Below are 72089 nucleotides of genomic sequence, written 5' to 3'. Positions count from 1 at the left end.
CTTCGCATTTGAGCCGTGTTCATTTAATATGGGGTCCCAGTCACAGCAGAGTGTCAGTAAATGAGATTGCTGACAACCTCGCCAAGGCTTCCCTAAGAGGCCCCATGTTGCCTATTCTCCCGGCTACAGCATATATCACAGCATCTAGGTTTCGGCGACGCGCGTTGTTAATAGCGCGCAAGACACAGCTCTTTAAAATCGGCGGATTATCACAATCTGAGGTATGCCTGGAACCGGAAAGTTAGTCGATCTCGCCAGCTTGAAGTACCTCTGACGAGGCTGCGCTGCCGTGTCCCTCCTCTAAATTTCTATTTACACAGGTCTGGTTTGGCACTATCTCCTGTGCATTTTGCCGTGAGCCTGAAACTATCGATCATTTTTGGCTCCATTGTCGCCGTTTCACCTTTTTGAGAGGAAGGTTGCTGGAGGAGCCCTTGCAGCATCTTGGCCTTAGCTTGAGCAGCCCGCTCTTGCTATCATTTGGCGCCACCACACTTGGGTTCAGCCACAGAGCTGTTTGTACAAAATTTCTAGATAGAATCTCATCGACTGCCTTGCTAAATGTTACAATATTTTCTTTTCTATGCAATCTTATATTTTGTCTTAATTATTATTTTCTAATGCCTCTCCTTTTTTTTACATCCAAACACTCATCACTTTTCATTCCATGTCCTTCTTGAGGTAAAATCCACCAGTGTTGCACTCCCGTGTGTTTTTTATAATAATAATTGGTTTTGGGGGAAAGGAAATGGCGCAGTATCTGTCTCATGTATCGTTGGACACCTGAACCGCGCCGTAAGGGAAGGGATAAAGGAGGGAGTGAAAGAAGAAAGGAAGAAAGAGGTGCCGTAGTGGAGGGCTCTGGATAATTTCGACCACCTGGGGATCTTTCCCGCCGCGGTGGCTCAGTGGTTAGGGCGCTCGACTACTGATCCGGAGTTCCCGGGTTCGAACCCGACCGCGGCGGCTGCGTTTTTTTATGGAGGAAAAAACGCTAAGGCGCCCGTGTGCTGTGCGATGTCAGTGCACGTTAAAGATCCCCAGGTGGTCGAAATTATTCCGGAGCCCTCCACTACGGCACCTCTCTCTTCCTTTCTCCTTTCACTCCCTCCTTTACCCTTCCCTTACGGCGCGGTTCAGGTGTCCAACGATATATGAGACAGATACTGCGCCATTTCCTTTCCCCAAAAAAACCAACCAAACCTGGGGATCTTTAACGTGCACTGACATCGCACAGCACACGGGCGCCTCAGCGTTTCGCCTCCATAAAAACGCAGCCGCCGCGGTCGGGTTCGAACCCGGGAACTCCGGATCAGTAGCCGAGCGCCCTAACCACTGAGCCACCGCGGCGGGTCCCGTGTGCTTTTCTTTTGCCATTATTGAGTACAGGTGAATAGCAACCTCTGCCTCCTGTTTCTGGGCCGATTCCCCAGTGTGGGTATGTGCCATCTTTTGAAAGGCTAACAACAGCAAGTTTAACTCGAGGCATGTTCGGCAGCGGCGATAGCATAATGCTCACATGCAGAGGCCAGCGAAGCTGATCTTTTCGCGCCACCGCGGGTTCGAAACCCAGTCGCGGCAATATTAAGGCGATAGCCTTTCATGGCTCATATTCGCCGTGACCGTCCGTTCGTTACATCGCCACCTAGGCCACGTGACTGTGATGTCACATTACCTTGCGATGTCACGTGACCTTAAGATAACTGAAAGATCTATAATTTGGGGTAAATTGCAAATGGCTATCGCCTCCCCGCAGTTAAGAGATATCTAAGTGCCTGCAACGATTTTTTTTATTTCTGCACCCTCAAGGTGATGCAAGCCACAAGATTCATGGTTGGGTTTGACCTCGTGAAGTAGTGCTATCATACTAAAAAAGCAATACAAAAAATAGACTGCAGAACGCAACACATCGCGACTGTCTCTCTACGCGCTATCACAAAGATGCCGTCTAAGCACACACACGATCGTGTATGTGCTTGTCGACACTACGGCCTGAGGCAGTTTGATCCATTCATTAATGCTGCGGGGAAAGGAAGACGGCTGGTACACTTTTGTTCGGCAGGAACTTTGGCGTATTTTTCTGCTATGGCCATGTCTGTGATATGATTGTAGGTGGTTTTAGGAAAACGTAGCGGTTGATGGCGATATGATTGCGATCAATTTGATTTTACAATAACACCTAGCTGTGGTACGGCAGATATCAGGCGTGTGCAATTGAGCATGTTCTTCAAGGTCGTGACGCTACAGTCGGATACCACTCAAGAACGAAGCGGCAAATGCCCCTCAAAAGAGACCTTCATCCAATGGCGTCAACAGACTCTTCCCCTTGACTGGTCCCCCCTGGACTTGCAATAGCTGGGTACAACTCAAGAACGAAGCGGCTTTCCCCTGTCAAAGGACCCCCTTCCAGCCAACAGCGTCGGCCGATTCTCATGAGCCTACTAGCGTGACAATGCAGGGTGTGGCAGATGAAAGGGGATAGTCCCCTCTCTTGGTGGTCGAGGATAGACCCCTGCCTGCCTTGTAGCACGGCTCCATGCACTGTCACCCTAGCATAGTCACAAGAATCGGCCGACGCTATTGGCTGGAAGGGGGTCCTTTGACTGGGAAAAGCCACTTCGTTCTTGGGTTGTATCGACCATAGCGTGAAATACGCAGGGGGTGGCAGATGAAAAGGGAACAACCGCAGCGTTACGAAAATCGGTCAACGCCATTGACTGGACGGCGCCCTATTGAGGGGCATGTTATTTTGTTCTTGAGTTGTACCCCACTATATATTGTTAACCTGGTAGGAATTTGTAACAGACCATGCTGCATTATTTTGGATAGCTTCTAACTTATTAGAGAGGGTTACAGACTAGTCCCAGACCGCAGCTGCATATTCTAAGATAAGGCGCATAATTTGGGCGCACATAATTTCGTCTGGTGGCTAGCTTTTTGTTGAGGTAACAAGAAAAGCTTAAGAGCGGACTACTTTTTGCCACGGAGGAATTCTGTCTGGCGGTCACTGCAGACTTGTAGTATCCGACTATAGTTCACTTTAGTCACATCCACAAGCGCACGTCACTCGGCGTTGGGCACATCACATGCTTTTCCCAACTCCCAGATCCCGCCCGGGCGCCGCAGAAAAGGAGCACGTGCGCCCCCAATTGCCTGCACCGGCATTTCGATTCGCAGCAGTGTTGACAGGCGGAGCGTCGAATTGATCATGACTGCGAAGAGGGTCGTGAAAACGGAAGGTGTACACAAAGGTTCGTCAGTGACAGAAGGGGAGCCGAAGGACAAAGAACAGGCAAACACTGAGTACGTGACATGTGCTTAGCATTATCGGCGTGTGTCGAATGCTGGTCGAATGCAGTGCGGCGCGCTCTAGTGTGCGCTCTTGTCCGTCTTGCTCCATGAACTAAAAGGTGCGCGGTGGCAAATTATTTTGAAATTCCCTTCAGCAGCAGTGGTAGAATGCTCTATCAACTTGCTCTCGGAAATGAGGAAATAGCTGTTTTGCTTCTCCAGATGTCTACTACCTATAATCAATGTTACAGGTGATGACACTGCGTACGTAGAAATAAAAAAAACAGTAAAGTTGCAAAAAGTGTGTTTGGAGCCAATCACTCGTTAATAACAATAGCGGGTTACGCATAACAGTTTATTGCCTTTTATTTCTGAAATTTTTATCGAGGTAATATTTAAATTAAGCGAGAAATGAATTTTGAAGTTGAACTCTCGCGCCGCAAGTTCCATCACCTCTTAAAGGTTTCGTGAAAAGGGTGTTTGAGATTGGCTATAAAATGCTCGAGTTATGTAGAGTACAGGCCAACGAGCGTTCATACCGCGTACAAGACCTCAGAAGCGAGCCGATAATTGCAACAGAATTTTAGAAACTCCCGCTTCCGCACTTAGCGGCGACATGCGGTGCTGGGCTTTCGCCCGAATCCGCGTTCGTTACGTCAGCATCCGCGCTTGTTACGTCATGTAGCGCTCAACGCAGCGAACTGCTAGCATTGGTTCGCGCGCTTCAGCAGCCGGCGGAGGGGGCCGGCGGTGGAGTGGACAGGTTTGTGATGACGCCGCAAGGTTACGTGACCTAGGCTGCCCACCAAGGTTGCTTCTCCTGGCATTTTTCGCTTACAACGCCGCCGACGACGGGGGATTTTCTGCAAAACGGGAGCCTTAACGCGATCGCGCTAAAAACCATGTGCTAAAAACCACGAAAATCAGACAACGCCATTGACTGGAGGACCTCCTTTGAGGGGGAATCTGCCGCTTATTTCTTGAGTTGTATCCAATTATAGTGCCCAAGTCCTCTAGGAAGTGCCGCACTTCGTTGTTGCTCCGTTCTTTGCGAGGAAGGCCCTGAGTTTGGTGTAGTAAGAGGAGTGACTTTAGTAGGAGGTCGATTCACTGTGGGAGGTAAGTTTAGGGGTTGGACTTTTCGGTTTTCATTTTTCCAAAATTCGGCGCACTTTTCTCGGTGTTTATTTCAGAATGCAGGTTTCGTTTTTTTTTCGGCTAATATTATTTTTGATGAATTATAATTACCGACTATTTTTGGTGATTTAATCTGGCAATTCTGTGCGGTCAAAAAGTCACTAAGAGTCTATCTTAGAATTTTTGTTAGCATGAACAGTGCGTTTGCCAGTAGTTAACATAATTTACCAGTAATTTTACACTTGGAGGTATGCTTGCAGAAGGAATTGCTTTCGTCATTGAAAAAATAAACGCAAGTTTAATGAGACAGCCGGCAGTCAAGAACGCAAGTGGAATTTACTTCTATAATAGGTCCGCGGTGCGTACTGTATTACTCCGCTAGCCAGTCACAAAAGTAAACGAAATCAGCTTTTCAATGTTTGACTTTATTAAACAAGCCAAGTATCAAAATTCTAGAGCTTGTAACTTTTTCTTGTGATTAGCTTCTTGTTTAGGTGACGAGAGAAGTCTTAACAATGGACTACTTTTTTGTCATGGAGGAATTTCGTGTGGGCGGTCCTGAACGTGGGCGGAGCTTCACTGCAGTCTTAAGTTGTATCCGACTGTAGGTTGACAAGTTTTCTTTGGGTTGTTGCGCTTGGTTGAGCGAGCGGGCGGGGCATCATGTGGTTTGCTTGTTGATGGCAGTGATGGAACTGTGGCCTAATCGTTGCGGTAGCCCAATATATGATACTTTTCATGATGACTTTGCATTGCTTCGTGTCAGTATCCTCCTTGCACTTGATAAAGCTACTTAACCGACTAAGTACTCTATGCGGAGGATGATAGTGAACAAACAGTACTTAGCCAGGAGACAGAGAGATGGTGGTGCTTCCCAGTCTGCAGACGAGTGTAAACAACCGAAAAAACAGCTGAAATCACACAACTGCGTGGCTTATCCAACAATGCCACCGTTTCATTACTTCACTGGCTTCCCTGCTTAGTTAATTTACAACTTTGACTGAGTGTAACTCGTACTTAACTGGCAGCTAGCTGTGCCTTGCCTGCCAAGAATACTGACCTTTTTCAGTTAAAACCAAATTTAAAAAACTAAATTTGGCATACTTTTACTGTTTTTTTTTGGCTGAAATCGAAAAGTCCAACCCCTAGGTAAGTTGCAATGCCATCTGTGAAGGCAGATGTCCCTACGAGAGGTCACAGATATTTTTCGGAACGAGAAATGCCGTAGAAGACGGCGGTGACCTGATTGTGGTCCGGACACGATCACGTGGGATGTTACTCCAAAGCCGGTCCGATGTGTCTCTGTCAGGAAGGAAGCATTCCCTCTAGCACCAATGTTTGCAGTCAAGTTGAGGTTCTCAAAGCTGTATCGTTGTTGCAACTTGTTTTTGAAAAGGAAAGTAACTGATTACCAGTAAACAATTACATAGAAAAAGTTACTGAATTACCCGGGACATTGCTGTTTGAAAAAGTAATGGATCAATTACAAAAGTACAAGAAAATGCAACGATAACAAGTAAGCGATTACTTGTAATGTGTTACGTACAACTCTAGGTCTCATCAGGTACTGTGAAAAGATCGCTTTCTTTTGGTCGCTCCGCTCTAGGCTGGAGGGAGATTTCAGCCTTCTCATTTCTCTCACCAGAATATAAGATGCACGGCCTCCAGAATTTGGCCATTTGGTTAGGGAGCCACATTTTGGCTGAATCCCGCAGGGCAAAGAAAATATTTCTCCGCTTCCTGTGTAGCCAGCCCTCGATAACGTCGAATATACGATGCTGTAAAAAGGGGTGGATGCAAGCTACGCATGGAGAAGCAGCAGTGGAACACTTGCCGAGTGCTAGCCTACGCGGTTCACTGTAATGAATGTCTTGGTTCTTGGCGATGTTACTGAGTCGGCCGTACTGAGGTTTGCAAGCCTCATAAGAGGAGTTGCGAACGGGTGATGATTGAACATGATGTGGCTCAACACCAAACGTTTCATCACGGTCATAGATTTGCCGCACTTGATCGAGGGGCTACCCCTGGCCTGCACCGAAAATGTCGCCTACAAACATATCTTGAGCCCCGTTAGCGAATCATTTTGAAGGGCCTTTATTCATTGGCAGGCATAAAGTTGATCAGTGGTGCTACCGCCAAACCGTGATTTGGAGCAATTTTTGGAGTACAAAAAAAAGTAGTTTCGAGCAGGTATAGAGCTCTCTTGTGGCACTTTGGAGCAGCAGAATCAGCATTTTGAAGTAGTTTGGAGTAGCCGTGCTCCATTTCTAGATGTGACTTGCCCATCAAGCAGTAAATTTTTAAACACGCAATTACATATTATGTGAAGAAACTGAATTCTGGCTAACACCTAACTTGCCTCAAGGGAATCCCTTGTCTGGAGTACTTTGGAAGGATCACATTCAAAACGCATTATATACATTTCTATTTCACGAATGCTGCTGACAGCCACAATTACGAGGCTTTCCCGTTTATCTGCAGTGCATGTGTTCTCACTAAAGCAATGTTCAAGGCCAGCATTCCCATGTGTCAGGGACAGCGAACCATGGAACAGCACAGACAGCAGGGGCATTTTTAACCTCTTGATAGCCTAGTGTCGCATTTCATGACAAACTGCTTGTGAACTCCAGGAGCGAGCTGGAATGCACGAACAATACTGTGTTTTAGACAATATGTGAAAGACTCAGGCAACCACATAACAGCGAGGTGTCAACTCGCGCATTATAAGCGAAGTTCTGTACACCGTTGTTTGCACAGAAGAAACAGTGCAGGAGCTCTGCTCGTTTTCTTTCACTTTCGACGTGGCAGAAATGCAATACATGAAGCACAGGCTAAGGTACCCATAGTTTCACTCTAAAAAATTTCAGGAAAATATTGTTGTTATATTTTAATTTGTTTATAACCAAAATTGGCGATAACAGCAGAGCCCGTAGGTAGAGCACCCCACCTCTTCATGATCAAAAATTTTCTGTGCTTTTAAAAAAAATTTAGGGGCCAGAACCAAATGCAGAACTCTTTATCCTAGTCATCAGGAAATGACATAAAAATATCAAGCAAATTTAAGAGCCTTCGGTTTAAGAGTCACCCTTTGGCTGATCTTATCTCGAACTACCCAGAAGTAAACGCAAGCTACCACCATGCCTTCAGACAAGAGCACAGCACAAATTTGTCCAATGTTTCATGGGCAGCGTTCATCTCACGCCGATGCTCAGTTTGGTCCCGGCACTGATCAGAACATCACAGCTTCACCATACCATACCATATCTCTAACACTGGCCATGTGATGGCTCTGGGGTTGATTCAACTCTGGCTCCCAATCTCCTTTTTCTTATCTTAACCTGTGCGGTGACTTTGGCGCCAGGCCGGGCGAAAGCTTTTTGTGTCGCGCCAAGTCTCGCTCCCTCCATCGGATTCTCCTAGTTATTTCAGGCATCTGCGCCTCCTAAGTCCCAGCCCATCTTAGGACAAGCTCGGGAGTTGCGCCAGCTGTGTCGTCGGGTTACACTGAAGCTTGGCTCAGGGCGAGCTCCGTAAAATGGCTCTCACCATAAAAAGGAATAAAGGTGTCATACCATCAGTCACAAGTAAAATGTGTGCATCTGCACCAGTTTTGGAGCACCGATCCCCGAGGGCTAAGATGCACCCCCAATCACTTCAAAATGGTGGCAACCTGTCCTTTTGCGGTAAAGGACACCACGAGTTTTGGATTGACTGGCAGGAAGATTTTCAAATCCAATTTTTGCGGGGATAAACACACCAGAAAGAGCCAGGGAATAAATTTTTACTGAGAACAGTAAATAAACGAAGTTGACCTCAGAATTAAAAAAAAAATTTCCCCAGGGTCAAATTTTTTAATTGGTGCTTTTGAACAACCAGATAAAAATTTCAGTGACAGAATTTCAGTCACAGCATCATTCAAAACAGCAAAAATGTTCAGCATTTTTTCACCCGTGCACCAAGCAAGCAACCAGCATACCTGATCAACCTCACACATCATTCATGACACTAAAGTGCAAATTAAATGTCAAGCAAAACCACTGTGGCAGATGAAGAAGTAATTGCTATCATTCCCGAACATGCCAACAGCTGCGAGACAGTGTTCCATTGACACAGTCACAGGCTACGGGTGCCATAGTGATTTTGATTATCATTGTGCACTATATGTTTTGGTGACCATGGCATGTTCAGTAGCTGAAGGCAGCGTGGTAGATTTCAACAAAGTAAAGGATGTTGACAGTCATAGGTACCGAGCTTTCAGTCTGCCGGGGGGTCTGGCGCCAAGTTCGCACTCTTTTTTTTCATCCCCCTCCCCCCTCTGGGCATGCTCCTTGGCAAGAGATATTTAATTTACTCTCAGGATACAGAGTACATTACAGAGGGGAACGGCAATTCACAGCAATATAGAAGATAAAAAAAGGTAAGGGGGCCAGGTTCTGATCCTTGACGAACACCAGAACCAAGTGGTACAGTAGAGAATCAGCGTCAGTAATTCTGACAAATTCAACATGAGAAGAGAAAATCCACGGACCCAGTTAGGTAAGAACTGCAGGGTCAGTGTTCAGCACACTAGTTTATGTAATAGCAGTGAGTTAACTTTATCGAATGCTTTAGTAAAGTCAAGAAATATACAGTCAGATGAAAAAGCGGAGTCAAAATAGAAGTGCAAGTCGTAACTGAAGGAAAGTAGTTGAATGTCACAAGAGAAAAACTTTCAGAAGCCATGCTCTTTTGAGAGAAGAAATTGTTACCTCCAGAAAATTAACAAGATGTGTAATATATGTACCACTATTTTGGCATGCTATTGATCTCAAAGGTATGGGTCAATAGTTAGATAGGTTCTGTTTATCTCCGGCTTTATGTACTGATGACCACAGCAGTCTTCCAGTCTTCAGTAGTACACCATGATGATACGATTGTAAGAATATGCATTTCATGATGATAGAACTATACTCTTTATTAGCATTCCCTATAAATTTGCTATTTATACCATCAATTCTGGTAGAAGATTTTAGATTTAAATCAATAATCGGTATGATGCCTTGCAAGTCGAACATGGTGGGATCAATCGCGAAATGATCACACAGTTGGAGATCGGGACATTGAATAACATTGGATGAAGAGGGAAACGACTGAACGAAAGTATCATTTAGTACAATAGCACAGAGATAATCGGGAGCATGTTCGCCGGTGGGTGCTATAACGATACTTGACTGGCGTTTCCAGGTTTTATTATGCTCTACAAGCTTTTTGGATTAGTCTTCAGAATGTTCAGGAGGGTTATTTTAAAAAGAAGGTGGATTTAGTATACATCAGTGCTCGTTAATATGCTGAAGCAACTGTCTTGTATGCTATCCAATGGGCAGGTTTAATGAATTCCTAGCAGCTCAAAAAAGTTTTTTCTTTTTGCTAAAAAGTCGTTTTTAAATATCTGCTATGCCATGGAGCATGGCTATTGGAGTGCACATGTCGAAGAGGGATAAGACGAATCAGTTGACACTTTATTTCAGTACATGCACCAGTTGTTTCTACTGAGCGCTCGAGATAACCTGGCAAGAAAATATCTATAAAGGAGCCCAGCTGTCCTGAAGCGTGTGGCTGGAAACAGCGATATCACTCTCGGCGGACTCCCCGTCACCTGTGTGAATGTGCCAGTCCGTCTGCGGGGGTGGGGCTAAGCCTCCCCCCCCCCCCCCCCCCCCCCCCCGCAAAAAAACTTTGGGGCAAGGGGCGCTTGAGCCCTCCAGCCTCCCTGCAGTCGGTGCCTGTGTTGAGAGCAGAGCACCAAATGCTGTATATTGAAAAGATAAAAGTCACCCCGAAAAGGACGCTGGGAAGGAGAAAAGTTTTAAGAGCTAGAAATGACCAGGGCTCCATGATGCCAAATGTAGCAGCAGCATTTCAACACTGTGACTGCCTTTGCCATGGCCTTGACTCACAGTAAGAGGATGAAACAAATGAACAGCTTGTGGTGGTCATGTGAGGAACACAGCACTTTATAATCTGGTGATCAACCACTTAAGCCTGAAACATAAATCGCCAATGGCCTGTCTCTGAAGCTTTCCCATTCTTTTTGGAATTGCCCAGCATATTTTCCAGAAAGACAGGCCTGGTACAGCACGTGCAACTTTTGCTATTTTTTATCTTAAGTTGCCATGTCATGCCTCCTCTATCTTCTTTTTGACAAAAAGAAATCAACTGAATATAGCTGCCAATAAGTGAAGTTATGCACAAAAATTTTGGCACTACTGATGGAATTGTAAAGAAATAAATAGATTTAACCATGTAATACCTATGCATTGAAAATGTTGGATAAAATTATGAAAAGATTTCATCCAAAATGGTTCCTTCATTGCAAAACCTAAGAACTAGTAGATTTATTAAGGAAAAGATTGTTACCATATACCTAAATTTTGACTATTTTCTGAATGTCGAAGGATGATAAAATTGCACAAAATACACAAGTGCATGCAGTAAATCAAGAGCAAAATTCAAACCTGCTGCACCCTCTGCCAATGCAACATAATGACCGTAGAAATTTTAGGCTGTTTTGCCATTAGGGTTAGCTTTTGCATGAATCTATCTTTCAGCAGGCCTCCTGAATCTTGGGCAGATGACACGTTGAGCTTGCTTTGATTAATATGTTAGAAAAGACCGTTTCTACAAGTATGTTAGCAATTCATGCAGTTCCGAAGTAGAAATAAAAGTATTCACATTTTTAGACTATATCACAGATATGATAAGAGAGGCATTACAGGTTTAATTACAATTTTTTGTATGTTAGAGTATGCCACTAATGAACAAACAGCATGATGACAGATTTCAATAGTGTGTTAGCAGTGTGAATGTCTTCTACATCAGTACACCAAAAGATAATTGTATGCTGCACAATTTTCTAGAAATTAATATATAAAATATAAACTAAGGTGAATTGGCAGACAAAACAGCCCTACCCAGCAGAGCATTGTATGGTGCACAGTGTTTCTAGAAATGAATAAACACTAAGGTCAATCAGCAGGAAAATTAGAACTACTCTGCAGAGCATAAAGTGAGTGCAAAAAAAAAAAAATGAATTTCTATTCCTTGCCATCTGCTAACTCTCTACTTTTTTACTGTTCAACTGCTTTCTAAATGTATTTAGTGGATATCCGAAGAATATTTCCCAAAGGATGTTTTAGCTAGGACAATCTACAAATATCCTTCCATGGTTTAAAGCACAATAACTAGGTTCAAACACTGTCAGATGCCTTTAAAACATAAATTTTAGAGGCAAATAAACTAGGACAGGCCTCATGAGTGCAGTAATGTAAAAAATTGTTAGTCTTTTTAAAACACACAGCATGCACCAAAGCACTACAAGTCTAGAGGACAACTTGTATAAAGTGAGGTTTAAACTATTCCCAACCTGCATTTTTTGGATACTGCAAGCACAAATACTGAAAGCAAGAACATCAAATATAATCAAAAGCAACGCTCACACAGTGGCAGAGCCAGAAGTTTTTGCTTAATGTTTTTCTTGTTTACTTTCAGTAACAGTAATTTCACTCTGAGCTTTGCCATGATTTAGGAGTTAATGCTTGACATTTAGGTAAAGTCCCAATTTACCTATGCAATATGTGAAAACTTCACAGCGCGACGGTAAGCACTTTCTCCCTATTCCAACTTCCTGCTTTCTATTTTAAACTGCCCATATTGCATACAGACCAGACAAAATGGCAGCAAAAATAAGCTTACAAACTACTACAATGAGTGTCATACACGTGCACCTAATAGTGCACATCCATACTTCTCTTGAAATTTTCGATAAGAAACATGAAAAGAAATTAGATTTGCATTTGTGGAGAGCTTCTCCTTTAATTTATTTACAAATAGTGCATTTACATTCTCACTTTTAAGGTCTCAAAGACTTCGAAGACTTCAAGCATGAAGCACTCCGTGTCGCTGGCTCAAACACCTGGCAGAGCCACATGAACAGGCACCAGTCACAACGACCAGAGCATGATAAAATTCTGCTCATCTGCAAAGAACAAGGAATGTATTTTTTTAAAAGCTATAGTACTGCAATAAGTAAAACTTTATATGTTTTTTGTCATATAGTGGCAACACCACTAGTCAAATTACTCTGTGAAAAACAATTTAGCTGAAGAAGAATCAGTGAGTGATCCCTGCATAATTTTCTGCCAGGAAGCAACGTCCTGCCCTGAAGAAAAAAAACTTAATTCATTCACCGTACTTCAGAAAATTAATGCATTTGCATGTGGATAAAGGTGCACTATCTCTTGTGAGATCTCTTGTGTAGCAGAGGATTCTGGATAGATTTCATCAACCAATCAATCAGTTTATTTTGGACAACATTACATGGTGTCCATGGGGACAGGCTAAAGGATACTTGGTTGTCTGCTGACGAGGCCTAACCTCCGCATTACACATCGGAGCAGACGACATGCAGCAAACATGTAGATGAAAATAATGATACAGCAAACATGGCGGTAAAGGAATTCAGCACAGTGATACAGGAAGCAAGGCCTAGACACTAGTTAGGCGGAAAAATACAGAGAAAATGCAGCAAACAAACAACAAATGCTGGTGCACTAAATACGACCCCGCCATTGGTAAGGTGGCAAAAATGCAGGAGAACAGATACATTCGCACAGAAGAGTTTGAAAACAGTACAGAATAGTCGGCGATAGAAAAAGGGACAAAACCGCTGAGTAACATATGAAACACGCAATGCAGCCGCGGTGGCTCACTGGTTAGGGCGCTCGGCTACTGATCCGGAGTTCCCGGGTTCGAACCCGACTGCGGCGGCTGCGTTTCGATGGAGGTTAAACAAAGGCGGCCGTATGCTGTGAGATGTCATAATGATCCCCAGGTCGTCAAAATTATTCCCGAGACCTCTAAAACGCTTTTCTTCCTTTCTTCTCTCAGTCCCTCCTTTATCCCTTCCCTTGTGGCCCAGTTCAGCCCTTTCCTTTCCCCAAAAACCAATTTTTCAGTTGATATTCATAATGCCAAAGTGTTCAAAAGGCGGCCCACTTTCCTTTTAAATTGGCCAACAGTTGCACTTTCCTAGGCGCAAGCAATTAATGTTGGATATGTGTTGCATAATAATGTTATTTGGTGATCTGTAGTCTCCGTGCTGAAATTAGTGCAAGGCCTAGAACTAATTAAAGAAATTACACGCAAGTTATGTGGGATATCTCTATTCAGGTAAGAACGAGAGAAGGATGCAAAGTCTTGTTTTATTTTTTGGTACAAAGAAAAAATGGTAACACATTGTAACTGTCAAACATGTTATCAGTAAGAGGATTTTTACCCAACATATGCAAGGCTCTCTTTTGCAAAGCAAACAACCTATTTGAGCCAGTTTTATTACGTGTTCCCCACACTAAACGACTATAGGCAATATGACAATGAACAAGGGAAAAATATAACTGTTTCTTGACGTGGAACGGAAGAGGACGCAGTTGTTGAATTACCGCAATCGATCTGGATATTCGTATCCGTACACTATTGACGTGGTCGGTCCAGCCCAAGTCGCTGTGAAAACAAACTCCTAGAAACTTGTGAGAATTTACTTGTGCTATTTCTGTGCCCTTATTAAAGTATAGTCGAACATCATGATCCAGACACTTATTTTTAGCATAAAAAAGCACGTATTTTGTTTTCTTAATGTTTAGTTCAAGTTTATTGGCATCAAGCCACGTCTGCAGTTCACTAACCCAAGTACTGGATCAACGTTCGAGCAGGTGAAGGCTGGGACCGGAAAAGAAAGCACTAGTGTCATCAGCATAGAGGACTGTGTTGGAAGTTGGGTGTATGGTCACAATATCGTTAATGTACAAAATTAAAAAGCAAAGGATCGAAGATAGAGCCTTGTGGTACACCGAATTCTATAGTTCCTCTGTCGGATTTTAGAGCCTGTAGCCAAGTAGACTGCTTCCCGCATGGGCTTTCTTAGGATGGACAAAAATCTGAGTACGCAAATGTTTTTTTGCATTTCGCTTGCATTAATAGGTGGCCACTATTAACTTGTATGCGGCAACAGAATTTCATGAGCAACCAATCTCAAAGCACAAGCCACTTACCATGTTATCAAAAGATCCTCAGCTTGTCATTACCCTTTCGATGCTGCTGTTCTGCTGCAATAGACTGTTCTTTGGACTGCAAATGGCGGATCAGCTGCCTCTGTTCTTCTATTTTTTTCTCCACTTGTGCGTGCATTACCTTGTCTCTGCAAAGAGGGAGACAATGCACAAATTGTGTTAACATTTTCTGCACACAGTTGTTTCACAACAGGTTTATGGTTTATGGGGGGTTAAACGTCTCAAAGCAACTCAGGCTATGAGGACGCCGTAGTGAAGGGCTCTGGAAATTTCGACCACCTGGAGTTCTTTAACGTGAGTCGCTTCACATTATATTTTGCTTATTTCCTACTCAGCAGTAGCCTCCCTAACCTAGCGCTGAAAAGTGCACCACGTCATGCATACATGACAATTACTTTTGAAAAGTAATTAAATTACATCACTAATTACTTTCCTAGAAATCTCAACAAAGTAATTAAATTACAATACAAATTACTGCTCCCAAAAAGTAATGACATTACATTAAAATTACTTCCCAGAAGTAATGAAAATTACATTTACATTACTTTTGTAGCGAGAGCTACACTGGGCTACCAGTCAAGCATTTCGTGGTACATGGAAGAGGAAAGTTGTGCACATGCGCCGTTGCCATGGCAACCGAAAAGCAGCAAGGTGGGGCGTGCGCTTCACCGTCGCCACGGCCGCGCGCCTGCTCCATCGTCAAAGCCGAGCGTGACGTCACGCGGATGAGCAGTTGTGCGCATCCACCGATACCATGGTAACCAGAGAGACCCCACAGCTGCGCCGCGTTCTTTGTCGCCGCCTCGCCGCTCTATCCCCCGAATCCCGCGTCGCATGCGCAGGATTGCATATAAAAGGCGGAGATGTAGTGGCCGTCTGTATCACAGCGTTAGACATGCATGCAGAGAAGGAGAGTCCAGCTGCTGCCAAACGGCGGTATAGACAAGAGAAGACTAACTCTTCCGATCCTGAGGTTGTCTCCTGGGTGGAGAACGCTGGAGTCTTGTGTGTACGTGAAACAAGGTATCACCACTGTCAGACATCTCCCTTTGAGTGCGGTGAACAATGGTGAAGCCTGCTGTGCTCGGATTCTGGAAAGCAGCATTATCATCCAAGGAGTCTACGTGGCACTGGGAACATCTGTCAAGCAGACGTTTGATGTAATTGCCACGTGCATACCAGCCTACGGCACGGTTTCACAGTTGTGTGTGGCTTTGGATGATTTCAGCAAGAAACAGGACTCTCTTAGTGTATGAAGGAAAAGTATTCAATTAAGCTTCCGACACTCATGTCCAGACTACACAATGGGGAACTACTATAGAGCTTGTATACTAAAGAGGCTCTACCAAATCGAAATACTGTATCGACAAAATTGAGACCGCTGCATGCTACTTCACAGATCATCGGGCAATCTTCGGCTCTGTCAAGCAAAATAAATAAAAGATGTGTATGCCGTTTGTCCAGGAGCGAAAGATGCATTTGGTTCGAAGAAATTTGGATTCGAAGTTGAAAAATTTTTCCCGCCCGCCAATTCAAACTCGGCGCACTCTTATGACGTCACGGTGTCCTCTTATGACGTCGCAGGACGGAGTGACGTGAAACATGACATAAACGCAGACTCCTTGATTTCTGGCGGCTAACGGTGCGGTCTAGCAGCAGCCGAAAAGAAAGCTACCACCGCTGCACGTTGAAGGCATCTATCGGGGGTCACTACCGTCGCTTCGTTTACGTTTGCATCAGCGCCTTGCCAGCGTTACGATGAATCCCGTTCCCAAGACCGCCAACGAAGTTCTCGCAAAAACTCCGGCCTGCATTTCAGCGACCTCAGCCCCACGAGCGTGCGATGCTTTTGAGGGAGCACGGTTTGGTTAGGTGCCGGCGGGTCGTTTCCGCCTTCCTCAGTGAGCAGCCATTGCTAATTAAATATCTTAACCCCAGTGCAGGGAGTCGCGAGGAGCGAGGACAAGGTCGGCACATCGCGCCCATCGGAGGCTGGCCGAGGCTTTGGGGCCAATGAACTGTGATTCCTTGAAAGGCGCTGTTGCACGGTGCAGCAGGCGGCGTCGAGGTTCCTCACAGTTGCAAGGGCCAGGTTATTTATTTTTTTTTTTGCCACAAAAAACGGATGGGTGCTCAAGGACGCTCGCGTTTAAAGTTGGCAGCTTTAATGTTCCGCGCGTTTCCGGAGGTACGGGGTCCACTGAATAAGGTTCTCTCGCCCACTCGCATGTACGTTCAGATGTGTACTGTGAATGGATTAAATTAGCCGAGAGCTCGAAGAAAACAGCTTTGCCCAACTGCCGAAGCTATTGCATAGAGCCGCAAACAAACGAGTTAGAGGAGAGTGGAGTCACGGTCTCTGCAGTTTCCAAATCTCTTTCAAAGCGAAAGCTTTACTGGCCGCGAACTTGCGATTTCGCCGTGGTGGTGTTCCGAGGAGGCACATGACGTCACAACGCGCGCCTCGCCGCGGAGCCGAACCGGTCTGGCCGGGCCGGCGGCAGCTGGCGCACTCGGTGCGAAATAGAAACGTGCTCCAAGTGTCCGCCAGTGCGGTCAGAGTGCGCCGAAGCCAGTGAACACGTCAGCGGTCAAGCGCAGTTGGAGTACAGAGGGCCCCGCTTTGGCGGACGAGACGTCGCCGTGCAGCGCGTGCACACGCGTTACGCTGGAGTATAAACGTCTTTAACAGAGCCTGCGCTTAACCGCTAACCAACGTATTCGGTGGCGGCATCTATGGGAACCACTGAAACCTCCGCACACTCACTGAATAATAAAAAAAAAAATACCTGTGCCAAGGCTCGGAATCGAACCAGGGCCTTTGGCATTTGAGGCGGAGACGCTACCACTCCGCCACGACGGCTCAAGCTTTAGCCATGAATAAAGGCGCAACTAGTGAATGCACTCGTCCGATGCAGAAGTCTCTGCACTTTCGCTGCGTATACCCTGACCTAACAGAGCTAGGCCATCAGCAATTTTTTCTTAACTCCTTGTATCTTGTCTCCCGTCCCTAATAAACGATTTCCATTAAGTAGTTCGAAGTTGAATGGCACAGCCGAGAACATTTCGCCCGGGGAAGCGTACGAAGACACAAGTGCTTTTTATACTGCTAACTGCCTTGTATTATCACTGACCATCGTGCCATCATAGTTTTTCATCGACTGTGGCGATCATCTGGCCAGCCTTAACAGGCACCTTCAAAGGTTAACTAGCACTTGAAGCGGCACTTGCAGTTCCTCTGCTGTTCGGCGTTTGTAAATCGAGGCGCGTCAAAAACAAAACCACGGGGCACGCAAAGCTCATAGACGTGAATCACCATAACAAACCGAAACTCTCCTGGCCGCCTGTGGTGCCACCAAGCATCGGTTTTCTTTGCTTCAAATATTCAGGCTGTCTTTTGTCTGTCTTTCTTGTGCAATAAAAGTGCATTATCAGTTTCAAAACAAAACTTACTTCAATACTGAACCGCGCAACCTTCCTTTGTCAGCCTCAGAGATTCGTGGCTTCCATGGAGTAAGGAAAATTCCTCCAAGGTGGCGTCCCCTGTCCTATGACGTCATCACACTTGTACTTGCGAGATTGGCCTGTGGCGGCGATACCTGTATTTTGGTTCTTGCTATTTTCTACCTTACAAGAGCTTTGTTTTCAGTAAGAGCGGCGTTTTTGTGATCAGGAGCTGGTATTCTATCGATACAAGCCAACTTCAATTTCTCCTCAGTGTCCCTTTAAGAAAGGTCCATTGAACAGCTGCTTTGCTGACGTAGATGAGGTCGCATGCATAATATGCTCCCACCCTCCTCAGAATTTGCATCGACTGCTTGTTCACACTCATCCTCCCGGAAAGGGGTGCAGGCAAGCTGCCAGTTGTGCTGTTTTTTGGAGGCATGTTAGCGCACATAGACTGCATGTCACTTATGTTGTCCTTGAGTTAAAATAAGGGCATCAAATCTAGCCACAGAAGTTGTCCCGAAAACTCACGCTCAGCTTTGTTAGATATGAGTTGAGACTTCTTGTCAGTGCAGCGACGTGACAATATATATGAAGCAGTCTAGAGGGAAGTACTCGCTCAAGCACTTGCAGTGCATCTGCGCATATAGGTGCAATACGGCATGCCATGCTTATAAAGCTCTCCTGACGGCCCTGAGGCGCGTCTATGTGCATGACCGTACGCAGTGTTGGAAGATCTGTAGCAGTCCTATAGGCTCTTCACAAAGGTGGTGCTGATGTCCGCGTGCGCCAGTTCGCTGGAGTGCTGGGTGTTGCTGGTCGCATGTTGTTCTTGCTTTGCAGACGCTCAACCACGCAAACACAAGGTCAAAACATGGCCGATACAAGGAGGAGCACGGACTCAATATTCAGAATAAGTAATTTCAGCAGTAATTAATTACTCTCCCATGAAATTACTGCTCCAACGTAATCCATTACATTACTAAATTACCAGCCTAAAAGAGTAGTAAAGTACATTACAAATTACCGAGAAAAGTAACTTAATTACTGTAATTTCATTACAGTACATTAAATTACTTCTATGCATGACGCCATGACCACAAATGCTCTGAAATTCTTTATCTTCACCTCAATGTCTGGTCAATTGCAAGATTTCTCACAAGACAAAGCAAAAAAGGTCACTGGCCTCCTGATAAGCTTTTCAGCCACACTACAGCAGCAGAAGTGGCAGTTAACACATCAGGCAGCAAAACAAGTGCCGGAGTATTGCATTGGCAAGAAAATAAAAAGGAATGAGCATCAATGCAGCCAGCTGACAACGTACAAATAACAATATAAAAATTGGTTGCATAACCACATAAATAGCATCCCAAGGCATCATTGCAAGACTACATCAAATACACCAAATGATGCTTTTGTAAATATTGTTATGATAACAAAATCACACACACTGACGTACACCAATAAGTTTCTCAAAACTACACAGACGGAAAGCTGGTGCTGCAATAGTTCATCCACCAAGGAGAGGCGTAAGAATGCTGGTAAGATGAGGTTTCTTGTTTGGCATGGGTATCGTTGGGTTTAAAACGTAAATTCAGCTGCAACATATGACTCTTCTCGGGGCAAACATAAAAAAAAAATGCTGTGACAGTTTCCACACCACAATGAAATCGAACTTTTTTACTTGCATTAAATTTAATGAAGTAAAAAAATGCAGTATTAAGATAATTTATTCTGCACACAAAGGAGGGCATCACATCGCAGCTACTACCATACATGGTGGCACCAGATTTCCCCGCTAGGTAATACTGAGAAACTCTGTGGCATGCACCAAAGCTTTCACTTTCACAAACAGGGGTCCTGCACTGTGCTCTTTACGTTATGGGATTCTCTGCAGTTTAAGGCTAGCTGAATAATGGAGGGGTACACGTTACAGAAAAGCTTATCTGGAGTGCCATAATTTATCCTTTAATAGCAGGATTTCTTGCAGTATATCACTAGACTTGAAAAATAAACAGCTGAACTACTTGCCACTGCAATAAAGCCATCTGTTCTGTTACTATTTTGTTTCCATTCCCTCAGACTGATGAACAGCAGCCAAGGTGCGAAATGCACAAGTAAAAAACGCGCCCGTCTCTTAAGCAAAGCGGGCACAAGGAATCACAGCTAGTTTAACAAAGCAATAAACACAAAAGAACTTTTGTAAGCATGCTATTCATGTGCTCAGTTCAGCTTAAGTTTTTCTGAAATGTGACACTGAGAAAGAACAGGTGCCAACATGTCCGAGATGTGAGCTGCGATAGGACAGGTTCTCAACATAACCCATTTCTTTGTTTTGGGAAGAAATAACTGCACACTTGTCTTTTTTTCCCCTTTTATTTTAGCCCACCTCACCAAAGCTAGCTGTAAGCACTTTATCAAAGCGCTTGTAACCAATGGTTTTCAGTAAAGGAGAGACACAAACACTCCATACTTGGACATACCCTATTGGAGTAATTCTTAAGGTTACCACAACTGCACTGCCACTATCACACTGTGAGTGTATGCCACAACACTTGCAGTGCACTCAAGGCTTAGCAACCAAAGATTTACCAGTCAGTTCTTCCACATTTCCTCACCTGTCCTTGTTCCTGGCAGAAGAATGACCCAGCCTTATAATCTCGCGCTGTGCTTTCTTAATAGCTTCTGTGACTTGAAGTGCCTATAAGCATGAGCAAACAGAACATACTGTGGTTGAATATGGCAGAAACAAACATGCAAGGAAACAAAAGAAAGTGTTAATGCCTGTAACGTGAAAAATAAAATCAAAAGAACATACCTCAATGCCTAGGCTTCTAAAAGACACAGACTTCAGGGCCTCACTGTCATTTTTTTCTTTCTGAAGGTTACCCTGTGCACCAATGCTTTTAGCAGCTGCATGTCAGAAAGAAAGAAGCGGTATGCAGTATAAGTAGGAAAATAAAAACTTGTTTTCTATGGTGCACTTCTTTTTCTTCTGACATATTAGGGAGAAGTCATATAATGAATTCATGTTGGCAGAACCCTGAACACCTGTGCATAAAATGAAAGGAAAGGGGCAAGCAGACTGGCACTCAAAAAAAAAAACAGTTTAAACCTCACTGTCCAGGTAGCATAATTTGAGACATAAAATTTATTCTTGAGCCATTTAAGCTAGAAATATATACTAAAAGCAGAGCTCATTGCATTTAATGAGAGCAGTGACAAGCAAGGAATATAAACCAACAACTGCAGTACAGCCAGCTTGTAAGAGACTATTATGTGCCTTCAAAACCCCACGTGATTGCAGTTAACAGTTGTTTAGAATAACCACCGGCGCTGGAAATGGCACAAACACTGAAGTCGCTGAAAGATAATGCAACAGCAAATGCCCTAAATACTAAAATTGCATACATGTGTCATCCAGCCTGAAAAATTATGAATTTCTTTTCAAAAGGCGTGCATGAAGAACTTCCACATAAAACTTAGATAAATTGTGGATCAACTTTCAGTGAAGTCAGTTCACTTGGTTTTTTGATGCCCATCAAAACCTTTCATACCTCGGAAGACAACCTAAAACAATAACCTCCCAGTGGATCACCTAATGTGCACAGCTTTGCTTAGCCTTGTTTTCATAACCTTAGAAATAGTAGCTTGTTTTTTTGCCTCTGTCACGGCAGATACTTCAAGCTGATGTTGAACCTTGTGGCTTCAAATGCACAAAGTCTTGGCATTAGTTTGGCAACAACTACATTCTAAAAGCTTCAAGTGCTGTCAATCAAAAATATATAAGAGCCATTCAACAAAAGACCAGAAAAATTGTATTAGAATAGGATGAACAATTGATACCATAGTGAGTCACAACAGTATAGCCAGTTACCTGAAGCTACTGATAAGTGGCAATAGTGCCTCTGTTGCAAGCACAGCAAAAGGAAAAAAACATTCTGATAAAATGATGGTGTTTTTACAGCACGGCACCATAAAAAAAAGTGAAGCCCCTTGTGATTTCAGTTTCATGAAGGGGAGAAACCAACTAATATACCTCATTAGACAGGCATTCAACATACCAGCAGCTCTATGAATCAAACACAGGTGCACAAATAACTGAGAAGTTTAAGAGCAGCACCATTAATGAGCAGGCTTCTCCCCACAATGGAACACCACTCACAGATTTCACGAGAGCCATAGAAACGCCGATAGGCAAAAACCAGTGCACTGCAGTCAAGAAAGTAGCATCATAGATGAAGATATGACAAACTAAAGCTGCTGAAGGAATGCATAAGACAGGTGACCAGATGGGTGGCACTGGAAACGAAAGGAAGATATGTTGATGCCTGTCAAAAGAAAGGGCATAGGTATGAAGCTGACGGTGAATTGTTTCTGCAGTGCACTGTCAGAAGGTTAAGAGTTCGATACACTTGTACCAGCCAGAGTGAAAGAAACAAAGCATGGAGTGGTGACACATCACATCTCCAAAGGAAAAGGAGTTGAAAGTGCAAAAATCACCACACATAGTCATGTACTAGATCTTTCTGGGAAATATGACAGGGGCCATCCTAGGTAACTACATGGAGCTGCAGTGCTGCCTTTATACTATTTTAAGCATCCATTGGACTAACTGCGTCACCAACACTGCTGTCTATGAAGAGACAGAAGTCACCAGCATAGGGTCATGCTGTTCAAGTTGCAAGTGAGCTGAGCTGGGCACATCTCTAGGATGGAGGTTCATCACCTCCCCAGCACCTTGCACTTTAGTGAACACACTCCTGGCCACTGCAACACAAGAGCACCAAAGAAGAGGCACACGGATGCCTTGGAAAAATCCCTTGGCAATGCAACAATAATCACCAGCAGTGGATATTATACTCTAATTGGGAAGCCCGCAGACATACCATTCACAAAGCAGTCTCTTCTTTTCAGGATGATTGCAGGGATAATCTTGAGGGAAAAAGACAATGCAGAAAGAATTGCAATACTACAGTACTACCACAGCTGACTTTCCTTTGCACTTACTGGGGTTGAACCTGCCTACCTCACAATACCCTCATTAGCCACCAGCATGCCTACCTCGGGCACAGATGGATCTATTTTTAAATCTTCATCCATGAAGCCAAGCCATGACAAGGATGACATGCCCACAAAAAGTATGACGACAAGTGCCACCTCATCAAACCTACTAAAGAAAAATCAGACGCCAACTATTTTTCAGAACTGCATAGGCTGGTGATGGCTGGCATGCACCTCCTTCACAATAACGTGAGAACATGAGACATTACTGTTACAACAATATTGCCAAAAATTCAGGACCTGCAGCCGGAATACGCCCCAAACCCTCCATACTTGCTTCACCAAGCACAGACAGACTTTTATGTTTTTGGACCCCTGAAAAACGCACCAAGTGCCAATACATACCGAATGATGGTGAGGTTTTGTCAATTGATGAACGAGTGGCAGTGCACTGATCAGAAATATTTTTTTCTTTCCCTGCAGAATTTAGGCTGCAGTGAAGTGCTAAACTAAGTGCATTAACTCTTTCCTTACTATGCCTATTAAAACAGTTCAATTTGAACAAAACAGTTCAATTGGAACGACTGCGCAAAATTGCCCACTCTGCGTGATGCGGACCACTTCTGGACAAGTAACGCTATCCAGTGTGTTGCAAAACAATTGCACTTCAGTCTCATATACAGTTTTTTGTCAGCCATATGAGGAAGTATTTTAACACGATAACGTTAAGGCTCCCATCATGCAGAAAATCCGGCTGAAATTCACATTTTGAATACAGATAACTCAGCTTCTAACAAATGCATTACAAAAATTCTTGCTGGAGGATATTCCTGAAGTCGCATCCTTTAACGTCCCAGGCATACTACAACTTCATTGACAGCCCCTTTAAGTCTCCCTCAAGTTTTTAAACTTCCAGCAAAACCTGTCAACACAGAGTGATCACTGCGTCCAAGGTGTTGTCCGCACCTCATGCTGACGCTGCTCAGCAATGGTGGTGTTCTAGCAGTTCCCCACGCAGCTGACTTCGCAGATGCAAGCGACAGCTTTCTGCCAAAAGATGAGGTCTATTCATCTGATTTTAGATCGGACAAAGATGACTACTCCACCTAGCCCAGACTATTGACAGGCACCTGTCTGCAACTTTCATTTTCACCATTACCGAGGGGATTCGCTGCTTTCTGATCCTCTCTGAAGGCACAGGCATATTTTGAACGATCCCATGCCAGCAGCAGTGTTGCAGATCGAGTTTTCTCGAAGACTGCCCAGGACTGACCTTAGCACACCGCATTGCGGAGTAGCCCAAAGCACTTTGTGCAAGCAATTTTTTTGCTTAAGGAACGGGAAATTAGCAGGAAGAGTTCTGTAACAATAAATACTCATTTCTGACATAGTAACATAGTACATTTTTTTTATTCTCCTATTTCTGGCTCAATGTATTTAATATTTTTGTGAATTTTGTACATGTCTCTCAACTTTTGCTGATCAAAGATTTTGTTTTTCTTAAATAGTACATGTCCTGCTTTCATCTTTACGTCATTAAAACACAGTTCTTTGAACTACTCTATGATGTGCTGCAATAATGCAAGGTTTTTAAATTTTTGTTCAATTTTTTATGCATATCAACCTGAACTTGCCTGTTTCCGTGCAGTAATTAAAGAGTTAAGCTAAAAGCTGACCACTTTAAACAGAAAAAGTGTAGCTATTTCAGTGTTTTCTATAAAAATGCTGAAAAAAAATAACTCAAATTTTTTAATAAATATACCATGCAAAATATTGCGAACAAACCAATGCTCCCAAATGCTAAGCTGAAATAAAAGCACTCACTTTGCTTCACAAATATTTGGCCATTCAAAAAGTCGAAGACTGATTCAGACTTTGCAGCCTTATGGTACCGCCTTTCAATCTTCTCTTCTTCTCTCTTCATCTTAAGCAGCATCTTTCTTTGTACTTTGGCTGAATCCTGCTCCATGCCCAGCTCTTTTAGTTCCATGCACTTGTCCAGTGATTTTCCTGAAACAAAACAGGATGAGAATAAGTCATCCATTCTGTACAAAAGCGTTTGTTTCTCTCATTTGTGCAGTAAAGTTAAAATGTACAATGCAGCATCACTTACGATCCACCAGCTTGATCACGACATTGTACCACTCGTGTTTGGTATGGCTGAACACAGTTTACAGTTTCCAACACAAGACGTTACGTCGTTATGGAAAGGTTCGCCTTTAATTATTTTAGAGAAGCTGTGCTACACTTGCTCCATCTGTCAGAAAACTTCTATAGCCAGACACAACTCAAGAATAAAGCAGCAAACACTCTTCAAAGGAGGCCCTCCAGCCAATGGTATCAAAACAATGGTCATTATGTTGTTAATCCAGCAGAGGGAATCACCAAGAGCACTTTGGAGCATACTTTGTAGCAGCTTCCTCGTGTTTTGTAGCAGGAGCCCAATACTGAGAAATAATATAACAATGCAAATATCGATGGTGCTTCGACTACAAACTTGACAACGCACTGCGCAAAGATTTGACTGGTGCACAGTTGTAGGCAGTCCCCTTAGCAAGGCCTGCATACTTCTTTTTAATGCACCCAAATTCATTTACTCTTCAACAACAACAAAAAAAAACGTGAAATTCTGTATGGTTTGCATTAGCGCAAATTTTTCTGGGTAAAAGTTGCAGAGAATGTTGAAACACGTATCTCAGTTGTTTTCTCCCATATCACTTTAGCACGGTTTCTTTTTTAAAACTTAAATAAAGCCTGCGAGATTTTAAAAACTGGCATGTGACCGTGCTCCTGTATTGCGATGTTAGAGCTCTCGAAGGTTGGGGAAAGACAGGATGAATAAAAAGGCCGCCAGTCACAGGGATTGTCCCAGGACGAGTGCAGCCACGCCATCATGATTTCATGGCATAGCACAAGTTTCTTGCAATCCAACAAGGCCGCCCCTCTTGCAACCAACAGTTTTGCCATGCATGCAGGTTCTCGCCTTAAGGGGCACGACTATTTTCCTCCGCTGACGGCCTTAGTATTGCTTTGTGCGTCTCACACACTTCTCTGCTTCCTCTTCATGATGAAGAGACTCAGTTTGTCCTCCTTCGCACCACAACATAATTCAAGCTCATGTGGCAGAAGACGTCCGGCAAGGACACAAGCTCGAGATCACACATGCACACGTGCATGCATGATCTGTTCACCATATGCAGACACAAAGGAAATGCCACCCCATAATTGGACAGGGCTCAATTTAGTTAAAACTCCTATTTATATGAAGCAACCTTCTATGCCAAAAGTTTGAATTAAGCCCTCAGACTCATTTTACGACAGGCAGTACTCGCCATCATCTTCAAAGGGCTCATGGAGGAAGAGGCTTGCTACACACCCGGAAGCCTTAGTGACTTTCAAGCATTTTTTCACTAGATTCTGTTTAGGATGTGAAGTACTGCAACCAAAAGTAGGACCACGTGCTCATTGCACCAGTGAAATCTTCCAAAAGCTCTCAACACAAGGCTCAGTATGCAGTGCTGACAGACTTTAAAAAAAAATCCTTAAGGATGCAACTTACTTGTGTTACATGTTGTGGTACATGTCTTAAAGGGATACTGCATTAAATTTCAGGCGGTCTAATTTTGTACCGGAATGAAAGTTGGCATTCCTAAGTCGACTGAAACCACATAGTTTTTTGCACAAAGCCAGCGAAATGCACTTTTACCCTCATTTTTTTCTTGAGCTGGTGCACCTCGAACTACTGCTCATCGGAAGATGTGACGTCATGAGTCTCCTTGCCTTCGTGCCCGGCCAGCCCGGCCGCTTCGATGTCATGCTGTGCACCTGCTGCAGCTGTGTGGACGCTACGTGCCACATAGGGGATGCGCTGCAAAAGCCACCGCTTGTGTCCGGAGTTGTTTCAGCTTGAATTTGATCCATGTGGCTGCCAGACCAGCGAAGGGTGAGGATGCCAAAGTTGGTTGATGGGGGTTTAACGTCCCAAACCGACTCAGGCTATGAGAGACACCGTAGTGAAGGGCTCCGGAAATTTCGACCACCTCGGGTTCTTTAACGTGCACTGACATCGCACAGTACACAGGCCTCCAGAATTTCACCTCCACCGAAATTAGACCGCCGCGGCCGGGATCGAACCCGCGTCATTCGGGCCAGCAGCCGAGCCGAAGTATTATTCCGCTAAAGGTTGCAACAGTAGTGCGACGGGGGAAGGGACGCGCCATGTCATGCCTTCCCAAAAGATGCTAAGCTCTGAGGAATGGATCCATGTGGCGCAGCTAGCCTTCACGACAAACCTGCTAGGTCAGAATTTTTATCGCGACAGTTTAATCAACAGCGACTGCAACATAAATCTCTCTCTGTTGCGAATCCTCATCATGCCACTGAAACGACAGTGCCTCAAACCTAACGCTTTGCCATACATAATGTCACGTATACTTGTGAGAGAGATGTTCTTGAAGACCTGGAGCCAGGCGGGAGGAAGCAGTTGTTGTTGCTGTTGTTGTCCTTTATATCGCGGTAATGACAGTCGATAAGCTATAGCGCAAGTGCGCAAGCACTGCATCGTCATCTTCTAGGTAAGCTGTGCGCCACCTCGCAATACTAGGTGGCAATATACCCTAGAAAGGTTTGATTTATGGGGTTTAACGTCCCAAAGCGACTCAGGCTATGAGGGACACCGTAATGAAGGGCTCTGGAAATTTCCACCAACTAGAGTTCTTCAACGTGCACTGACATCGCACAGCACACAGGCCTGTAGAATTTCGCTTCAATTGAAATTCGACAGCGCAGCCGGGATCGAGCCCGTGTCTTTCGGGTCAGCAGTCGAGCACCATAATCACTGAGCCACCGTGGCGGCCTATTGCCTAGAAAGCGCAAAACTGAAAGCATGGCAGCCGCGTTTTAGTGAAAAGGGGACCTAAACTACACGAAAATTACAGGCAACTTATAAACAACATAATTTACTGCAAAAAAATGTGCATTCTGTAGCACATATTAATGCACATAATTACAGAGAATATGAAGGCTAAAAGCATGGCAGCATTTGCTACAGCTGTATTTTCCTTGTCAAGAGACAGTTCGGAAATATTTTCACTCGTTCTAGTTTTTTTACTGATCCAACCTCCGACGGAAAATTACCTTGGATGCGACACGGAACAGAAATACACATTATAAACACTCGTCTCCCTCACTCCGAATTTGCAGTACATTCACCAAACAAACTGCCCGCAAGCAACGAACGGAAAAATAAATATACGTGTAATAGTGTTTTCATGCAAGCATGCGCAAATATAAGGAATACTGAGCGGAGAGGTTCTTTGCTCATGCCCGAGACTATCATAAAGTAACAGCGTTGGCAAATTACTAAAAGGCCAATGCCACGAGAATCGCACGCCAGATCCCGTTCATGGGAGTTATGCACGCAAGTCTGGCAGCTTAGTAACAAAGCTCCAGTCACAAATACTGCGTGCTGCATACTATTTCACTATGCCGATGCAATTAAGCTGGCTGCTTTTGCACGTCAAGCGCTCACTCCGCTGTTCGCGCTGCTTACATAATGTATAAGTCCTATTTCAAATCTACCCCCTCACCCCATCACAGAACCGCGGCTCCCCTTTTTGTGTGGCTGGAGCAATGAAGGTGATGCCTTGATTTAGCTTCGGCAAAGAAGATCTTTTAATACTTATTTCAGGAAAACTTGTCTGGGTCATATAAAATTGGATTATGATATGCACAGCTACCACTGTGGGGAGTGCACCTGAGCGATATGTCATCCTCCAGGCTCATTTTACTCGTTGTCGCTCTATGAGGCGGCGGTGTCTTAGCCGTGTCTCCAATGTCCATGGTCATTTCGATATCTGATTTATATAATCGTTACTCCCTCTGGTCTAGACTGCAACTTCTAAACTGTTTCACGTTTCCATGCCACCAACTCTAAGCTCCCAGGCGCGACAGCTGAACCGATGCAAACACGGTGTGTGGGAGCAGGCCGCCACGAGACGTGTGACGTCACACACGCCTCCCGCCTGGGCGGGCAGCAACTGGCGAGTGCACACAAAACCTACAAAATAACGCCATCCGCGTAAAAATACATGAAATAAAGACTGCAACTTCAGATAATTGCACCTTCTGAATCCAATTTCAGCAATTTCACAGAAAGTCGTAATTTTAATGCAGTATCCCTTTAAATAAGCAGAATGACAACATTATGCGGAACTAATGATCCACAGAAAACTTTCTACATTAAAAAAGAAAAAGGACGACTTCCATCTTACCAGCAGGCAGTACAACAGCTTCAACTGGCTCAGTCCGACCATTGCCTCTAATTCCAAGGCCTTGCCTGACAAAAGTAAAATTATTTTAAGGATTACCAGACACATGAAAAGCTGCAAGGAAGTGGCAGCCAGTTTTGCTATCAGGATCTAGTAGTGAACAAAATATGTTAAACAGCCATCTATAACTATACTCCATTTCATACATCAAGTACAATGCCGTGAAAGATATAGAAATAGTGCACATGAAAAAATAAAGGGAAGCGTATTGCACTGTGCTTGTTTTGTGGCCAAGTGGTCCAAGACATCAGAAAGCGGCAGCCTGTCGTCAGCAATAAGAGCGTATTTAGTCAAGCACATGGCAAATTCATCATGTAATAAGCCTGTAGGCAAAGCATTTATTATTTTTCCCTTCCAAACAAGGAACCCACTACTTTTTGAACGCAAATGTAGGCAGCAAACAACAGCGCTGGCTTTCACAGCATTGTGCCTGATGTGTGAAATGTAGTGTAGGAAAATCCCTCAAAACAGTTCACACTTGTTGGTTCCTGAAGTGAAAACATGCTACTTGAAATACTAGAATGTCAAAATTGAAATGACTTCCTAGAAGAAAACATTTACCATAACGTAACATTTTTCATCACAACAAGTAAAAGATAGTCTGACAAAAATAAATATACATTAAAACTAAACCTCTAATAGAGCTATCGATTACATCCTTGTTTTTCTTTTCTGCAATGTCACAGGAAACAAAAAAATATCACATTATTTTTATCAACTGCTGCATCATTGCTTGCATGTGATCATCCTGTGGTCATGCTCCACAACAAACGGTCTGTAGTGCTAATTTTAATAAGAGGTTTTCTAGCCCAAGTGGCATACATGCTAATAAAACAAAATTAATTCATTATAACACAGCACACTAGAATATCTCTTGAGCACCGAAACTATCTGAGAGCTATAATTCCAGATGCACTGTGGAGAATAGTCCCCTTTGTAATAACGCGGCACCAAGCTGCACATTAGCCTGCTCATCTGTTGTCCACGGCGTGGTCACCACCACGTAACAATACAGCAGATCCAACAGAGAAACCGTTTATGAAAAGGCATAGTTTCTATTTGTTCGCAGATTTTTCACCAAACATTCTTATTAGCTGTTCTTCCCGTTAGATGAGGTATACCAGCCTTGACATTCAACAGATGACGCTTCATATTATTGCTTAACTGTTTCAGCGTTCAAAAAAGGGCAGCTGATAGAATTTACTACCATCATCAGCTGGCTGCATGGCAGAACAAAGGGGTAGAAAGGGGTAAATTTATTACGTGAGGGGAAAAAAATTCATTTTTTGAAAGCCAAAGTATGGGGCACTTTCATAATACGAGCACAAGTAAATATTACACAAGTAAATACAGTGTCTGAGTGAAAGCTATGAATAAACTATTTGCCACAGTGACAAACGCTCGTTTCTAACAAAGTGATATGCTGTTCTGCGCAAGGAATTGAAAGTATGCATTTTGTGCGTGAATGCGCTACAGCAAACTCATTAGATTGTGATTGGCATTCCAGTAAGTAGAATTAAATTCATCTGTGTGGAACCACAGAAATAAGACTAAAACTGAGGACATTAGGCACATTAGGCACATTGTGCACTTGAGGCATGGATATAAGAAGTTCATACTGCCGATATTTACATCTGAATCATACAGACTAACCACAGTGCTTTGTCCTCTTGTACACAAAAGAGTAGTGCTACAGGAGACACCCTTCAATCCACTCAGTCTGCTCACCTACGCCCATCACCTGCAAACCCCAAACTTGGCTGCAGTTGCCCCATGTTCAAAGCAAAAGTTGCTGTTTCTAACCAAATACAAGTGCACCAACTTCCATAACAGAAGTCTGTACACATTCATATAAGCCAACTTACCCCCAGACATAGCCCATTTTCTCCATTAGCTTGGAACCAATGCCCTGCAAATCAGACACAGTGAGGCAAGCATATGAAAATAAGTTCCCTGTATGTAAGTAAGTAAGTAAGTAAGAAAGTAAGTTCCCTCTTTTAGAGTCTGCAGAGCTGAAACAAAAAGCAAGAACAAACCACTGACCTTTGTGTGCTTCTCCCACGCACCAAGAGGAAGACCAGCGGCAGTGCTTGCCGACCAGACAACCACAGGGACATCGTCCTCCTCATCTTCACAGCCGCCAGTGATTGACAAGGGCTCTGCTGCTAATGCAGAGCCATCATCCACATCTGAACTTTCCTCTGCTCCATCATCGTCCAAGGGGAATACATCCTCCACACTGACAGATGCTGTCTTCCCAGAGTGAGAAAGCCGAACCACGATCTTGTCTGGCTCCTGCCCAATACACTCCATGGCAGCCAGTTGCCACAAGCCATCAGCCTCAACCCGCACAAGACACGGTGAACCAGGTTTCAAGTTGCTGAAGCTAGGCTCAGAATACTCGCGAATGTCAGAGAGTGCAACGGCATGGCCATGAGAGAAGCGGCATCGTTCCTGGCTGAATTTGCAGCGACCATCTAGGAAGAATGAACATGGTCTCATGGCTGGTGCAGTTGGATGCGTGAACATAACCTGCAATATTGACAAAACAAAGATACTATAACAGGAGAAGGCAGCAGATGAGGCATACAGGAAAGAAACAAAGCAGCATGCAGAAGAACCAAGCAATAAGCACAGCAGCACAGCAATAAATTAAACTGATAATTTATGCAATGGAATCAACAATATGAAACTCTCTCGGGAAATATGTACAATTTCTTATCAGCTTGAAAGAAGGAGGCGATATGGAAGCAACAATACTCCATTTCTGCAGCACACACAGTATGCAAAACCTCACCTCTCAAGATATCCTTCGCAGGCCATTAGTACAAAAGCTCTGCTAATAACCACGTAAATTTTTACCTCATGCATGGAAACAAAGTCATGCCAAGCTTCCACAATTAGCACTCAAGCCAAAAAAAGATGCAACAACATTCAACCAACACATTAGCAGCTGAGCAATAAATAAAACATTTCTGGGAGGCACTCCAATGTGTAATAATTTCCAACTGAAACGATAACACAAAATGAGCACTCACTTTTAAGCAATGAGAACTTTTCCTGCTTATAGAGCAAGATGGCAAAAGTGGAATGCATTTTCCTGCTGTACAAGGCAAGCTCAGCAAAACCAGTGCTGTATGTCAATTTTGCACACATACATCAAAAGTATTCACATCACTTTGGACGAAATAGGAAGAATCACCAAGGTGACTATGTAGGATTGTGTGGTGCTCCTGGCACTCTACTAGCTTTAGACCACAAGCAAGGCAGTCCTTATCCCATTGTAGAGCATAGCTTCATAGGAAGCATGCACTACAGAAGGCTGACATCATGGCCTAAACAGCTCTACTACTGGACACAAGTTCCACCGAGCACTGCACTCATTCAACAGCTAAAAGCAAAAATATCTGCACGTTCAAGCACCTACAGTTACTGAGTCACAGTACGGCATTAAAGACCGAAAGATTAGACTGCTGCAAAACTGCACAAAAAAGCCTATGTATTAGCTTTCTTCAGATGAAGCAGATTTCTTGGCACTCTCCAAGCTCTTTGTGATGAGATTACGCAGCTACATAAAACAGTCACTACTAGAAATAAGAAGACTGAGAGGCTGAAGTTAAGCCACAAACCTTATTTGAAATAAATGCTAAACAATGCACTGTATTTTCCCATGCCATGGAGACCAATAATTGCACAGCTCTTTCAAGAAGAAATCATGTGGCACTGCCGCTGAACAGTGCAGATATGCTAAACTTATACAACCAGCAACATGCCAGCACCAGCAAAGTCCAATCAAGCTCAATTTGATTATTTTTGTTAGCCTATAAGTCACATCTTTGCACAAGTCTTAACACCTCATAAGCTACCTTTCCTCCCCAGAACGTTTCATAAATAAGTTAAACTTCCCTACATGGTTCACACAATGCAAGTTCATTGATAAATATGCACCGGACGCGATATTCGGAGGTCGTGGGTTCGGATCCCACCGGCGGCATGGTTGTTTTTTCTGCTGCTTTATAAGTAATTTTCTTTAAGCGATTTATTAATCTAAGTATTATTATCCCACTGATAAGCATAACACATTAAAAAAAAAAAAATTAACGTTCCCCTATGCACCTTGGTTTCGGTGACTGTTGGCTCCCTTCATAATATTTGTCAAACGGGCCCCTCATTTCCTTTAACTTGTCTGCTAATAGCTTAACGAGGGTCTCGGTTCTGGCAGCCTTGATGCCATAGGTAGCATAAGAGGGCTCTCGCACAGTTTCCGCCCTCGCCGTTAGATGACGGTCTACGTCATGCTCGCGGTATTACAGGACGTGCTACGTCCGCCGCTATGGTCGAGGGTGGCGCTGGTGAACACTCTCAAGGCTCGCCTACACCCAGTAAACATAAATACCCACGAGAGCAGCAGATTGGACAGCCGTCGCCGTAGCTCAGTTGGTAAGAGCACCGGACGCGATATTCGGAGGTCGTGGGTTCGGATCCCACCGGCGGCATGGTTGTTTTTTCTGCTGCTTTATAAGTAATTTTCTTTAAGCGATTTATTAATCTAAGTATTATTATCCCACTGATAAGCATAACACATTAAAAAAAAAAATTAACGTTCCCCTATGCACCTTGGTTTCGGTGACTGTTGGCTCCCTTCATAATACATAGTGTGTGCAATATATAGTTGTGAAACGTATGAGTGGAAACCAGCTTTTCATTTTCTGCCAGTACACACATCCAATGCATACAACAAGATGCATCCATGAACACGTAAATAAAGTGAAGAACACTTGGCGTCAAATTATGGAATACTATAAACAGACGTGCTCTGCAGATTGAGGAACAATACAGGGCTTTTGAAGGGATTGTGGGGACAAGCGGTGCCACAGACTCAGCCAGTCAAATACTACGACAAAGCAGTCACTTAAAAAAAAAAAGCTACTGCTGTCTTTTCTTGTCTTCAACCAACAGCCATAACACTTGCATATCAAATGCTTACTGCAAAACGTGGAAAAAAAAGCCTTTCATTAAGCCCATGAAAACCATACCTCGAGCAGTTCGTACCAAATATAACTTAAACAAAAATAGATTTTTTACTGGTTAAAAAGTATCACACGTTTGAACCAGAAAAAAAAAACATAAGAAATGAAACAACCCAAGTCACACACCGGAAAATAATGTGCTGATATCACAGCTACACATCTTGCAACCTTGCTTTGAGAACACCTTTTCATAAATAAAATTGTAAGAATCTAGCAATGAACTATGGGATCCTAAATACATAGACTTACGTTGACTTTAATGTCATCGATGTGCATGATGTCAGAAGCTTCCACAGAGAGAACAATGGCACTGTGATACGACATTTGTCCCCATTCTTTCGAGAAAGGTGCCCGCACCTTGGACCCTTCTAAGTGGTCCACAAGTTCAGCAAGCTCTTTGGAATGGTCCTCGGCAGTAGAAACAGCAGCAGCCTGAGGTTCCGATGAAGCCCCAAGGCTAGCCATTTCTGCCTATAAAAAAACACAAATATAAAAAAATTGTAAATTAAAGGATTTCACGTCACCATGAGACACATGGGCTATGAGGGATGTCATAGTGGAGGGCTCCAGACCACCTAGGGTTCTTTGACATGCACCGATATCACACATGCACAGGTGCCTTTTGCATTCTGTACTACAGAAATTTGGTGAATCAGCCTGAACCCGCACAAGACACGGCGAGCCAGGTTTCAAGTTGCTGAAGCTAGGCTCGGAATAGGCGAACACAATGGGCAGAATAAAACGCATCAAACCAAAAAAATGCGTTACGGTCATACTAAAATGTGATGTAACTGAAAAGTACAGCGGACCATCACACAAAAATGCTCATCTACGTGTTTACCAGTTGAGTTCTGTCGGAATATTATCTAAAATAATCTAAGCACAAGTAAATTTAATTTGGACACTACTTTAACCCAGGCACCCAACATAATTAACAGCACTGATAGTGTATTTAGTCAAAGGTAAGGTCAATTTAATCCACGTGCAAGAAAAAATACTAAAAGTAACTTCACAGCATACGCCTATAAATGTTGTGGGTAAATCAGTGCAGATCAGCTAGTTAGTATTACTGTGAGTCACTTCAGTGAGATGACATAATGGATTGGTTTGATTGGGTTTGGTTTACGGGGATTTAAAGTCCCAAAGCGACTCAGGCTATGAGAGACGCCGTAGTGAAGGGCTCCGGAAATTTGGACCACCTGGGGTTCTTTGACGTGCACTGACATCACACAGTACACGGGCCTCTGGAATTTCGCCTCCATAGAAATTCGACCGCCGCGGCCGGGATCAAACCCGCGTCTTTCGGGCCGGCAGCCGAGCGCCATAACCACTAAGTCCCCGCGGCGGCTAACGACGACATAATGGAGTAGTTCATATTCATCATACTGAGAATAAACTGTTTGGCAAAAGTTGGTTTGGTTTGGTTTATGGGGTTTAATGTCCCAAAGTGGCTCAGGCTATTATTAATACCAAAATGTAATATTTCAGTACTGAGCTCTGCACTTGCAGCCAGCAGACAAAGTACAGATAGTAGCAAAACATGAAATCCATGGTCAATGGGCTGATGAAGTAAGTAGTACTGTGCATAAGCAGCAAGAATAATTGGACTGTGATGCACTATCTGATACTGAACCCGTACTTTGGTAAAGAATTCTGAGACTCATAGCAAATGAGGCAGGAAAAAACAGCCTGCTCAAGTGAGTTCGTGGGAAAATGCCCAAGAAGGTAGTGCACCATTAGTTTACACACCCAGCTTTACTGTCTAGCAATACGAAAAGGTAAACTACCATTCCTTTCAACAGAACAAAGAAACAAGCACCTCGGCCACATCCTAAGCCAAGGAAGCCTTAAAGGCAAAATACCATTCATAACTGTAAGGCACTACTTTCTGCCAATTCCCATTTTATGTGGCGGGCAAAATTGGCGTCCCGTTCCCCCCGCCCATCCCATTGCAATGACCATGAACACCACATGAAGTCCCTCACACTTCTAAAGCTCTGAAGTCTGGGAATTAAAGATAGCTTGGTTGAGGTTATCAGAAGTTAAGTAATGCCAGACAGAAGCCAACGCTCATGTACTAGCTATTTTTTTGCAACAAAATAGGGAGGGCTGCAAGAGTTGTTTTTATTTTACATAATAGGGGCATGCAGGGAAATTCTTGGGTTACTGTAGTGGCTGTGTCAACACGCTTTGGTAAAAATCAAAATAGGGAAGTTTGCTTAATGCCTGCCAGGCATATGTCATCACTCCGGCATTAGTGCAAAGCACAGACTGGATACTTCAACAATGCAGCAGTGGCACACAAACCCAATTTGTTGACTGCGAGCATTCGTGTCAAACATGATTTGGTAAAAATCATATAGATAGCAACACAGGTGCACCAGGATTTATGCAATGCCCAGCACACGCTGCTGCAATGTGCATCTCGGAGGCGTTTTTTTTTTTTTTCAACACAGAAGTAAAGTGCAAACCTGATGTGTAGGGGCTGGCAGAACTGCGTCAGCATACTTCAGTAAAGAGCTTGGTTGTAAAGAGCATCCATCCTCTTTACAGATTTAACTGAAACTTGATGGGAAGTAATCAAAAAGCCAGTCATTAAAAAGGCCCGCAAACAATGGCAAGTGATGCTGTTGTTATGGTGCAAAAATTAGATTTCTACTCAGAATCTGAGCACCCTTCACAACAATCGGTGCAATGATGACCTCAAGAAGACGAACTGTCAACGTTAAGAACGTTAAAATTTTGATTGTGCGCTACTTTCAAAGGAAACTACACATAACGAGCTCTGCAGTCCAGTGTGCGCAACTGCAACGAACTCCACAGTTCTTGCGCTTACGGCAATATTTACTGGCTGGTCAAGACGCCGGGCGAAAGCGCGCGTGCGTCTGCCCATTCCATTGCACTACAGAAAGGTATACCGAAGAAATACAAACAGGAATTTATGCCCAGCGTACACACAGATGCTGGCAGGAAACACAGCCCACTGTAGCATTCACTGCTGGTCTTTTGTGTAGATCTGTGGCAAACGCGCTGCAGCGTTCTGGATGTATACCCGCCACTAGAATCTCTCAGTGGCAGCAGCCTCCAAAACAATGAACACATCCTGAGTTCATTAAATAAAAGCACTCACTTGAAATTTTGCGAACTCTTCGTCGATGTTCTCACTACTGTCATTGCGGACTTGTTCTTGACCAGCTGTAGATGTTTCGTCCTCCACACCATGCAGCGTTGCTAATGGATACAGACACGCATTTCAAGACTACTTGCTTTCGATCGAGCAGTATGTGATACATACCTTTTGTAAGACTAATCACTTCTTCCAAATTCTTTTTTAACTCCAAGAGTTCGGCTACTTGGGACTGACAGACGCTCGACGCTAGCGAAAGTTCGACTGTGGCAAGCTGTAATGAATGGGGCTCTTAGCAGAGAAAGGTTACACAGAAATTGCCCACACTTACTTGTTCCTCATACTGCTCCAAAGCATCGTTGAGCGCTTTATCGCCATCCGTATCCATCGCCTAACTGAGATCGAAATCCTTATACAAGAAACTTACTCACCTCGCAACAGAGCCGAGACGCGTCTACCCGAGGCCCCGAGCGCCCGAGCCTCGAGTGCCCGAGCCGAGTTCTGTCAACCTAGTAGTCACGAGACTCCAACTCAAAATTAAACGTGCAACCAATATTTGAAAATTAGCCGATAGTAACGCCGACTATACGGCCAAGCGTAAGCTAATGGTGATGTTTTTAACTTTTTTTAGCTTTACAGTTTTCATGTTGTCAATTCAAATACAAACAATAGGTGGCGTGACAACCAGTTAAATTTTAAATTTTGGCTCAATTTAGGTGTTGCACGGTTGCACCTCAGCTTTGGTTTATCCTTTATATGTGTTTTTGTGTACTACCTGTGTATTTGCGTTGACGGCTCCATCTTTCAACTTCTGGCCGTTGTAACGCGACTACAGCGTTCTAGAAGAAGCCGTGTCGAAGAAAAGCCAGCGTCGTTGAGCTGAGTCAGGCTGAGTTGAGTTGAGGTGTTGAATGCTACAGGTGAGGTTAGCCTTGCTTTATCTGCCGGCAATTGCTCCACCGTAGCGTCCCTTCTATATTCACAATGTCCTGCGTCCAGCGTCGTCGTCGGCGTCTGTTGCCTGCGTCGTTGACTGTCTGCAGTGAAAAGTCCACAAAAAATCCCCAGAGAAGCAACCTATACCCAGGTAGCACCAAACATTAAAATAATGAAATAAAAATTTTATATAAGTTGCAGTAACCTTATACTGTTACGTTACATTAACGTCAAAAATTAACATATAACGCCATGTTACATCCAAAATATTAACACTGAAAGTAAACATTCTAATGTTGACTTTTAAAGGCTACTGTACTGTTAAAAATTTATATAATGTTATAAGTTGCATCATACACATTGTTTAACCTTCCAGTTGTTTTAGTTTATGGTTTGTGGGGTTTAATCAGCTTAACGTCCCAAAGCGACTCAAGCTAAGAGACGCCGTAGTGAAGGGCTCCGGAAATTTCGACCACCTGTGGTTCTTTAACGTGCACTGACATCGCACTTTACACGGGCCTCTAGAATTTATAATAAATAGGTCTTGGAGGAAAGGAAATGGCGCAGTATCTGTCTCACATCGCGACGGACACCTGAACTGCGCCGTAAGGGAAGGGATAAAGGAGGCAGTGTGTCACGACGCAGCTGGCGTACGTCGTGGTAAGGCGTGAGGAGGGTCGCCGAAGGGGAGCAGGGGAACGCGCCGACAAAAGGGAGAGGCTCTCAGGGCGGCGTCGCGCGCGAGTTTCGGGAGCCTCGGCCTAAGTGAGGAGGAATGGTCTGATGAGGCATGTGTCGTAAAGGGTTTCTCTCCCCTCGTTGTGGCATGTTTCTAGTTAGCCACGGCAGCTTGCTCGATGGGCCAGCGCCGGAGACGAGCGGGTATCCGGGCACCCTAGGCCAGAGCGGCAAACAGGACGCATGTGTCGTAAATGGTTTCTCTCCCCTCGTTGTGGCACTTTTCTAGTTAGCCACGGCAGCTTGCAGCGAGCCGTGTGTTCGATATTTTGTGCTTTTCTTTTGCGTTGCAAGGCGTGTGTTTTATATTGTGCTTTTCTTTTGTGTTGTGATATGTTGCGTCTGAAAGGTGGCGGGAAAGTCACCTATTGGCTGAGGGTGTAGTTTTGGCGGGAGTACAAGGAGATGGGGGCGCGCTAAGGAGAGCGCGAGGGGGTTGGTTGGTGGCAGCCGGACAGATCGGTCGTGTGCGGCCGGTGGTGGTCCCGGGGTCGCGGAGTTGGAAAAGCGAGTTTCTTGAGCGGCGGCCGGGCGGGTTGGCCGTGTGGTGGCTGACGATGGTCCGGAGTCGCGAGAGTTTGGAGTTTTGTCTTTTTTAGTTAAAGCGGAGAGGCCGAAATCTTTCGGCATATGTAAATCAGTTTTGTAAATATGGTAATAAATAACTTTTTGAGGAAAGCCTTTCCAAGTGCAACGTCAGAAGACCTGCACGCCTGTCTCAAACTCACCAGTCGCGAAGTACGTCCCCCGGGTCACTCACGAGACCCGCCCTCTATCACTCCACGTCAACATCTAAATGCAACAACATCGCACAAGAGAGAGAGAGAGGGCAAATATATCGTGACTCAGTGAAAGAAGAAAGGAAGAAATAGATGCCGTAGTGGAGGTCTCCGGAATAATTTCGACCACATGGGGATCTTTAACGTGCACTGACATCGCACAGCACACGGGCGCGCCTTTGTGTTTCGCCTGCATCGAAACGCAGCTGCCGCGGTCGACTTCGAACCCAGGTCCTCCGGATCAGTAGCCGAGCCCCCTAAACACTGAGCCAGCGCGGCGGGTCTCTGGAATTTCGCCTCCATCGAAATTCGCCCGCTGCGGCCGGAATCGAACCATGCGTCTTTCGGGTCAGCAGCCGAGCGCCATAACCACTAAGCCACCGCGGCGGCCAAAATGCTTTAATTTGGTTGGTTTGGTTTATGGGGGTTTAACGTCCCAAAGCGACTCAGGCTATGAGAGTCGCCGTAGTGAAGGGCTTCGGAAATTTCGACCACCTGGGGTTCTTTAATAATAATAATAATAATAATTGGTTTTTTGGGGAAAGGAAATGGCGCAGTATCTGTCTCATATATCGTTGGACACCTGAATCGCGCCGTAAGGGAAGGGATAAAGGAGGGAGTGAAAGAAAGGAAGAAGACGTGCCGTAGTGGAGGTCTCCGGTATAATTTCGACCACCTGGGGATCTTTAACGTGCACTGACATCGCACAGCACACGGGCGCCTTAGCGTTTTTCCTCCATAAAATACGCTGCGGGTCCTTGGGCCCAAGATTAATATTAAACTTATTTTTGGAATATGGCGGTGTGCTTGGCTTGAAGCACTCTAGAACGGGTCGGCCCGGTATTGCACTGCCTCCGGGATTGACCCGGGGCATATTAGCGCATGCCTTTTCTTTCCATCTTTGCTTTCCTCTCCTTTAACTCTCCTACTTTCAGCACGCGGCAGCAAGCGCGGCTCGGCTTGAGCCAGTAGGCAGGCCTGTGCACTTTCCTTTCTTCCTATCAGCAACAGCAGTAGACGCCTGCCGTGGAGAGCAGCAGATGTGCGCTCCGTCACCCCGTTGCGGAGAGGAAAGGAGGCATCCCAGGCGAGAATGAATGAATGAAAACTTCATTGTCCACCGAGAAGGAGCCCCCAAATCTCCGATCCCGGCACGCAGACCTGGGACGCGGGTAGGGGATGCTGCGCAGACTAAGGATGCGTTGTTTCTTCACGGCCTTAGCCGCCAGGCGGGTGGCTTGCTGCTGGATGGCAGGGTCCTCGCTCCGCAGCGAAACTTCCCAGGTTTCTCTACTGTTGATGGTTAAGCCGGCGCCCGGGGAATCGGCGCATTCCCAAATTATGTGATCAAGAGCGCCCCTTTTTTACATTTTGAATCTTGTTTCATCCCCGGTCTGTGTCACGTCCCAGACTGGGCAGATGTAATTTCCAGATTGTCACCGCCTCCAAATGCGCGCCTCATCATTGGAGAGAGACCGATCTGGGAGTGAAAATATCCTTCCATGTAATTTATAGTGGTCGTGGTATGTAATGGTGCAGTCTTTCATAGCCGCACCTAGGCTGTTCTACGGCCGCTCGGTAGTAGAGATCTCGAGCGAGCGCGTGTGCAGCCTCGTTGCCAGGGGCAGATTCATGCGCATGTGTCCATATGATGGATATTTTTAAGCGAAATTTATTGCCCCAGGGCATCAATGATGGGTGAAGCTGTGATGAATGATGTAGTAGAGATTAAATGAATGGAAAAAGGTTGCAGATTTGATGAAGTCCAGTAGAGAAAGATGGTACGGTCCCGTCCCTGCGTCCAGGCAATGTATGAAGCAGGGTTGCTTGGTGAAAGACCTGCTACCATCAGGTGCCGGATCCTTGTAAGCTTGAGAGCTGGGCAGGCCCACAGTAAGTGATGAATGACGGCCTCAATGTCCTCGTGTTTACATATCGGACACCCTGGCCGAGGAAACAATTCTAGGTACTGAGGCCACTTCCGAGTGATGGCTGGTGTGAGGGCAACCACGACCCGGATCCTCCTAAGTGCAATCTCCTCTGCACGGGTAAGATCGCGGGGGAGGGTTACCGCACACGGAGGGATGATAGCACGTGTGCGCCGCCGGAGGAGTTCGAGGCAGGCGGCGGGAAGATTAGAAGAGGAAGCTTTCTGACCAGGCTGAGACCAGGATCTAACATCATCATAGCCAGCGTAGCGGAAGAAGAGACAGCAGACAACATTAGAAAGATCAACCAGCTGACCTTCGAGGGAACAAGGTACGAAGTTCAAACATACGTGGCAATGCCGGAGGAAGTCAAAAGAGCAGTGATTCACGGTCTTCCAATAGGTCTTACACCGGAAGAACTGGATGAAAATCTCCGAGTCCAGACCAAAGGAGTGGAAATCCTAGCAGCAAGAATTCTGGGAAGAAGCCGAACAGCTCTCATCACTTTCGACGGACCCTTTATACCGAAATGGGTGATAGTCGATACCGTGGAGCATAAGACATACCCGTACAGACCAACTAGACAATGCTGCTTCGTCTGCGGCCAGCAAGGACACCGCTCTGACGTCTGCCCCACGCCAGAAGCAAGAACCTGCAGGCAATGCGGAGCCAGGAACCCGGCGGCAGAACACGAATGCCAGATCAAGTGCATGATATGCGGAGAAGCCCACCTCACAGGCAGCAGCGACTGCAAGAAACGACTGAAAACCAAAGAGGACCTGAGGAGTCGGCAACATATCAGCAACAGAAGAGCCATGGGACAACCGAGAAGAAGTCGGAGTCGCAACCGAAGACAAAGATGGTTCAGCTCGGAAAGAGAAGACCACAACAAAAGCAGCTCCGACGAAAGATCCAGAAGCAGAAGCAAGGGCCACCAGGAAGGAACCAAGGGCGAATCCCGAGGAGAGAAGAGAGATGACTCATATCCACCCATGGGGAAGCAGCCGGAAAAACAAGGCGCAGCACCACAGCAAAAGAAGAAAAGCGGAACCAAGGTGAGCTGGGAAGCGGGTCCTCCTAAATCACTGTCTCCGCAGGCGAGGAAAGATAGGGAACTAGAAATGATTAACAGGCAGCTACTAAGAGAGATAGAAGAGCTTAGAAGGGAGGTACAGATGCTAAGAGAAGGCAGCCCCCCCCCCCCCCCCCAAATCACCACCGGTCCCAGAACATAGGCCCCAACAATCCAAAGAACCCAGCATAGCAGAACAGCTAAAACCGCTAGTACAGGCTATGCAGCAATTCAAGCAGGTACAAGAACAACAGAGCAAACAAATAGAGCAGCTAATGCTAAAACAGGCAGCTCACGATCAGGACATACAATACATCCGGAGCTACATAAAAAATCAAAACACACAGAAAAGAATGAGTGAAGCCAGGGATAGGCTATACAACGAAAGAAGATTCGGCACCGAAAACTCAAGCAACACCCCCAACGAACTATCCTGGCTGGACAAAACCAATTAAACGTTTGGCAGTGGAACTGTAAAGGCTGTAAAAAGAAACAAGGACTCCTGCAACAAATCATTTATACACAGGGAACGCCGCCAGATTGAATCCTACTGCAGGAAATAACTACACCGGCACTCAAGGGTTACACATGCCAAGAGAATGGCAGAATAGCAACCCTCATTAATAAGAAGCTAATTACAATAGATCACGGAGAGATTCCGGACACAAAAATCGAACACACGATAACAGAAGTAATACCGAAACGCAAGCTGAAGGCAAAGAGCACCTTCGTCGTCAACTTATACAGCCCCCCAAGCCAGAAGGATGGAGATTTCAGCACTCTTCAAAGGGATAAGCAAGATGGCTAAGGATAACATCCTCATCATAGCTGGAGACTTCAATGCGAGGGATCCAAAGTGGGGGTACCAAATTGGAGAAAGGAAAGGTGTAAGAGTAAACGAAGCGGCGGAGCTCATAGGGTGCACCCTCCTCACGGACGAAAATCAACCCACCCGCATCGGAAATAGCGTCAGTGTAGACATATGCCCAGACTTGACCTTCGTCCGAGGAACGCAGGCAGAGTGGACAAATCTCTTAGAGAACCTGGGCAGCGATCACCACATAGTCAAGACCACGATAGAGGCCAAACATGTCAAAAGAAAAATTGGCGTGGCCAAAGTCACGGATTGGGATAATTTCCGCAAGAAATGTAAACAGATCAAAGGGGAGATCACCTCAATCGAGGAATGGACCCAACAGCTAAGTCAAGCGCAAGAGCTGTATACAAAGGAAATAGATAGATCAGAGACTACACCAGAGATAGATTCGAGACTAATTAAGATGTGGGAGGCAAGACAAGGCCTCATGAAAAGATGGAAAAAGCAACAGTGGAATAGGAAGTTAAAGAAGAGGATCGCCGAAATTACAGCAAAGGCGAAGGAATACGCGATGCAGCTAGCAAGACAAAATTGGGAGCAATTCAGCAACTCACTTAACGGCACGTTGAGCACGGCTAAAACGTGGAGGATTCTAAAGAGTCTAATGGATCCCACCATGACAAAGACGGAATGCAGCAAAGCCATTCACCGGCTTGTCCACCAGCACGAAGGAACAGTTGAATAGCTGCTTAAAGCAGTCAGTACCAAGTGCTATGGTCAAGGCAAACCCGCGGCCTATCAAGAGAGCTATAAGGGCAAAGATAACCCGGAGCTAGACAGGCCAACCACCAGAGAAGAGGTATACGCTGAAATTAGATCCATCAAAAGAAACACGGCAGCTGGAGAAGACAAAGTTAAGAACTCTCTAATCCGCAACCTGGGTGATGAGGCAATCGAGCAGCTCACTACCTATCTAAACAAGCAATTGGAGGCAGGACTGGTGCCCAAGGAATGGAAGCACTCTATGGTTGTAATGATTCCCAAGCCTGGGAAGAAATTACACATAGAGAACCTGAGGCCCATCTCACTCACATCTTGCCTCGGCAAGCTCTACGAAAGAATTGTGACCAAAAGAATTCAAAACTATCTAGAGGATAACGAGCTGTATCCTCATAGCATGTTTGGGTACAGGGCAAACCTGTCAACGCAGGACATCCTGCTACAACTCAAACACGAGGTCATTGCCAATGCCCCGCAACAAGGAGAAAATCTAATTATGGCACTCGACATCAAAGTGGCTTTCGACAATGTCAGCCATGCGGCTATAACGGAAGGCATCAACAACACCAACTGCGGGAAGAGAGTCCACGACTACGTAAGATCTTTCTTGACAGGAAGAATGGCCACAGTGGGCTTGGGAGATATAAGAAGCGAGACCATAGACACTCCAAACAAAGGCACGCCGCAGGGCTCGGTCATATCGCCAATCCTTTTCAACCTAACCATGATTGGCCTGGCAAGAAAATTGGAAAGCATCCCAGGCATAAGACATGACATATATGCGGACGACATAACTGTATGGTCGAACCAGGGATCTCTGGGGCAGATGGAACAACAAATGCAAGAAGCAGCGACTTGTGTTGAGCAATATATCAAGAAAAGGGGTTTAGCCTGCTCAACTGAAAAATCGGAAATCCTTAGGATAGGAAAGAAGCCTACGGATGCAAGAATAGAGATAAAGCTCGAGGGCAAGATCATCCCGGAAAGAGAGATCATGCGAGTTTTAGGCATGTGGCTACAGAGCAACGGCAAATGCAACCACACGATTGGCCTCCTTAAAAAGTCAACGGAACAAGTTTGCCGTATGATAACCAGAGTATCATCCAGAAGATACGGCATGAAGGAAGGCGACACGCTAAAGCTAATGAACAGCCTAGTCATCAGCAAAATAACTTACTTCCATATCACAGCATGCTGACAAGTGAAGAAAATCAGGCAGAGATCCTAATCAAAGGAGACTACAAGACAGCTTTGGGCTTACACAGAAACACGTCGAACGACAAGCTGGCAGAACTGGGGCTGCACAACACGTTCGACGAGTTAAGCAGGGCACAAGTCATGTCACAGATACAAAGGCTAAGGAACTCGGCAACAGGGAGGGCCCTCCTAAGAAGGCTGAACTATAAGGGGGTCCTGGACATAGAGGATAGATCGGCAAACATCCCAGACGAAATACGTCGAACCTACCAGGTTAGCCCTATACCCAGGAATATGGACCCAAATCTACACGCAGCCAGAAGACAGGCAAGGGCTGAATACGTAGAGGCGAAGATAGCCACACAAGATCAGGCAGTCTACACTGACGCCACTCTGTACCCGTGGACTCGTAGCCAAAGCATCAAGAAAACGGTATCGGTTGTCACAAAAAAGAAGGGTGGCCTCATCAGTGGCGCATCCACGAGAGATGGGGCGATAACTGAGGCAGAGGAGATCGCCGTAGCTCTAGCGGCAGCCGAGGGTTATCGCACCAACAAATCTCTCACAATCATAACAGATTCCCAAGAAGCGTGCAGACGCTACATGGTAGGAAGAATCAACAAGAAGCACTAAGGATTCTCTTGAAAAAGCAGCGAACCAACGAAAAGATCCAACATAGGATCTACTGGGTACCAGGACACGCCGGAGTCGAAGGCAATCTGAAGGCGGACAAGCTATAGCTCGCGAGCTTACTATCCGAGCTGGTGCGTCAAACGCCTCGGACGGCCCGGAGATAACGGTAGAGCTCACGTACGCAGCAATCCTCAACCTCATCAAAGGCAGAAGACGCAAATATCCCAGCCACATCATCTGCTAACACAATATGAAGCGACTTGTTGGAGAAGACTCCAAACAGCAGCCTTCCACAACATTCACATTCTACATAAGATGTATCCGAAGCAGTATAGGGATACATGTCCGTGGTGCGGGGCAACCCCCACGCTGTATCATATCACATGGGAATGCATACACAATGTAGCCTTCCGTGGTAACAAAGAGCCAAATGCGGAGCAGTGGGAGGACCGGCTAACCAGCAGCCAGCTCAAGGTCCAAAGAGACCTAGTGAGCCACGCATGCCGGATGGCCAGGGACAGCGGTGCCTTGGACTAGGGGCGCCAACCACGCTCAGCCTGGAAGACATCGGCAATCTTCGGGCAAGCAGCAAGACTCCTTTATTAGAACAATAAAGTTTATTCACTCACTCACTCCTTTCTTGATGAAAGGAGGGTAAAATTGTCCAAATGAATGAGCCGAGGCGGTGATGAGTTTGCATTCGCAAGGCGGGTCGCTAAATCTGCCTGGCTTTGATAGGTCAGCAGATCCCGTGGGACCCACTCAATACGTACTGGCTGCGGGATGCGTGCCGCGAGCCGGTGGATGTCCTGACAGTTTGTACAGCTCAGCGACAACAAGCCAACAGATAATCGCCGGCCAACATGGAAATAACATGAAATAACATGGAAATAACATGGAAAGGAATCATGAGTACGACAACTGTCGAGGTACACAAAGGATTAAGGCAAGGGTGTTCTCTATCACCGCTGCTGTTCATGCTTTATATGATAAGTATGGAAAGAAGGCTACAAGGAAGCACTCTAGGTTTTAACCTGTCGTACAGATTAGGCGGAACGGTTGTTGAGCAACGACCACCGGGTTTAATGTATGCGGACGATATTGTACTGTTAGCAGATAGCCAGGAAGATTTGCAAACTTCGGTGAATTGTTGTAGAGACGAAGGAGACAGTCTAGGTTTCAGTTTTAGCGCAACTAAGTCAGGTGTTATGGTTTTCAACGGTACAACTGATCAGGAGCTTACAATACAAGACCATGAAATACCCCGAATGGCCAAATACAAATATCTCGGGGTACGGGTAAATTAAGGGCATATGTACACGGAAAAGCACGAGCAGTCTCTCATAACAAAAACGTGAAGGGATGCCGGAATAATGAAACATTGGGCATTGTGGGGGTACAATAGGTATGAAGGGCTGAGAGGTATGTGGAAAGGAATAATGGCGCCGGGGCTTACTTTTGGGAATGCGGTTCTGTGCTTAAGGGCAGAAACTTAGTCTAGATTAGAAGTAAATCAGAGCGCTGTTGGAAGATTAGCACTATATGTGCCCACGGGTAAACCACGAAGGAGGCAGTGCAGGGGGATATGGGCTGGACATCGTTCGAAGCACGGGAAGCTCAGAGTAAAATACTATACGAAGAACGCCTGAGGAAATTGAACGATAACAGGTGGGCAGCTAAGGTATTTAAATACCTATACAGAAAGAGCGTTGACTCAGAATGTCGGAAAAGAACTAGGAGGCTAACCAGTAAGTATGCCAGATACGATGCCGGAGAAAGACAGAACATTAAACAACGGGTTAAAAACGCGGAAGGTAAAAATTGGATAAATTCGAAGGAAAGGAAGCATAATGTAGAACTATATCGATACTGGAAACAGCAGATCAGGAAGGAAGGGGTTCATGATAACTCAAGAGGCCGTGCCCTCCTCTTTGAAGCTAGGCCAGGGTGTCTTAGAACGCGCAGATATAAAAAGAAACGAAGATGACATGTGTTGTGTGTGGTAAATCTGTAGAAACAATAGAACACCTCGTACTAAAATGTGATGGCATCCATCGTGATGTCGATGCAGGCACAGCCACTCTTCCTGAGGACCTAGGGTTTAGATATAACAATAGTAATGCAAATAAATCTGCGGTTGAAATTAGCAAAAAGCGATTGGAGGATTGGTGGCTCAAAAGCAGAGAGGTGACATAAGTTTTAAAGTGTAGGAAGACGTATTTAAAGAAAACGGCGAATTTTAATAGATTAAAACACATTTAAACAAAAATAAAAGGAAAGAAAGCTGAGCATGGTGGTAACTGCCATCACCTCGTTTCAAAGGGGACGCTCGTACCTTCCATCCATCCGGTAGAAGACCTCACGGAATCTCTAAACGTGATGAGTAGTTGCTGCCACAGATGGCGCTGTGATCAAGGGTGGTAGCCGACCCCACGAAATCTCGAAACGTGATGAGTAAGAGCTAACGCTGTTAAAATTGGCGGAACTTAGGAAGTTAGCAATATGCGAGTATAATACATGTTCCATTATTTTACAAGATACTCTTGTTATGGAAATTGGGCGGTAGTTACGCGGTGATGATCGGCTTCCTTTCTTGAAGACTGGGATGACCTTGCCCACCTGCCAGTCATGTGCAAGTGAACCGGTGTTGAGTGATTCCTGGAATATAAGTGATAAGAAAAGGCTACACGTATGTTTAGTATTTTTCAGAACTTTTTCGTTTATACCGTCCACACCGGTGGTTGACGAGTTTTTCAGTGATGCAATCATTTTGACAATGCCGATGGGATCAAATGTGATGTTTGCATGAGAGGATGCGTAAAGTATGGCGGATCAGGAAAACTGTCATGTGGTTCATTAGTAAAAATCGAACTAAATGCTGAGTTTAGACAATCTGCAACCTCAGTGCTAGGAGTCAGAGATTCAGAACTATTATTAAGTGTGATCTCATTACGTTGATAAGGGCTGACAGTTTTCAAAAATCGCGGCGGGTTAGCCTGCAGCATGGATGGTTAAGTAGTGGAAAAAACCAAAATTAAACCTTGATGGCGTTATTCTTTCAGTTATTGTAATGGTGGGAATGTACACGCGTGTATGTCGATGCATCTCTGTTTTGAAACGCAACCAGTTAGACTCGAGAGAATTCCGTGAAAAGTTAGCTGCGAACGTGTCGAAGTATTCTGATAATTCGCGATTCATGCTGACGTAGTCCCCTTTTTCACAAAGCGTTAGTGTTTTTCGATTTTTTGTTTCTTTGCAATAAAAACAAGTATGTATCGTCAGATGGTCGCTCAAACCGCGCAACGTGGTGATAGGAGTAAAGTTATCAGGATTGTAGGCTATCTTTGTGTTGGGGCGCGAATTAACGGCAGGATGCCTTATTCAAACTGTTTATTAACAAGGTTAAGTTTAGAGTATAGTGAACTAGAATACTTCCTAGTGGCGCGACCGGTGACTGCTGGGGCCAGCTCGGCTGAAGCGAGTTGACACTGACGGCCGCCAGGGGCGCTGCTGCGCCTTTTCCTAGCCTCCGGCGCGCGCGTTGGCAGCACATGGCAATGCGGTGTGTGATTTAGCTCGCTTCGCGCGCGCGCTGTCACGCAGTTAATTTTACTTTAGCGTTCGTATCTTGCTGTTAAGTAGGGATAGCAGTGAGCAGCAACTATGTAGCATCAGTGTCAGGGAATTTAACGAAGTTATGGCGAAAAGAAGAACTGATTCCCACTGTTTTGCGCCAGGCTGCCGCACCGGCTCTTGCAGGATCATTCATGGTGTTATACAAGTCATGACGTCACGCTTTCCAGCTGAAGCACTGCGTCCCAACTCTGCATCGGCCGACAAGATGAATTCTTTTCTGTCGTTTCTGTCAGAGTGGGAACGCCACGCAAATGGGCAGCGGGGCTTTCTAAGCCAGTCCACAGTAACTGGACTGCGTGTAACTCTATGCAGTACCTTGTCGCTGTTGAAGTACTTGACTCAACACATTGGTTTCAAGTATGTAATGACAAGCAGGGTGAGCCAAGACCCCGTGGAACATCTTTTTGGCATCGTCAGACAGTCATCGGGATGCAGTACTCATCCTACACCTCAGCAGTTCATTGCTACAGTGAACTGTCTCAGCTTCAGCAATCTTGCACACTCTGTGTCAAGAGGAAACTGCGAGCCTGCTGTTTTAAGTTCACTCTTGAATGCAGATGCTGGTGAGCAGGACACTTGCACTGGGAGGGAGAAACTCATTGACAGATTTCTCGATGCCGGAAACTTGGATGCAGCCGACGCCCTGCTCACAAAAGCTGTGCCTGACCATTCTTCCATTGTTGTGGCATCAAGCGACTGCAGGCTAACCTTTTACATTGCTGGTTACGTCGCGCGAAAATGCGTTCTAAAAACGGGTTGTGAAAGGTGTCTTAACCTTCTTTTGCTCACCAAGGAGGCAGCGGACAATTTAAACATGGCCGAGCTTGTCCGTTTAAAGGACAAGGTGGGTTACTTTACCCTTCAAGCAAGTTGTTTAAATTTGTGGCTGACCTCGAAGAGTCATTCACAACCTGCTTTAGCCTTTCAGAGCTGCACTCTGAAAGTGTGCTTGATGTTTTGGACCTTGCTAAGCAAAAGCAGCAAACTAAGCTTGGATGCCCTGAGCACGCTCATACCATAGCTGCAGAAATAACTGCATTTTACCTAACTACTCGTCTGCATTTTTTCACGAAGAGCATTAATCGAGCCAGCGACAGCAAGCGGCAGGCGTCAAAGCACCTTAAATTGAGTAGGTGCTGAACAAGGCAATGGCAGGGAAGTTGTGGATTTTGCAAACAAGATTTTTTTCTGATCATTTTCTGCACTGAAGTCAGTTGTAAATAAAAGCTTCATATGATGTTCATGTGTACATAGCTGTGACATCAATTTTATAATTATTACTACATCAAAAACAACACCAAAACTCACACCATAGCGGCAAATCGATCATATTTAGAAGACCATTGACTTCTCTGAGCCATATATGAGCTCAAAATGCCGCATAATATTTAGCTTAAACGGTTTACTTCTGAAAGTGTGTGAACAATAAATGGCTGTGAGTCTTTCGGGTCTTGATCTTCAAACCACAGCAATGGTCGCGCAAATAATTTGCTCTGTATGTCATGCTGACCGCTTGTCATTCTGCGATGGTGTTTTGCGCCAAAAATCACTCTGCAAGTCGGAGTTTAGCAGACGACGCGACAGTAGGAATGTTGTATCCTTGCTTAGGTACGTGGTTTTCGGACGCGTTTCAATAATTAACAAGCCTAGTCACTGTAACTGACAGGCGGAGAACAGCAAAAAGTAATAAATGAGCGATTCTTATTAGTAAATGAGATGAAAAACGCAAGATGACAGACGACCTTTTCAAAACTACGCGAATTCCTGTGCCTATGAAAAGTTGCGGTGGCGCCATCTCATGGCGTCTGTTAGAAAACGGCTCGCCTGCGCCTCGCCGCTCGCGCCACTAGAGAGTATTCTAGTACACTATAGTTTAGAGCGATTACATGGGTGCGTACGGTCCAGCGTCCATCTTGCGTCTCCCGTCTTCCTCCCTAAGGTTGCTAGCCGCTTGCTCGCCCAGGGTTGCCGGACAACTGCGCTTTTTCCGCTGCGTGCGCTCGCCGCGCATCGGAAGGTCCGCTAACTTTCGGCCACTCTGGCATCAGAAGCGCCCTCGCTTTCGTCCAAAGGCTCCTCGAAGTCTTCAACGTCTTTGTACGACGTGCAGACCATGTTTTTAGCGAACTGATGTGAGCCGTTGTTGCGTAGTGCTTGCTTCGTGTCCCCTTCAGTGCCGAGACTCCATACGTGTCGTTAGGTTTAACTTCGGTGACAACCAGCGGCCCTTTGTAGCGAGGCCGCGTCTTTGTAGGCTCGCCGGTGTTCTCGGGCGCACATCGCATGACGACTACGTCGCCAGCCTTCAGCGCATCTCCACTGCAGTGACGCATGTTGAACCATTTCTTGTACTTTGCCTGAGAATCCAGTATACGCGTTCGCACTTCAGCTTGAAGCTGTTCTGGATTCGTCCAGGCGACATTATCTTCTGTTTCTGCAATCTCACGCAACGCTGCGTCGTGAAATTTCGGGTTGTAGCCATAAAGCACCTCGAACGGAGCCCTTCCAGTGCTCTTGTTGTAGGACGTGTTGAGAAAAGCTTCGACACCCTTTAATCCAATGTCCCATTCTCGCTGGTCGTTTCCGTCCATTGTGGTCATGATGGTCGGAGCAAGGGTTCGGTTGACCCTCTCAACTTGACCGTTCGCGCGAGGGTGTCTCGTTGAGTTCAGCACGTGCTGGATACCCGTGGCTTTGCAAAATTCTTCAAATGCTTTTGATGGGAAGCTCGTTCCTCGGTCGGTTGTTATCCTTTCCGGCAGACCGTGACTCAAGGTGAAGTCCTCACAAGACTTGATCACACTTTTTGCCGATGTGTCTCGTGAAAGGAAGAGCTTCACATACTTTGTCAGGTTGTCGATGACGACAAAGATGTACTTGTTTCCCTTTTTTCTTCTCACAAATTGGCCCAGGTGATCTGCATGAATGGGTGTGTGTGTGTGTTGTGTGTTGCGTTGTGTTGTATGGCACATAGGTAACTGATTCCATCATGCGCCAAGAACAAGGTATAGGAAAAGTCTTTTGTTGATTATTATAGAAATGTTAGAATCATCCCTGCTCTAGAGGCCCTCAAACGTTAATATTACCCAGTGAACACATACACAAATTTTAGAAATGGCTACAAGTAAAAGCTTTAAAGAGGGCAGGGTAACCTCAGTAGCTTTCCTTGGCTGCGCAAGAATATCGAGGCTCCCAACCAACTCAAAATTCTTTCTTCTTCTCAGGCATTCTCAGGCTTTCTTCTCAGGCATGAGAAAGTGGTTGAGGTGTACTAAAATTCAAACAAACCAGTGGGTAAAAAATTTAATCTCTTGAGAAATGCCGTTTCGTTAAGAAAGCTATAAACACATGATATATCAACAATTGCATCATCTCCTGAAATTAGTGCGGGATGAAAAGGAATGCATTTAATATGAAATTTAGTCAAATATGTTTTTTCTTAATTCTTCCAGTTCCACACAAGAGAATCAAATGTGGTTAACCGTGAGTTCATCTCCGCACTCTTGGCAAGCAGGTTTGTCTTGTTTTGTTACTAGGAAGTTGTGCGTAAGGTGCGTGTGGCCTATTCGGAGACGGCAAAGATCACTTCCTTGAAATTTTCTTGGTGCACACACGACTTAAATTCACCTAAAACTGGTTTTACCACGTGTAGTTTATTATTTACAGCATTTTTCCAAACCGACATGACTACCATTTTTTTCGCAGTTTCCTTGCTACTAATTTCATGCAATCATTAAACGGTATATTTACTTTATTTCCTTGCCACGAGCTTTAGCAGCACACACATCTGCTCTCTCATTGCCTTTTATTCCCACATGACTCGGGACCCACCACAGTTGTATATGTTGTTATTGAGCTGTGGCAGTTACTATGTTATGTAGGATGTAACCAAGCAGAGGGGAGCTTGCATTTTTAGAATGGAGAGCTGTAAGTACACTTAAGGAGTCTGTGTAAATATCGCATTTTTGAGGTTCTCACTTAGTATTTTTTCTATGGCCACACATACTGCGTAGCACTCCGCGGTGAAGATGGAGGAACACTGTGGTAGTCTTACTATTTCCTCTGAATTCCCTCGCACCACAGCGCTTCCTACGCAACTATCTGTTTTTGATTCATCAGTATAAAATTCTGTAAAACTACTGTATTTTTCTTCAAGGGCACGGAATTCTTGTATTGTATGTTGCTGCGGAGTTAGTTTTTTACGGAAATATGCAAGAGTGAGGTCACAGGTTGCAGGAAAATTGAACCATAGAGGCAGTGGACCACGTCTTGGAGCAATGCCAGGTAATGCACCCATTACGCCGAGGGTTTTGCACATATCTTCAAAACGCAGGAAAAGTGGCCTTACAGCTAATGGTTTGTTGTTAAATAGTGTTCTAGATGGGCACTTTGTGACTATTTGGTGACAGATATGTTTAGGTAGTGAACGGATTTTTAAAACGTACGAGCATTTGAGCATGGTTCTTCTCTCTGTAAGTGATGGTTCGTTGGTTTCCACATAAATACTGTTTATCGGTGACGTCCTGTATGCACCGGTGGAAAGACGCAAGCCTAAATTGTTTACTAGATCTAGCCGTTTAAGGTACGATTGCCTCACTGATCCATAAACTATGCATCTGTAATCTAATGTAGAACGTACTACAGAGCGATGAATCTGTAAAAGACAAGTCCTATCAGAACCCCAGTGTTTTCGTGAAAGTACTTTAGTATATTCAGAGATTTAGAAGCTTTATTTTTGAGTATGTTTATGTGTGGTAGGAATGTGAGCTTTTTGTCATAAGTTATTCCTAGAAATTTGTGCTCATATTTAATTGGTATTGCGACTTCGTTTAAATACAGGGAGGGATCAGTGTGCAGTCCTCTTCTAAGCGAGAAAAGAACAGCTACTGACTTTTGCGTAGAAAACTTGAAACCATTTTTGTCTGCCCATGTTAATTTATTTACTGTCATCTGTATTTGCCTCTCGCACGATGTAACGCTAGAGGATGTGCAAGTAATCTGGAGATCGTCGACGTAGACTGAATACATGATAGACTTTGGAATTATTTTTGCTAGGGAATTCATTTTTACTATAAAAAGCGTGGTGCTTAAAATGCACCTCTGAGGCACGCTGTTCTCTTGAATGAAATTCTTAGAAAGAGTGGCACCCAGGCGTACTTGAAATGAACGGTTGGTCAAAAAGTCACTCAAGCATTTCAGCATTCTACCGCGGATTCCGAGGTCTCCAAGGTACCGCAGTATGCCAAACCTCCATGGGGTATCATAGGCTTTCTCTAAATCGAAAAAGACCGCAAGGCAGTGTTGCTTGTTTATAAATGCTTCTCGGACTGTGTTCCCTAGGCGGAATAGATGGTCGGTTGTAGAGCGCGCCTTTTTAAACCCACACTGATGGATGTCAAGAAGGTCACGGGATTGTAATATGAACATTAATCTAATGTTAAGGACGCTTTCGAAGGATTTGGCAAGTACGCTTGTTAGGGCTATAGGCCTGTAATTGCCAGGGGAGGTAGGTACTTTTCCCGGCTTCAACAACGGTACAATAATGGCTTTTTTCCATGCCTCTGGAATCTCTCCTTATAACCATATTTTGTTAAATAAATTTCAGAAGCGAGTCTACAGCGTGTTCGGACAGATGGGCAAGCATTTCGTAATGGACTTCATCTGGTCCTGGCGCAGTCTGTTTACCAGAAGAAAGTAGGCTGTTAATTTCTTGTAGTGTAATTGGGCTATTATATGCTTCATGTGCACTGCCCTTTATCGGCAGCCTTTCTTTTTCGGCTGTGTTTTTATATTTCAAAAATGATTCTGTATAGTTAGAGGAACTAGATAGTGGAAAAATGTTCAGCCAATATGTCTGCCTGTTCTTTTATATTTGTCTGTACGCCAGGGGCGGTCAGAAGAGGAACTGTGAATGGAGAGTAGCGACCATCCGTTTTGTGTACTGCCTCCCACATTTTTTTTCGAAGTGACTTGGCTGTTTATCGAGGAAATTAAACGCTGCCAGGATGATTTTTCGACATTTCGACGTATGTACCGCGCTTTTGCTTTTGCTTTTTTAAAGTTTATAAAGTTCTCCTGCGTGGGTTGTCGGCGAAATATACCCCAAGCTTTATTTTGTTGTTTTTTTTGCTTCTTTGCAATCTCGTGTCCATCACACTTTATGGTTGCGTTGTACTATTCCTGAAGATTGGGGGATAGCCAAGTGTGCGGCAGCAAGAATACAATTTGTGAACTTTTCATTTATTTCATTTACATTAAAATTTTCTAACGTAATATTTTCTAACGTGGCTACTGTTCTAAAAACCTGCCAGTCAGCTAAATTGAGCTTCCAACACAGTGGTTTTGTCTGGGTGACTGGGGGGGGGGGGGGGGATGACAGGCATATTTCAAGAGGAAGATGATCGCTTCCATACGGGTTGTCTAAAACATCCCATTTAAAATCGCTAAAAAACTGATGGAGAGCTAAAGGACAAATATAAAACGCTCATTTTTCCTGAACTAGGGGAGCAATAATTAGGTTTACCGGTGTTCAATAAACAAATATTGTTGGATAGTATAAAATCCTCAATAACCTGACCTCTGCTATCGGTTTTCTCACTGCCCCAGAAACAAGAGTGTGCATTAAAATCGCCAAATATCAAGTATGGCTCCGGTAACTGTTCTAAAAGGTACTCTAATTCATGCTGTCTTCGAGATGTGGTTGGAGATATACGCTACAAATTGTAATGGTTTTGTAACCAACCACGGTGGCTGCTACGGCTTCGAACCTAGTTTTCAGTTTGATCTCGCTAGCTGCTACTCCTGGTTGCACAATGATGCCTACGCCTCCCGAGAGTCTGCTCGCCCCCTCTCGGTCACGGCGGAAGACAGTATACTTCTTTAGCACCTTTGTATGCTGAGGGCCTAGATTGGTTTCCTGCACACATAAAGCAACAGGGGAAATTGTGTTTAAAATGTATTTTAAGTGGTTATAGTTATTTACGAGACCTCTGCAGTTCCAGTGTATTATGAAAGCCATCTTGATGTTGAGTGCGTGTGTTCAGATAAAATTAGATTAACTATGATTAGGCGCCGTCACTCGGCGCCTCACATTTTTTTGATCGATCCAAAGACCTCCGCCGTCCGTCCGATGTGGATGGCACGGGGCTGCCCTGGGTCGTATCCATCGCCTCAGCAGAGGCACTGGACGACCGTGCAGGACGCACGCTGACATTTGAGTTAAGCCCCAACTCGATGGACGCATCCTACGCGTACCGGCTGAGCGCCTACGCGCACGGGCGTACGCTGGATCCTGTCTGCGCATGCGCAAAGCGAGACACGCGCGCAGGCGCGCGCGTTGCTAGATATCTGGTCATGTCAGTTATTTTCGGCCCTGGCGGCGCGCTGGCGCACGCGCCGGAAGTGGCTCGCTGGTTTGTGGCCAATGAGAGGGCACAGTTCCCGCTATATCCGTAATGGGCCTCCGTGGCGCGCCGACAGATTTTTTTTTTTGTAAACGAGCTGCGACAGCCCCTTGTGCAAACATGTCGTACATAATAAGCAATGAAAAATTAATCGCTGCTGTTGAGAGGCGCCGCTCGCTGTGGCTTGCCAGCCACAAACACCACAAGAATAAGCTCGTTACGGCAGCGTCCTGGAAGGAGGTGGCGGCGGAAATAATGCCGGGAACACCATGTGAAGGTAAGCAGGCACATTGCTCATGACGAGCACTTCATGATTGTAATGTTCTTAAGATTCCTCATGTTTCAATCACGCAGATAACGTTTACCACATTCAGAAGCGGTGGAAATCTCTCCGCGATAAGCACTGAAATACGTGCCAGTTTGAATGAAAAGCTACTATTAAAACTGCAGTTCAGTTTATATATTACATAACTTGCCTTGCTACTTTCAAAATCTAAAGATTTCAAGTGGCAGTCTAACTGTTTTGGCCAGTTCCAATCTATAAGGTCTAGCAACAACGTGCTAGTGCGCGCACGAGCGCGAGTCAGCGACAGGCTATGGAGGTGCACACCACTTGCGACGCCCGTAGCGACGCGGCGCTGGGCGCACAGGCGCTCTGCGCGTACGCGTAGGATGTGCCCATCGAGTTGGGGCTTTAGACCTCGACCAGTGGGAAGAGGCCTTGAGGCCCGCTGACCCGGGGGTCTGCGCAGCCTGCTTTGGGGTTGGCGGAGTAGTATCAGCTACTCCACCAGGGGGCGCGGATAGCCCTGCCATAGGCCCACTGCGTGCGGCCTGGACAGGTGCCGAAGCCTGGTGTGATGCGCCGCGCCCACGCACCACATCGGCGAAGTTTGTTTTTGCAGTGAAGGAGAATCGGTTTGTTTCGTTGTATCGCCTTCTTGCTTCCTTGAAAGAAATGTTTTCAGCGGTTTTCAGGGTAATTATTTCTTTTTCTTTCTTTCAGGACGGACAAGCCCTGGAATATGCAGCATTCTCCCTCACAATTTGTGCACCGCGGGGCAGCAACACATTCATCTGACTGGTGGTCCTTCGACGAGCATTTCGCGCAAGTTTTGCGGCCGCGCCAACTCTGTGAGCCGTGGCCGAACCTCTGGCAATTGAAACATCTGCGTGGGTTGGGTATATATAGCCTCACATTTATTTTCAGGTATCCGACTTCAATGCTTTCAGGTAGTGTGCTGGTGTTGAAAGTGAGGATCATGTGTTTCGTATCTATTTCATTGTTATCCTTCCGGATATTTATACGCTGAACATTTATGACATCTTGGCCGGCAAGGCCTTCAAGCGTTTCTTTTTCAGAGAGGTGAACAAAATCAATTTCTGATATGACGCCTCGGACTGTGTTCAAGGATCGGTGTGACGTGATGGAGACAGGAATCTCCCCTATAGTTACAATGTTTGCAAGTTTCGAGTGCTGGACGGTGTCACGTAGTTCGAGCAGTAAGTCGCCACTAGCCATTTTTGATACATTGTACCCAAAGCCCAAGGTATCTGTCAGGCACTTTGCAACCAGGAATGGGGAAATCAGTCTTGCTTGTTCTTCAGCTTTGCTATGAATGACATGAAATTTTGGGAATGACACTTTTCTTTTTTGAAAAAAATCTTCATCGTTCCGGCCTCTTTTTAGAGAGCGATCAGGTTTGGAATGGAGGGGAGCCATAAAAAAATAAGTTTTTCAGTCACGGTGCCAGCCACCCACCACGGAGCCCAACAAGGGGACGGGACAGCAACTTGCACGCAAGTCCTGTCCACGCCAGCTGTACACCTGAACTATAACCAAACATGACGAAACCCAGGGTAGTTCGCCACACAAGGTTAACCCTAGCCGCCCATGAGAAAGGAAAAAAAACCGGGAAATGAGGAGGAGACAGGACAGTAGTCACAAAGAAGATAGGAAAGTAAAAGATAGAGAGGAGGACAGGAAAAGGCGACTGCCGATTTCCCCCGGTCGGGTCAGGCTGGAGGTGCCGTCTACAGGAAGCTGGGGCCAAAGTGAAATGAAAGTGTAGTGAAGTGAGTGTATTGCCTCCGCTGAGGAGCCTTTGAAGTACAAACGCTCGGCATCGGCTCAACCACCAGGATCCCCTTTCCCCCGGACACGGCGATGCCACACACGGCTAGGCGTGGGTGCTCGGGTCCGTGGTGATGCACTGTTCACCATCATCCCCTTGTGGGGAAGTCCCTGCGGATGCTCGGGAACCCGTGGTGTCGCCACTCACCAACGCCTGCAAGCTGCAGACGCCCCCCTGCGGGGATGCATGAATGGTCTCGAACGGTCGCCGCCCAGGAGGGATGTGGTGCAGGAGTCCCTTTTCCTTGCCACTTGGCACCTTGCAGATCAGGCACTCAAAGCACCGTCTGATGTGCTCACGAACGTACCTGCGCATCCCTGGGAACCAGTGTGTTTCACTGATCTTTGCGATTGTCCGATCAAGCCCGAAGTGACCTTCCAAGTCGTGAAATTTAACACAAAGGCTTTTTCGCATGGACTTAGGCATAACGTAGAGCAACTTTTTCTTGCCGTTTGCCTCTGTTTCGCGAAACAGTAGTCCCTCCTTCAGCACGAAGTTCTGTGCCAAGGCGCGTTCTTCTGCAGTTCGATCGCGTGACTTTTTCTCTAGAGTGATAGCTATTCGATGAATTTCTTCGCCTGACCTCTGAATTATCAAAGCTTGGTCGAGCAAACTGATTGTCATCCACACGTCCAGCTTGTCGGCGATGACATTATCCCACGGATCGCTTGGGTCTTCAACTGCAGCGCGGCTCATTGCGTCAACGTGCCCCATCTACGAACCTGGTCGATGGCGTATGTCGAAGGTATACTCCTGAAGCATGTAAAATCATCTGGCTATCTGCGGCTTGAGCGTCTTTGTGGCGTTCAGGTAGATTAGAGCCGGACAGTCAGTCACAAGGGTGAACTCGATTCCAATCAAGAACATTCTCAATCTCTCGATGGTCCACACTATTGCCAGCAGCTCTAACTTACTCGAATGGTAGAACCTCTCAGCTGGGCTGGTCCTTTTGCTGACGTAGTAGACGGGGTGTAGGACGTCATTCTCGTCCGCTTGCAGAAGAATGCCCGCCAACCCGTTAGCACAGGCGTCGGTGTGCACCTCTGTTCTCGCCTCAGCACAGGATGTGATGTCAATGCGCTCTTCAGGGCCTGAAATGCGTCCTCCTGATCCTGGTCCCAGTGAAATGCCTCGTCTTTTCGAGTTAACCGACTCAGCGGCTCGCTCAGCGCTGCGTAACGCGGGACAAAGCGTCTGAAGAAGTTGGTGAGCCCGAGAAGCCTCTTGACTTCATGAAGGTCTTTCGGCACTGAGAACTCATCGATTGCTCTTTGTCAGTTCCCGGTCTCACGCCGCCTTCACCGATGACGAAGCCCAGGTACTCGACTCGGTGATCTGCGAATCTACACTTTGAAAGTCGGAGTGTCAGTCCTGCGTCGCGGAGAGCTCGAAACACTTTCGTCAGCCTTTCTAGCATCTCTTCAAAATTTTTCGCAGGTACAAGGATGTCATCGAAGTAGCATACTGCTATAGTATTACGGAGATTTCCCAGAGCTGTGTTCATAAGGCGCTGGAACTCTGTCGGTCCATTCGAAAGTCCAAAAATGAGTCTTTCAAACTTCTATGTTCCGTCTGGGGTCACAAAGGCGGTCTTCTCTTTTGCAGATTCCTTCTAAGGGACCTGAAGAAAGCCGTGCGCAAGGTCAAGCGTTGTGAAGAGCTTGCTTCTTTCGAGTTGCTCGCTAGCGCCATCAATTAGTGGCAAGGGGTACTTGTCCTTGACTGTTTGTGTATTCAGCTTCCGATAATCGACTACAAGTCTCGGTTCGCCGTTTTTCTTGCACACGAGAAGTACAGGGCTTGCGTAAGGTGACCGTGACTCCGTCACAATTACTGCGGCCTTCCATGCACTCGCTGACAATTTTCTGTATAGTTTCACGCTCTTCTTTGCTTGTTCGGTAGGGTCTAGAAGAAACCGGCGTACTTCCTTCAGGACAATGTCCATTTCAATGAGGTTGGTGCAGCCTAGCTCCTCAATATTCGTTGCGAAGCACTCGCGGTGTTGGTTGAGGAGTTTGAGTAGGTCTTGACGTTCCTTCGTCGTCACGTCGTTGCCTGTTGCAACATCCTTCTCGTGAATCGGATCCGCAGTTGCCGTTTTCACTTCCGTTGTTTCGCTTGTTGTACTGAGCTTAGCCGTGTCTATATTTACTTCTTCTACTCGACCAAGGCTCGTCCCTTTCTTCAGGACCTTCTCGCAGTTGGAAGTGTTTGCCACAGGTACACTGAGCTGCTTGCTGGCAACATGAAACACGCTTCCAGTAATCGTACCCTTTCGCTGGTACAGGACGTCAGTCTCTCCTTCAAGGTCTGCACTTGACATGATGAAATTCACTGAACGTGGCTCGAGGGCTACGTCGTTCTTTGTCGTGATTTTTATGGCTTGGTTTTGGCTGAAGGGTTCGAGATGCCCGAATGTATCGTCTCTCTTCTCCATGATCTTGAAGGTGTCGTCTACCTTGACATAAGCGATGTTAGGCAACTCCGTCCACGTATGACCAATGATTACCGAGAAGTGCTGGGCTGTGTCCGGCACGACATGAAGCATGACGTATTCGCCTTTCACGTCATATATGTCTATTGCTGTTCTGAATCTTGAAAGGCATTTGACAGGGCTTTGGCGAAATCCATACAACTCCAGGTTGTCTTCTTCGAAGCAAGAGCAACAACCCATGGCGTCGGATGCCTTGATCGTGCAGACTGAACTTCCGGTGTCGACGAGCGCATCATAGCTCCTCTGGTTGACCACCGCAGTCTTTACGTACTTGATGTTGGGTAGCTCGCTACTCGATGACGCAGGCAAGTATTGTGATGGCTGTTCAGCCTCCGGCTTTGTGGTTTCATTGTTGGTGCGGTGAACAGGCATCAGACAGTCTTTAACAACGTGACCGTATTTCCGGCATCTGTAACATTTCGGTTCTGTGGCCCTTTCAGCGCTACCGTACGCGATCTGCTTCGGCTTCGTTTCCACGCCTTCTGGTGTGGCCGACACACGCTTGCTTCCGCCCTGGCTTGGTGGCCGGTGGCTTCCACGGGAGCTAATTAAGGTAGGCTACCTCCCCTGCTTCGAGGCTTTTTGCCGCCTCAAGCAGCTCGAAGGATGTAGTGAAGCTTGTTGCTTTAAGCCGCAGTATCGCAGCGTGGTTTGCATTCTGCAAGCCCGCAATGATCAAATTCTTCCATTGCGAAGTGTCCTCCTTGATATCGCACTTTGTGCAGAGGTAAATCTTGTCGAAAAAATAGTCGACAACGGACTCGCATGGACCTTGCGTACGGCGGAGCATTCTTTCGGAGCGGTAAAGCGGGTTTCTCTCGTCGTCGGGAAAGACCTTCTGGAGCTCCTCCGCCCATTTCTCCCAGATCTCCAGCTGCTTCCCCCTTGCTCTGTGCCACTTCAAGGCAGTCCCGCTGAGCTTCGACGCTGCAACCGCGAAAACGACACCGTCCCTCCAACCGGCCTGCCCCGCCACCATCTTGACATTCGATATCCACTCCTTTGCTCTCTCTCTCTCGCTCCGGTCCCCGCAATGGCGGTGCCTGCCCGAGAAGGCGGGAATGGATGCCGACAAGTCCGGCATTGCTGTAACCTTTGTGCGTTGCCTTGGTTTTGGGCTGCCAACAGCTGTACGTGGGCTAGTTGTTCGGTGAGCGTCGTCAGCGACTTGATTATTTCCCTGTCTTGGGACATGGCGATTCTGTAGGAGTTGCTGCTAGCTGACCGCTTCACTTCGAGGAATCAGAGTATTGGAAGGAGGCTCACCGGTGCCGTCTTCACGTAGTCAGCGTCGTTGCGGTTGCCTTTTTCCCGTTGCTCCAGGCTTTCGGAGGCGGTAATCCCACTTCTGATTTGTAGGCTATCTTTGTGTTGGGGCGCGAACTAACCGCAGGATGCCTTCTTAATTTTTCAAACTGTTTATTAACAAGGTTAAGTTCAGAGCGATTACATGGGTGCGTATGGTCCAGCGTCCATCTTGCGTCTCTCGTCTTCCTCCCCCAGGGTTGCTAGCCGCCTGCTCGCCCAGGGTTGCCGGACAACTGCGCTCTTTTTCCGGTGCGCGCGCTCGCCGCGCATCGGAAGGTCCGCTAACAGGATGCGTAGTTAATACGAGATCTAAAACGTTAGACGAGTGATCAGTAACGCGTGTGGCATCAGTGATGAGCTGCGTTAAGCCAAATGTTATACATGTACGTGTTTAAGAAGTCGCTAGCCAGGCTACGTTGAAATAATGAAGAGGCAGGGTCAAACGAATCTATGGTGGGAAAATCAAAATAACCAAACAGAAGAACAGGACTGTTTCGATATGTTTTCGGTAAAGTATTCAAGCCGTCGTGAAATAAAGGGGGAAAGAACTATTAGCCCTAGGAGGCCTACAGCAAATACCGATGAGGGTGATCGGGTGCGTAGCAACGCATTCAAGCCAAATCATTTCCAGTTGTGATGAAAGGTTGATAAGTGAGCAATGCAGATCCCGTTTAGTGACTATTAGTACGCCCACACCGTGGACATCATCGGGTCTATCCTTTCGGAATATTTCGAAATCTGAGAGGAGCGAAAGAATCTCGATATTATGAACGGATATGTTAAGCCACGTTTCGGTTAATAGCAAGACATCGCATGAAGATGAACCTATTAGACTGCACAAGGAATCACGCTTGGGAATAACATTCCGAATATTAGCAAGCAGAAATAAAGGGTGACGGTTCTGCGAACGCAGTTTACATTTTGGTTTTAATAATGGCTACGAGTATTCCTCAACGACCTGGTTGGAAGTGTGGCCGAAATAGTATGTTTTTTTTTCATGTCGCAACTTGTAACGCAGTTTTTGGGCCTTTCCAAACTCAATGAGGCGTTTCTGGGCAAGGCGCGCGTCCTTGGAGAGAGATCTTGAGCGACGGCACACCCTGTATCTTTAAATTTCCGAGCGGAAGACAGGACTTGCTCTTTAACTTTGAAGTGAGCAAGCCTCACGATTATAGGCATGCGTTTGCCAGTTTGGAAAGACCCAATACGATGAGCACGCTCAACTTCACGGGGTTGTATCTGGATATCTAAATACTGATTGCAATGTGATATGATGACGTTCTCAGAATCAGGCCATGTTTATTTTTATCTTCGATGCCATAGAAAACAAGATTATTTCGTCTAGATCGGTTTTCTGCCTCCTTTATCCGGGCAGACAGTACATTGATATGTGCGATATTTTCAGTGCTGCTCTCATGCAGTTTTTCTAATTCCTTCTGCATGTCATCAATACCAGTAGAAACTGTCTCAGTTTTATCTAGTCGCGCCTTAATTTCGCTAAATGTTTTATCATGATCGACCAGTTTCATTTCAGTTCACTTTGATTGCTCTAGTATTACCGTCTGCCCAGATTGCAGCTCTTTCATAACACTACGAATCTTTTCGTCAGGACCGGGATTTGATTCAATATCACCGGCTAGCATGAGAAACTTTAACATCATATGCGCACAGTCACACATATTAGAGCAAAAACACCGAGGGCCCGGCAGCACCAAGATCGCACGGTGGCTACTTTGCTTAGAGTAAAGGGAATACGGGTTCCTTACCTGCACCAAGAAGAAGCGTGGAAAGTAAGCACAGGCCATCGCTGGCGTGCTGCCGAGTCCACTGAAGGGCGCGCCGCTCCGCGCTGGCTTTTTAACAGAATTCCACACATGCGCAGAATGTACAGGGGTGGTTCCGATGTTCAGATGGCTCAGGGAAAGCCATATGATGCTTGTAGATACGGTCTGTGGTCTTGCACAAGCTGCGCAGGACGAGATGCGCTGTCGCCGAACAGGTGATTTGAAGACCGGAAAGGCTGCACCGCAGGACGCCCGGAAAGTAATAGTGTTGCACCAGGACCTGACTCGAAGGTGTATGCTGGGCACGGGACACGGTGGCTGGAGGGCTCCAACAGCTGCAAGCCCCAAAGTCCGACTAACTGCACCAAGAAGAAGCGTGGAAAGTAAGCATAGGCCATCGCTGGCGTGCTTGAATGAACATTCCAAGGATACTTATTTCGTCTACTATCAGAACGAGAGTGTTTTCTACCATAATTTTTATGTCTACTTCTTTCTTTTTTCTCGGATGGTAGTTGAAAAATTCCAATTTTTCCTGGTAGCAGGATAGACCTCTGTCTGCGTGCATTTAACCATCCCGTCTGCGGCAGCTTGCAACTTCTGTTCATCTCCGCCTTGCTGCCCTTATTGATCCGAAGACTTATGTCATCAGCGTGCATGCTGAACTTCAGGTGTTGAATTCTGTTTAATATTGAGAGGGAGTGCTCTCAATGCTATGTTGAACAGAAACGGGGATAGGACGGAGCCCTGAGGGGTGCACTTGCTCCCTAGTTTGGTTGTGAGGGATTCAATGTCCTGTAATTTCATGATTATTTCTCTGTTTGATAGAAAGTCTTTGATGTAATTGTATGTTTTCTCTCCTACGAGTACTGCGTCGTGCTTTAAGTTATCAAAGGCTTTGGTTAGGTCTAGGCTTAGGATGGCCTTTGTGTCCTTGGTGCTTTGATTGAGGATGTCGTATTTAAGTCTGAGCATAGCATCCTGTGTGCAGAGGCCTGGTCTGAAACCTACCATTTCGTGTGGCCAGAGGTCCTCTTTTTCCATGTGTTTGGTTAGTCTCGTCTGTACTACGTGTTCCATAAGTTTGCCCACGCACGAGGTTAACGAGATGGGTCTTAGGTTTTCTAATTTGTGTGGTTTGCCTGGTTTAGGTATGAGGACTACGTTTGCCTTTTTCCACGCTTGCGAAAGGCTCCCGGTATCCCATACCTTGTTCGCGTATTCTGTTAACGCTGAGATTGATGCGTCGTCGAGGTTTCTGAAGATCGTGTTTGTGATCCCATCGGGTCCCGGAGCAGATTTCGTTTTTTAGGCTCCCCGCAGGGGGGCGTCTGCAGCTTGCAGGCGTTGGTGAGTGGCGACACCACGGGTTCCCGAACATCCGCAGGGACATCCCCGCAGGGGGATGGTGGTGAACTGTGCATCACCACGTACCCGAGCACCCGCGCTTCGCCGTGCGTGGCATCGCCGTGTCCGGGGAAAAGGGGAACCTGGTGGTAGAGCCGATGCCGAGCGTTTGGACCTTTAAGGCCCCTCGGTGGAGGCAACACACCACTTTGGCCCCAGCTTCCTGTAGACGGCACCTCCGGCCTGACCCGACCGAGGGAAATCGGCAGTCGTTTTTTCCTGTCCTCCCCTCCGTCTTTCACTTTCCTATCATTTTTCTTGGAACTTTCCTGTCTCTTCCTCCCTTCTCAGTTTTTTTCACTTTTCATAGGCGGCGAGGGTTAACCTTGTGTGGCCAACCACCCTGAGTTGCGTCATATTTGGTTATAGCAGTGGTGTAAAGCTGGCGTGGGCAGGGCTTGTTTTAAAGTTCCTGTCCAGTCCCCTTGTTGGGCTCCATGGCGGGTGGCTGGCACCATGACCGAAGAACAAAATTTTTTATGGCTTCCTCCCTGCTTACTAATGATCACCGTCTGAAAAGGGGGCGGACCGATGTTACATCCCAGTTTTTCAACAAAAAGAAAACATCTTTTCCGAAGTACCACATCGTCCACAGTAAAGAAACAGAAAAGCCAGCCAGACAAATATCCCCGTTCCTTGTTTCATGGGTTCTTACAAATATTGGGCGCTCAGTACAAAGTCACAAAGTTGGCTAGTGGCGACATCCTGCTCGAACTGCTCGACATTACTCAAATATCAAAGCTTGCAAACATTTAAACTTTTGGCGATATTCCTGTCTCTGTCACAACACACAGATCATTGAACACAGTGCGTGGTGTCATCTCAGACAATGACTTTCTGCACCTAACAGAGGAAGAGATGTTTGAAGGACTTTCCCCACAAAATGTAACCAACGTCCATAGAATTACAATCCGCAAAGACAACAAAGAAATTCCAACAAAACACCTCCTCCTGACGTTTGCCTGTTGCACCCTGCCCGAGTCAATCGAGGTAGGGTCTGGAAAAATCTCCGTTCGCCCTTATATCCCCAACCCTAGACGCTGTTTCAAATGCCAGAAGTTCGGTCACGGCTCACAAAGCTGCCGCGGCCGCAGCACCTGTGCTAAATGTGCCTCAAATGACCACCAATCAGACGACTGCGATGCCGCGCCACGCTGTGCAAACTGCGAAGGCGACCACGCTGCTTATTCAAGGTCTTGTCCTGCCTGGAAGAAAGAAAAGGAAATAATTACAATAAAGACAAAAGATAATATCACATTTAAAGAAGCAAGAAGGCGTTATGCGATGTCACATGGCACTTTCTCCATCACTCCTCACACAAACTTCGCCGACGTGGTGCGCGGGCGCGGCGCATCACAGCGGCCTTCGGCATCTGCCCAGCTCACACTAAGTGAGGTTGAGGCAGGGCCATCCGCGCCCCTGGCAAATGCAGCGAAAGCTGCTATGCCACCCCCGCAAACGGGCCCGCCGGCCACCAAGTCGGCAGCCCGCAAGGCTTCCCCCGTTCGGGAGAAGTCCACCACCCCCCTGCCCGCGGGTTCCCCGCGTAACTCCAGCGCCTCCACTGAGGCGATGGATACAAGTCAGAGCTCGCCTCTGCCGCAACGGCGGCGGGGCTCCCTTGACCGAGAAAAAGAAAAATCCCGATAACAGGCCCTCAACAAGGAGGGCCCTGAGGTACTGAATACATCCCCCTAAAAATTTATAATGGCATCTCTTATCCACTGGAACTGCCGTTGAATTTTAAATAACTGTGGTGATGCAACATATCTCTTACATTCTCTTTCTACTGCGGCACTGAGCCTTCAGGTGACAAATTGTGGCCTTTACACAAAAATATTTTTAAAAAGTATAAAGTCTTTGGCCCTGACAGTGAGCAGGCGAACAGGCTCTCTGGAGGCGTTGCTGTTGTAGTTAAGAGCGGTGTTGCAACGCATGAAATCACGCTCCAGACGAATTCTGAAGCCGTTGCAGTCACTGTCATTAGCTTTAGAACAATTAGCATATGCACAGTGTATCTTCAACCACACCTCACAGTAACACTTCATGACCTAGAAACACTTTTTAATCAGTTACCAGAGCCATATCTGGTAGTCGGAGATTTTAATGCGCACTCCCCATTTTGGGGGAGTGAACAGACAGACACTAGAGGCCGGGTCTTAGAAGATTTTATTCGATGCAACAACGTTTGCCTGCTAAATACAGGAAAACCCACATACTGCACTCCATCCTCAGCAAAGATGAGCTGTACTGACTTGTCTTTTAGCTCTCCATCCGTTTTTAAAGATTTTAAGTGGGATGTTCTTGATAACCCACACGGAAGTGATCACTTTCCAGTGGTAATTAACTTTTCATCACCACCACCCATCATTCGAACAAAACCACGCCGTTGGAAACTGCGCTTAGCGGACTGGCCACTATTTCAAGAAAAGGCATGTCTGGAGAAAATATTTTCGGATGATCTTAGCATTGACGAAATAAATGAAATTTTTACATGTGTCATTGCGGCTGCACGTCTAGCTATTCCGCAGTCGCCAGGAGTAGTACGCCAAAACCACAAGGTTTGGTATAACCAAGATTGCAGAGAAGCAAAAAAGAATCAAAACAAAGCCTGGGGAACTTTCCAAAGGTACCCCACACACGACAACCTCATAAATTTTAAAAAAGGCGAGAGCAAAAGCACGCCATATCCGTCGCAATGCTGAAAAAGCTTCGTGGAAAAACTACGTATCGCCCCTAAATAGTTCAGTTACATCAAAAGAAATGTGGGAACAAGTCTGCAAACTTAATGGCCGCGTTCCTCCTTTCACAATGCCTTTCCTAACATCTCCGGATAGACAGACAAGCATTAGCGAACAGGCCGACAAACTAGGGGAACACTTCGCCACAGTTTCGAGCTCCTCACACCACACCAAATCATTTATAAAGTACAAGAACACAACAGAAAACAACGACTGCAGATAGGTGGCAGTGCAAATGAACATTACAATAAATTAATTACACTACAAGAAATCCGTACAGTACTTTCGGCCGGCAAACAGACAGCACCAGGCCGAGATGAAATCCATTATGAAATGCTTGCACACCTCTCCGAAGATGCTGTAGAAGCTCTTCTGAAATTCTTCAATAAAATATGGCAGTCTGAAAAAATGCCAGATGCGTGGAAAAACGCCGTGGTTGTACCATTCCTGAAATCTGGAAAACCGCCAGCTTCGGCTGGTAGTTACAGGCCAATAGCACTTACGAGTTGTCTTGCTAAATGTTTTGAAAGTGTGCTAAATATTAGGTTAATGTTCATCCTTGAATCACGCAAACTTCTTGATATCCACCAATGTGGATTTAAAAAGGCATGTTGCACGAACGACCATCTCGTCCGTCTTGAAAACACAGTCCGTGGAGCATTCATACACAAACAGCACTGTCTTGCAGTATTTTTTGACTTGGAAAAAGCTTATGATACCACCTGGAGGTTTGGGATTTTTTCGTGACCTCGGGGATCTAGGTATCCGTGGCAGGATGCTAAACTGTTTAAAAGACTTCCTCTCTGACCGTTCCTTTCGTGTACGTCTAGGTTGCACGCTTCCGAAAAAAATCATCCAAGAAAATGGCGTACCGCAGGGGTGTAATCTAAGTACCACACTCTTTATTGTAAAAATGAACTCAATATGGCAAATAATTCCAAAGTCCATCATGTATTCCGTATATGTTGACGACCTTCAAATTTCATGCACACCTTCCAGTTTATCAACCTGCAAAAGACAGATACAGCTTACACTGAACAAACTAGCGACTTGGGCAGACCAAAATGGAATTAAGTTCTCTCCACAAAAAACAGTTGCCGTCCTTTTCTCAATGAAAAGAGGCGTGCAGACTGATCCCACCCTGCACTTGTATGAAACTGTTCTACAAGTAAAACAAAAGCATAAATTCCTAGGCATAACTTTTGACAGAAAACTAACATTCCTACCCCACATAAACACCCTCAAAAAGAAAGCTTCCCGATCGCTAAATATACTGAAGATACTCTCACGGAAACACAGGGGTCCGATAGGTTATGCCTTGTACAGATCTACCGCTCCGTAGTACGGTCCACTTTGGACTATGGATGCATTGTGTACGGGTCTGCAAGACCATCATACCTAAAAAAACTGGATCCTATACAAAACCTGGGTCTCCGTTTATCAACTGGTGCATACAGAACGTCCCCCATAAACAGTCTATATGTAGAAACAAATGAACCATCTCTTGCAAACAGAAGAGCAATGCTTACCTGTGCATATGTACTAAAAATAAGATACGTACCAAAACACCTTTGTTACCCCATAGTTACCAAGTGCACATCTAGAAGACTGTTCAATAATAAACCACAATCAATCAGACCTTTGTTATTACGCATTGAAGATGCATGTCATGAACTGGGAATACCAGATGCTCTACCTAAAATTGCCCCGAGACACGATCCATTGCGGCCATGGTACTGCCTTCCCGCTACATGTGACTTAACGCTTACACAGCTTCGTAAAAAATAAACACCACGTAAACACCTAATACAAGAATACTTGGCTTTGAAAGAGAAATATTTAAGCTACATGGAGTTTCACACAGATGGTTCTAAAACAGCGATGCTCATTGGAAGTGCCGTAGTACAGGGGAAATGGAAAAAAATAGTAAGATTACCAAGTTATGTATCAATTTTTACTGCCGAATGCTATGCAGTCTGTATGGCTGGGGACAAAATAGTACATGAGAACATCGAAAACAGTATAATACACACTGATTCCCTGAGCCTACTCCCAGCGCTGCAGTCAAGAAATGCAATGGAACCCTTAGTAGGCAGCATCATACACAACATAGAAAATTTCACAACACAAGGACATATGATCATGTTCTGCTGGGTCCCGAGCCACGTCGGCATAGAGGGTAACGAGAGAGTAGACGCAGCAGCTGTACGAGCTCAAAATGGTGAAATAAAAAAATGTGGACATACCTATTAAAGACTGCATGAGGTTGATACATAACAAATTAAAAAAACAAATGGCAGAAAGAGTGGGATAATGAACTCAACAACAAACTACACTTCATAAAGCCCACCTTGGGGGAATGGAAGTCATGCAGACACCAGGAACGTTTCACTGAAGTAATCTTATGTCGTCTTCGCATAGGACACACACACACCTGACACACAACTACTTACTTACAAAAGAAGACAAACCTGTTTGTGAAAGATGCGGACACGAGCTCACACTAAACCATATCTTATTCGCATGTTCAAACCTAGAAAAACTAAAGAAAAAGTATTTTAGTCAATTTTATAATCAATGTATTCCGTTTCACCCAGCGCTAGTCTTGAGTTATAATGCAATTGTTGACATTTCTGATGTTTTTAATTTTTTATGAGAGGCTGGATGTCTTAATAATCTGTTAACACCTCACTTTTCGTTGATACACCTCAGCCACTTTCTCACTCCTGAGAAGAAGGCTAAGGTGTCTATTTCATTGGTTGGGGGCCTCGAAATCCTTCCTCTAAAAGGATGGCCGCTGAGGTGACCTGACCTTTTTAAAGCTTTTACCATTAGT

General features: G+C 45.6%; 2 protein-coding genes across 3 annotated transcripts; both read right to left on the bottom strand.

Moving 5' to 3' along the window:
- Positions 1–12256: 12256 nt before the first annotated feature.
- Positions 12257–37980, bottom strand: LOC144114461 (zinc finger CCCH-type with G patch domain-containing protein). Of its 2 annotated transcripts, XM_077648207.1 has the most exons (12): positions 37800–37978; positions 37637–37742; positions 37472–37572; positions 34591–34812; positions 31355–31843; positions 31177–31220; positions 29255–29319; positions 24807–24992; positions 20797–20891; positions 20597–20679; positions 14514–14659; positions 12257–12442 (listed from the first exon to the last, which is right to left on the bottom strand). In XM_077648207.1, the coding sequence occupies exons 1-11, from the start codon at positions 37854–37856 to the stop codon at positions 14521–14523; spliced, it is 1587 nt and encodes a 528-aa protein (XP_077504333.1). In that variant the 5' UTR covers positions 37857–37978; the 3' UTR covers positions 12257–12442; positions 14514–14520. The 2 variants fall into 2 exon arrangements, with proteins under 2 accessions (XP_077504333.1, XP_077504332.1); XM_077648206.1 differs by lacking the exons at positions 12257–12442; positions 14514–14659 and adding an exon at positions 15390–15622 and having other exon boundaries at positions 37800–37980.
- A 23154-nt stretch (positions 37981–61134) lies between these two features.
- Positions 61135–62388, bottom strand: LOC144115349 (uncharacterized). Its single transcript, XM_077649703.1, has one exon. It carries the CDS (start codon positions 62386–62388, stop codon positions 61135–61137), a length of 1254 nt encoding a protein of 417 aa, XP_077505829.1.
- Positions 62389–72089: the final 9701 nt, after the last annotated feature.

This window comes from Amblyomma americanum, chromosome 1, assembly GCF_052857255.1.
Source record: "Amblyomma americanum isolate KBUSLIRL-KWMA chromosome 1, ASM5285725v1, whole genome shotgun sequence".
In the NCBI taxonomy this organism is placed as follows: Eukaryota; Metazoa; Arthropoda; class Arachnida; order Ixodida; family Ixodidae; genus Amblyomma; species Amblyomma americanum.
The sequence above is the reverse complement of the archived record's forward strand: the minus strand, read 5'-3'. Positions and strand labels throughout refer to the sequence as shown.

What these genes read in the sequence shown, in the direction of transcription:
- LOC144115349 (XM_077649703.1), bottom strand. Translation starts at nt 62,388, where the DNA reads ATGCCTGTTCACCGCACCAACAATGAAACCACAAAGCCGGAGGCTGAA.
- LOC144114461 (XM_077648206.1), bottom strand. Translation starts at nt 37,856, where the DNA reads ATGGATACGGATGGCGATAAAGCGCTCAACGATGCTTTGGAGCAGTAT. An exon ending in TGGAGCAGTATGAGGAACAA is followed by an intron (nt 37,743 to 37,799) that starts GTAAGTGTGGGC and finishes CATTCATTACAG; the next exon opens with CTTGCCACAGTCGAACTTTC. An exon ending in AAAATGGGCTATGTCTGGGG is followed by an intron (nt 29,320 to 31,176) that starts GTAAGTTGGCTT and finishes TACTTTTGTCAG; the next exon opens with GCAAGGCCTTGGAATTAGAG.